Below are 60,948 nucleotides of genomic sequence, written 5' to 3' on the forward strand. Positions count from 1 at the left end.
CTCTTTTGTTAGAGTTAAATCACACCTTTAAAAGTGTTAATACGCTCTTTTGTTAGAGTTAAATCACACCTTTAAAAGTGTTAATACGCCCTTTTGTTAGAGTTAAGTCACACCTTTAAAAGTGTTAATACGCTCTTTTGTTAGAGTTAAATCACACCTTTTAAAGTGTTAATACGCTCTTTTGTTAGAGTTAAATCACACCTTTAAAAGTGTTAGTACGCTCTTTTGTCAGAGTTAAATCACACCTTTAAGAGTGTTAATACGCTCTTTTGGAGCTAACTCATACCTTTAAAAGTGTTAATACGCCCTTTTGTTAGAGTTAAATCATACCTTTAGAAGTGTTAACAAGCCCTTTTGTTAGAGTTAAATCACACCTTTAAAAGTGTTAATACGCCCTTTTGTTAGAGTTAAATCACACCTTTAAAAGTGTTAATACGCTCTTTTTTGGAGCGAAATCACACCTTAAAATTGTTAATATGCCCTTTTGTTAGAGTTAAATCATACCTTTAAAAGTGTTAATACGCTCTTTTTTGGAGCGAAATCACACCTTAAAAGTGTTAATACGCTCTTTTGTTAGAGTTAAATCACACCTTTAAAAGTGTTAATACGCTCTTTTGTTAGAGTTAAATCACACCTTTAAAAGTGTTAATACGCTCTTTTGTTAGAGTTAAATCACACCTTTAAAAGTGTTAATACGCTCTTTTGTTAGAGTTAAATCACACCTTTAAAAGTGTTAATACGCCCTTTTGTTAGAGTTAAGTCACACCTTTAAAAGTGTTAATACGCTCTTTTGTTAGAGTTAAATCACACCTTTAAAAGTGTTAATACGCTCTTTTGTTAGAGTTAAATCACACCTTTAAAAGTGTTAGTACGCTCTTTTGTCAGAGTTAAATCACACCTTTAAGAGTGTTAATACGCTCTTTTGGAGCTAACTCATACCTTTAAAAGTGTTAATACGCCCTTTTGTTAGAGTTAAATCATACCTTTAGAAGTGTTAACAAGCCCTTTTGTTAGAGTTAAATCACACCTTTAAAAGTGTTAATACGCCCTTTTGTTAGAGTTAAATCACACCTTTAAAAGTGTTAATACGCTCTTTTTTGGAGCGAAATCACACCTTAAAAGTGTTAATACGCCCTTTTGTTAGAGTTAAATCACACCTTTAAAAGTGTTAATACGCTCTTTTTTGGAGCGAAATCACACCTTAAAAGTGTTAATATGCCCTTTTGTTAGAGTTAAATCATACCTTTAAAAGTGTTAATACGCTCTTTTTTGGAGCGAAATCACACCTTAAAAGTGTTAATACGCCCTTTTGTTAGAGTTAAATCATACCTTTAGAAGTGTTAACAAGCCGTTTATTAAGAGTGAAATCACACCTTTAAAAAATTAAGTGTTAATACGCCCTTTTGTTAGAGTGAAATCACACCTTTAAAAGTGTTAGTACGCCCTTTTGTTAGAGTTAAATCACACCTTTAAAAGTGTTAATACGCCCTTTTGTTAGAGTTAAGTCACACCTTTAAAAGTGTTAATACGCTCTTTTGTTAGAGTTAAATCACACCTTTAAAAGTGTTAATACGCTCTTTTGTTAGAGTTAAATCACACCTTTAAAAATGTTAGTACGCTCTTTTGTCAGAGTTAAATCACACTTTTAAGAGTGTTAATACGCTCTTTTGGAGCTAACTCATACCTTTAAAAGTGTTAATACGCCCTTTTGTTAGAGTTAAATCATACCTTTAGAAGTGTTAACAAGCCCTTTTGTTAGAGTTAAATCACACCTTTAAAAGTGTTAATACGCTCTTTTGTTAGAGTTAAATCACACCTTTAAAAGTGTTAATACGCTCTTTTGTTAGAGTTAAATCACACCTTTAAAAGTGTTAATACGCCCTTTTGTTAGAGTTAAGTCACACCTTTAAAAGTGTTAATACGCTCTTTTGTTAGAGTTAAATCACACCTTTTAAAGTGTTAATACGCTCTTTTGTTAGAGTTAAATCACACCTTTAAAAGTGTTAGTACGCTCTTTTGTCAGAGTTAAATCACACCTTTAAGAGTGTTAATACGCTCTTTTGGAGCTAACTCATACCTTTAAAAGTGTTAATACGCCCTTTTGTTAGAGTTAAATCATACCTTTAGAAGTGTTAACCAGCCCTTTTGTTAGAGTTAAATCACACCTTTAAAAGTGTTAATACGCCCTTTTGTTAGAGTTAAATCACACCTTTAAAAGTGTTAATACGCTCTTTTTTGGAGCGAAATCACACCTTAAAAGTGTTAATATGCCCTTTTGTTAGAGTTAAATCATACCTTTAAAAGTGTTAATACGCTCTTTTTTGGAGCGAAATCACACCTTAAAAGTGTTAATACGCCCTTTTGTTAGAGTTAAATCATACCTTTAGAAGTGTTAACAAGCCCTTTTGTTAGAGTTAAATCACACCTTTAAAAGTGTTAATACGCCCTTTTGTTAGAGTTAAATCACACCTTTAAAAGTGTTAATACGCTCTTTTTTGGAGCGAAATCACACCTTAAAAGTGTTAATACGCCCTTTTGTTAGAGTTAAATCACACCTTTAAAAGTGTTAATACGCTCTTTTTTGGAGCGAAATCACACCTTAAAAGTGTTAATACGCCCTTTTGTTAGAGTTAAAGCATACCTTTAAAAGTGTTAATACGCTCTTTTTTGGAGCGAAATCACACCTTAAAAGTGTTAATACGCCCTTTTGTTAGAGTTAAATCATACCTTTAGAAGTGTTAACAAGCCCTTTATTAAGAGTGAAATCACACCTTTAAAAAATTAAAAGTGTTAATACGCCCTTTTGTTAGAGTGAAATCACACCTTTAAAAGTGTTAATACGCCCTTTTGTTAGAGTGAAATCACACCTTTTAAAGTGTTAATACGCTCTTTTGTTAGAGTTAAATCACACCTTTAAAAGTGTTAGTACGCTCTTTTGTCAGAGTTAAATCACACCTTTAAGAGTGTTAATACGCTCTTTTGTCAGAGTTAAATCACACCTTTAAGAGTGTTAATACGCCCTTTTGTTAGAGTTAAATCATACCTTTAGAAGTGTTAACAAGCCCTTTTGTTAGAGTTAAATCACACCTTTAAAAGTGTTAATACGCCCTTTTGTTAGAGTTAAATCACACCTTTAAAAGTGTTAATACGCTCTTTTTTGGAGCGAAATCACACCTTAAAAGTGTTAATATGCCCTTTTGTTAGAGTTAAATCATACCTTTAAAAGTGTTAATACGCTCTTTTTTGGAGCGAAATCACACCTTAAAAGTGTTAGTACGCCCTTTTGTTAGAGTTAAATCACACCTTTAAAAGTGTTAATACGCCCTTTCGTTAGAGTTAAATCACAAAATTAAAAGTGTTAGTACGCCCTTTTGTTAGAGTGAACTGACACCTTTAAAAGTGTTAATACGCCCTTTTGTTAGAGTTAAATCACACCTTTAAAAGTGTTATTACGCCCTTTTGTTAGAGTTAAATCACACCTTTAAAAGTGTTAATACGCCCTTTTGTTAGAGTTAAATCACACCTTTAGAAATTTTAATAAGCCATTTTTAAGAGTTAAATCACACCTTTAAAAGTGTTAATACGCCATTTTTAATAGTTAAATAACAATATTAAATCTACAACGCCTGGGCCACTGAAATGATCCATAACCCCGAATTTCACCATCGCGCAAAGCGTATCAACATCCGTGAATTCTATACAACAGACCTGGTCCGAGACGATCAGCCATTATGCCTTAAGTAATTTTTTCATCGAGGGTGATCACATAAGAAAACAAGTTGGCAAGCCAAAATATACCTCTCCTCGGAAGAATCGTCCCTAGTGGTATTAATCTCTCGAGAAAACCCTTATTTACTAAAAACATAATCCCGGTTCAATCCCGCACGGTATACATTTTAATTATAATTAAAATAATTGAGACGAAACAACCGAGTATAATTTATTCAGAATATTAAAAATTAAGTAGTTACAACAGTGAGTTAGACGTACTAATACGATGCACAAATGAATTTAACCCTATTTACGGTACAAGTTTATCAGTTAAATATAATACGAAGCCAATTTTAATGAAATAAATATCTACAGAGGGTATTTGTATTTTTCTCGCTTACGAAATACTTGCCGCATCTTTAACGCTCATTTTATTTCAAATTAAACATCTTTAATCAGTCGAGAAAACGTTTAAAATAAATTACGAAGTAATGACGACCCAGTTAAAAACCAGACCAACATAAGTGTAAGCGCACGATGTATACAACTCGATAAAAATATACGACTGAAAAAACGAAATAAAATACAAATAAGACGAAAGATTTCAAATTTAAAAAAAACTGATCCTAATAAAACGTGAAAATACCCTCCACGTCACGCACATTCGAAATACGCATAAGTAACGTTATACTATATCCAGTTTAAAATATTAGAGTAACAAAAAATAAAAATAACGAATAGAAAAATACACAATAAAAACCCAATCCATCAGACTTCAGAAACAAAACTCATGGAAAAATATTATAACGCAGTCAAGCAATCAGACTTCAGAATCAAAATAATTCATAGAAATATATTATAACGCAGTCAAGCAATAATTAGTTCAAATACTTAGAAATCAAGCAATAGAAAATATAATATCAAGAAGCGCAACACCTTACCATTCACAAATACGATTTTTCACGTTATTATAATGAAACCGGATAACCTTTGGGCATGACTTACGCTCTTAAAGGTTCCTCCAAGACTAGACGATTTTGCGGGAAAAAGGAAATAAACTTAAAAAATAGTAGATACAAATATAAGACAGAAAAAAACCAACAATACCAAAGATTAGACAAAAAAGAACGTAATCTCGATCAGTTAAAAAACACAACAAAAAGCGTATCCGAAAAAATAAACCTACTGACAATTAAAGAGTTTCACAATGTCATTGAATAACATATTACAGATTTATAACACAACGTAAAAGCAAACAATAGGTGAAAACTATGCGCAAGATTTGGAGTAATTTTTTAGGAAATAGCGAGCAACGAATCAAAGTCCTAAAACCACGCTCCCGGTTCAATTCCCGACGAAATAAAAACAAGTTTACAAAAATAAAAAAACAAAGTTCAATAAAAAATATCCACATATATTGTATTCACCCGTTTAGTAAAAAAACCCGCCTTATCATAATGGTTCCTTTACTTTAACATTTTCCTAAGGAAGTCAATGGCTCGGTGGTGGACTATCCGCGTGGTAACAATGCGACCCGAGTTCAACTCTTGATCACGATCAACTTTTACATTAAAATACTTAATTATTTAATAAAATATAAGATTAATATAATTTATAAATATTTAATTAAATATAAGATTAATATAATTTAATAATATTTAATAAAATATAAGATTAATAAAATTTAAGAATATTTAATAAAATATAAGATTAATATAATTTATAAATATTTTATTAAATATAAAATTAATATAATTTATTAATATTTAATTAAATATCAGGTTAATATAATTTATAAATATTTAATTAAATATAAGATTAATATATTTATAAATATTTCATTAAATATCAGATTAATATAATTTATAAATATTTAAAATGATGTAGAATAAATTATAGTACCTAACGTTCTAACTTCGTAAAGGACATTCGCCAAAGCGGTTTTTTAGAAAAACAACGTAAAGTAACAAGCGTTGGTGGCTGAGTGGTTAGAGTAAATCTCTTGCACGAGGCAGACTCGGGTTCGATTCCCGGCCGGCGCCAATAATTCGCAAATTGATATTAAGACGAATACCGTGTACAATTGGTGGAAACCCTGCCATTGGACGTTGAGAGGTTGCATAACACTCAGCAGTCGGTCCGTCCCAAAGTTATTAAGAAGAAGTTGGAGAGAAAACGCCCGTAGAAACACCACAGACTCAACATCCACAACCATCATAACACGAACACCACAACCTCAACACCCACAACCGTCATAACACGAACTCAACATTCACAACTTACGCATACACATTACAATAACTAAATACCAAATCAAACTGCGCGTTAACGAAAATACACCATCCAAACCAAACCCATCCGCAAAATAATCCGTTAACGCTCACTGTCACACGGTGGTTTTGCCAACACTACGAAAAACTGCGAACGCAGAGATTTCGAGACATTGCGTACATTGATTAACCTTTGCACGGAAAATGCTAACGCGTTCACAGTTCACACAGACAGACATGCAGACACGGTGATTGTATAACCCCTCCTAGGGGACTTTGTCCCCTCGGGGAGGTAAAAAAAAGTGTGAATTTACTCTTTATACGAATCTATTTACACCTCTTGAGGTGTGATTCAACTCTCATCAGGTACAATTTTTACCTCTCCGAGGGTCTGTCTGTCAGGCCTGCGAACGCGTTCGCATTTTCGGTGCAAAGTGTAATCCCTGCGTACGCAGTTTCTCGAGATCTGGGCATTCGCAGTTTCTCGAAGGGTTGGCAAAACCACCGTGTGACGGTGAGCGTTAACGGATTCATTTGCGGTTTGGTTTGGATGGTGTTTTTCGCTCACCGTCGTGACGGTTTGGTGTTTTACGTTTTTGTAATGTTTATGCGTAGGTTGTGAGTGTTGAATTTGTTGTGTTTGTGTTCTGATGGTTGTGCATGTTGAGTCTGTTGTGTTTATATGGGCGTTTTCTCTCCAACTTCTCCTTAATGACTTTGGGACGGACCGAGTGCTGAGTGTAATGCTACCTCTCTACGTCCAATGGCAGGGTTTCCACCAGTTGTACACGGTATTCGTCTTAGTATCAAATTGCGATCGCATCGGGCGGGATTTGAACCCGAGACCTCCTGATTGACAGGCGGACGTTCTACCACAGAACCACCGACACTTGCTACGCCTTATTGAAAATTAGACCTTCAGCTTTATCGGAAGCGTATTTAATAGAGTACGAAATTTTGGATTAATTGAAATAGAATTGAAATTGAAATTATTGCATCGAAGAAATTCTAATTTAGCGTTTCTCTATTGATTAAAAACGAATGCGCCACCCAGGTTTCGAACCCAGGCCATTCGGATTGACAGTCGAGCGCTCTACCACAGAACCACCGATAGCTCCTTAGTTTCACTGAAATTAAGACACGCATCGTAAGCATAATAGGTAATAAAGTCTTTTTTTATTAATGAATTTATGAAGGCCTAATCTGGTTTTTTTTAAGGTTAAATCTTGTTTTAGCGCAGTCAGCCGAGATAAGAGGGTTAAAGGGTAGACCCTGTGGGTGGTCCACTTTGTTATTTTTTTTTGTTTTTTATTTACGGGTATTTTTAACGACCTATATATAGTTGTGTTAATTCAAAGGAGATAATTTAACGTTAATTGCTTTAAGAGCTGGCGGTTAGTCAAGTGGCTCTCTGTGCTTTGTTGATGGTAAGGTTTTTCCTTCTTGTAAATATATTTGGTGTGGATATTTGGATATCTACGATTTCTAACGCAGTCAATGATTTCCTGGGTGTGCGAGTCATTATATGATATTGGAAATTGGACGGCATTGGTCTTTTTCATGCGGTATGTGTCACAACGTCAACTGGAAGTCTACGAGCGTTGAAATAAAATGAGCGTTAAAGATGCGGAAAGTATTTCGTAAGCGAGAAAAATACAAATACCATCTGTAGATATTTCTTTCATTAAAATTTGCTTAGTATTATATTCAACTGATAAACATGTACTGTAAAAAGGGTTAAATTCAATTGTGCATTGTTTTAGTAAGTCTAACTCGCTGTTGTAACTACTTAATTTATAATATTCTGAATAAATTAAACTCGATTGATTTGTCTCAATTATTTAAATTAAAATTAAAATTTTATACCGGGCAGGGTTTGAACCGAGAATACGTTTTTCGTAAATAACTCTGAATTGCGGAGATATCTTTGGGGGTCGTGTCGAGAAATTAATACCACTAGGGACCATTCTTCCGAGGAGAGGTATATTTTGGCTTGCCAACTTGTTTATGCACATTTTATCTCTCTGTCCTTCTGTTTTTTACTTTTTGGTTTTCGGTATAAAACACCCTGGCATTATTGCTCTTGGTCGCAGTTAAAATTACGTCTTAGGCAAAGCACGTTCGTTGTGGCGTTGCTTTAGTTATATTTAACGTTTTTGTAAATTACCTGCATAATTTTACCGCTGCGCCCGGTTTGTCGTGCTGTAAACTGCAACACTTTTTTCAATGGTATTTTTAACTAAAAAAGGTTTTAGAATACTACAAAAATGACATATTAACACTATTTAAATTATTATTGAGCTCTTGTAGTTGGAATGTACCTTTCCAAAAGGCATTTTAACACCTTTATAGGTGTTATTTATCTCTTACCAAGTGAATTTACACCTTTGAAAGTCTGATTTTACACCTATGAAAGCGTTATTTTACACCTATGAAAGCGTTATTTTACACCTTTAAAAGTCTGAATTTGCACCTTTAAAAGTCTGATTTTACACCTATAAAATCTGAATTTACACCTTTGAAAACGTGATTGTACACCTTTAAAAGTCTGATTTCACACCTTTCAAGGTCTGATTTTACACCTTTCAAAGTCTGATTTTACACCTTTAAAAGTGTGAATTTACTCTTTATACGAATCTATTTACACCTCTTGAGGTGTGATTCATCTCTCATCAGATACAATTTTTACCTCTCCGAGGGGACTTTGTACCCTAGGAGGGGTTATACAACCACCGTGTCTGTCTGTCTGTCTGTGGGTCTGTCTGTTAGGCCTGCGAACGCGTTCGCATTTTCGGGGCAAAGGATAATCGCTGCGTACGCAGTTTCTTAGAATTAGGTAAAAGGTTTTTCCAAAATGGCCCGTTTTTTTGTTGTCATTGGGTGTAGTATAAATATTTTTCAATTTGCGTTAGTACCGGGCGGGATTCGAACCCGAGCCCGTCTGCACGTCAGGTGAGCATTCTACCACAGAGCCACGGATACATTGTACACTTCACTGAAAATTAGAAACTCTTCCGAGGAGAGGTATATTTTGGCTTGCCAACTTGTTATCTTTTAAAGTGCGAATTTACACCTTTAAGAGTGTTATTTTATTCTTTAAAATGGCTTATTTACACCTCTAAAGGTTACTCTTAACTTCTTCATGGGTGTGATTTTTCTCTTGATATGGGTGTAATAACACCTTTTAAGGTGTGATTTAAAGCTTACAAGTTGAATGGAAATGGAGTTTTAAATCTCATTTTTTACACCTTTTTTTAAGACAAAAATCTTGAAGGTGTTAATACGGGGTTTGATTTGTGTAATAAAACGCCCCTAGCAGTGTACAAATAGTGTTTAAAAGGTTTGAATCAACACCCCAATTTCTTAGAGTGTAGGGTCATGGAAGCCCCTCCACACTGGATTCGACTTTCTTGAAAGACTTGGTATGCTTTTTCACCTTTAAGCGCTTAGAAGGTCTTCACTAACTTCAGCGGGTGCGAGGGTTCCTGTTGATATATTAACGATATCGGAAGGGTCTTCGTCGAAGGGATTAGTCCAATTGTTAGCTAATAATTCGTAATTAGCACAAACGTCGTCTTCGTCCTTTTTAATTCTTGTGTTTTGCAAAACATGATGATAAAATGTTTCTCGTTGACTTTGCTCTTTCAGTTGTATCAAGGACCAAGCTCTGTGTTCAGAAGTATGATAATATTTAGACACCGAACCTTGTTTAACTCTGAAACCTCGTGTCCCACCCGCTGTTTGAGTATCTTTGTTTACAGTTACCTCGGTCGTTTGGTCTACCGCTATTCTACCGAATAGATTCTGACTTCGAAGCTGTACACTAAATCCTCCACGAAAATGTTCGTATAAATCTGGTGCAGTGTTCTCTAGTTGAGTCATTTGTGTATAGTAGATCGGTAAATACCTCGAATTGTTTACTTTGTCCATAGCAAAAGCCCATGGTATAATGTCGCGAATAGTGGCTAAATGAAGATACCAATTGCCTTCTCTGGTGGCGCGAAGTAGACTAAACAACTTTTCAACTATATCTACGTACATCATCCAATATATTGATAGAGCACCTCGCTCATGTCGCAACAACGTCATATACTCCGTGAATGTATTCATTATGACCATGCAAGATGGGTTTCGAGAGTCGATAAGTACGTAGTTTTGTTTGTGTTTTTGCAAATTTCCGAATCAAACGCATCATTGCTTCGTAAGTAAGTTTATGTAAACGTATAGCTCTGTTGTAATGTTTACCTTCCAAAACTTTGTTTATTGACCTTTCAGCTATCGTTCCCGACTCAACAGCTAAATCTCGAAGACCTGAATCTCCAAATACAAATTAGTAAAAGGACACCAAAAATACGCTTCTATAAATATTTCCGACACTGCGTATTAGCACCCCCTCTCTTTGTACTGTGTATAATTCGGTGAGTATATACAATAGATGCACATGCGTTACGTCGTTTGAAAGGTAGAAAACCCATCTAACGTATAGTAGACCAAAAAAATAATCTAATTATTACGGTATTGGTAATGTAAAAACTTCGTTTAAAGTTCACTGAGAGAAAAATATTCGGTCGATTTTACAGGAAAATCACGGACCCAAGAGTGTCCATGTCTTTACGTAGATTGTACCTGGCCTTTTGTGAAATCTATGTACGTCGAAAAATATGTAAATATTACAGTAAAAAGTTTACGGTAGATGATATTATTTTCACATTAAAATATAAAAAAATTACTTACGTAACTCTGTACATTTTACATAAACTCTACAAAAGTTTCGAGTTAAAAATGTGCAAACTACAGGTCAGCCCCAGTATATTTGAGCGTAAGTTATGTTTATTGTATTGAAGAGTATGTGAAATATACAGTCTGCAGTATTGTGGATTTTACGGGTAGTTATATTTATTATATTGAAGAATATGATAAATATACAGTTAAGAGTAGTGTTGATTGTACAGTAAGTTAGGTTTATTGTCGTGAAGAATGTGTAAAATATACAGCTCAATTTACTGTATATTTTATAGTAAATTATGTGTATTATATTGAAGATTGTGTAATACATACAATTGGTAATATTGTAGATTGTACAGTAAGTTAAGTTTATTCTCATTAAGTATATCTAAAATATACAGTTATAAGAACTGTAGATTGTACAGTAGGTTATCTTTATTTTAGTGATGATTATGTTAAATATACAGCTCAAATGACTGTAAATTTTACAGTAAGTTATGTTTATTGTATCGAAGAATGTGTGCAATATACAGTTTGGAGAACTGTAGATTTTACGGGTAGTTTTGTTTATTTTATGAATGTAAAATATACATTGGGAGTACTGTACTGTAGTTGTGTTTATTATCGTAAATAATATGAAAATAAACAGCTCGAAGTACAGTACATTTTATAGTAAATAATGTTTATTGTATAGAAGAATAAGTAAAATATACAGTTCGGAGTTTTATGTTTTACATGAACTTCACTAATTAAAAAATATAGATTTCCTTTCATTTATGGTAATGTTTTCATATTTTATTTCAGAAACTACCGTTGCAATTACTTAACAACTTTAATGAATTTCACAAAAAAATAAGTTTAATGCCAGTAATTTTAGGCTGGGTCCACTCAAAAGTGGACACTTTATTAATCAATCCAATAACTTTGGTATTAACTAAATCCTTGGGGTTTTCCGGAGTCATAACGGCTACGAACCTTAAAAAAACAATATATTAAAAAAATCGATGTAAAAATTGTAAGATATCCGTGGAATACTGTCATCCAATCAGCGACGAGGAGAGAAAGAGGGTTGCGGGCTCGGTTGCGGGCATATTGTTCCAAATTATCCAAATTTATCTACAACCCTAAAAACGACAAACACAATCAAGGTGATTTTATACAATTTTAAACAGAATGAAATACAACTTAAATCAAAATTATATTTCGCTTAAAAATCTAATTAAAATAAATTAAATTTTTCAAGGTAGTAAATAGCTTATGGTCATACAACTTACCCTAATTACTTTTTGACTTGGAACGTCCTTCAGTCCAGTTACAGATTATAGACGTTACAGAGACTCTAGTGGACTAGTAGCTATCCGCAAAATAAAGGTTTTTCATTTTAAATATTGATTATCGTCTAAAATATACTAATACGGAAAAGTAAAATATTTACCATTAAGTTATGTTCGCTCGACTCTGTAAAATGGAAAAAGGAGCTGTTCGGTTGTAAGTGTATATGCAAAGGGAAGCCTTATTTAGGGCAAGTGAACTTCCAGAATGCATGCGGAAGAAATCAAAGCCCGCGATTGAAATTCAGAGGCGCTAATGATGTGAATTTAAAATGGCAATAATGTCGTGTTCAGGATTGGCTTAGGAGTATCCCCTCACACCCCCCAATTTTTCCCCGAACATTAAAAACGCGAAAAGGTTAAAAAATTCAAAATAAAATGGATAAAAAAGCTAAAACCCTACAAAGGCCTACAAGTGTCATACTAGTGTTATCAAAGTAACATAATAAACATAAGTATGACGCAGATCGATTTCGGTTAATGATAGTCGGTCATAAAAAGATTACTAAAGTGTAATTTTCAGAACATCAGGAAATCTCAGAAATCTGTTCCTTAATTCCTTCCCTTTTCGTTGACAAAATAAATTCCAGTCTATATATTTTGATGACGATAAGTAAGAGTGAAAACGCGTTTAGATCTCAAGTTAAAAAATACAACCTTTAGTGATCGTTTATAATAAACGTTCCGCTCTGATTCAATAATTTATTATTATTTTGTAAGCGTTACGATCCCAAGCAAAATCTAGTAAAAATTCGCTGAGACTTACGCAATGAATTATATTTTAATTCGAAAAACATACTGTCATAAAAAATAACGTCTGCGAAAATATAAATGATCATACAATGTATCCCTTCAAACACGAATATTTTACGCTTAGCATATATGTAAAACATACAGTATTAAATAATGTAAGACCTTTTTACGGCATCGAACTGTACTTTTAACATAAGCTAACTTACTTAGCGAATGCACTATATTTATGTAAATTTTCCATTGTAAACTGAAGAGTTTACAGACATTTTACCTGTAATATTTACAGATTGAAAGTATGATAATGGTTTTAAAAACCTCTCCGGTACTTGTTACGGTAAATACCTGTTTTTATTGAATAAACGTTATTCCTGTACATTTTCCCTTTGAAAACTACAAAAACGTGGTAATATTAACTGAACTATTCTGTAAACGTGTTGTGCTGTATCTCCATGTAAAAATGTCCTGCAGCAACTACAGTTTTTTCTCTCAGTGTTCCGCCAAAAATGTTATTTTCACAATTTATATCTTTCCTGTTAACAAAATATTTTGTTAATACAATTATCTAGCGAATAAAAGTTGTTTCATCAAACTCGGACAAGTAGATCAAACGTTAGACGCATTTGAACAAAAGTGCCCGACACCATCTTGTATCGGCCACCATCTTGAATAACTGGGTAATCGAGATGTCTATCAAGCGGTTTTGGCATGCCCATGTGACCCCCTAACGAGAAATCGTAAAATTTCTTGGTGCGCAAAATGATATTAAAATTTTGTCTGGCTAACGGACTAATATAAACAAACAAACATTCATCTTTCTATACTAGATTAAGAATTAACCAAGTATTTCCAGGGACCACTTATCCTTTATTTCCGAATGAATTTGTGAGATGAAATAATAGTGCTATCAATATTACGCGTTACAAACGAAAATATTCTAACACAAATGAGCTACCACAGAAAGTTGCGAATGAACCAGTACAAGAAACCCTGGCACTAAAGTTGAAAGCGGGGCTGCTCGTGAAAACCATTTATTGAGGAATGTTGGAAAGAACAGGTGTACGCCAGGCTGAACCTAGGACTGCAGCTTATGGCTCCGGTTTTACACTGTTACACCGACGCATCATCCTATTTCTTGATTTTATGTCTCTGGAACAGAATACAAAACATTTTTCACATTTGAAATATATTAGCATATGTAACATAATTACTCATAAGTATGCCACTGTACCTTTATTCCATACAAAAATCTTCACTAACGATTTGTTTCACCACGAACCAGTAAAAAGGTGGACTACGTTAGATTTTAACCTTTTTATTCATCCTAGTAAATTTGGAAGTCACACTATTGGCTACTAACATATTTATTTCAGCCAAGGAAAACCTCTAAATTAAGAAGGAATTTTTTGCGTCGGAATTTTAGTCAGCCCAATTTAGCTTTATTGAAATTTATAAACTCGCTCGGTTTGTGCGGATGAAGTTTAATTATGAGTAATTTAGAAAAATAAAAGGTTGGGGAAAATGATCAATAAGTGATCGCTTTCCGAAAATGTCGTCCAAGTGGGATATTCCACCAGCGTGATTAAAACCCATATCAAGCCTATAAGAGTTAGGCATAGGCTGAGTAGGCTCAAAAGAATCTGTAAAGACTCCAACGTTGTAGATGCGCCAGAAAAGCTCAACCTGAATTTCAACTATTTTTTTTATATAAACCTGCTTCTGTTATTTGACAATGCAAATATATTTTAGAACGTGAAAACTTCATTAATTTGAAAATTCATTGCATTAACAGCACCGGACACTATATTGTATCTCATTTTAACTCCTAAGCCTTGGTTGTTCAAACAGGTTTGTTTACTAAAATAATGGCCGTCGATTTATCAGACGTAGAGGTAATTGTGCGATGGCATAATCGGCATTTGAGATTCGATGACGTCAAATATTACATCAAATATGACGCAATATCTGTGAAACAAACCGTTAGTGAAGAAATAGAGCTAGTGGCATACTTATGAGTAATTATGTTACATATGATATTAGTATTTATAAAAACGTTTTATTTAATATCTCGCGTAACATAATCGTTACAGCATTTTTCAAAAAACAATTAGAAGAAGTTATTAATTTTAAACATTTGGTATTTGTGAAAGTTGCCATTGTTAATACTTTCGATTTCGCTAAATATTTGGGGTTATCTGAATAAATAATACAATAGAATATGTTTTTATAAAATAAATGGAGCAAAAAATAGAAACATAAAATGTTTATCTTACGTCACATGACGTACGTAATCTTAGCGCGTGTGCACGCGCCATTTACACGCGCTAAATATATGGCGTCAATCGAATTTCTCTGACGTCACGAGACATAGCTTTAATATTTTAAAAGTCCTCGCGACTCTTTCACGCGCTCCGAAACTTAAAAATAAGAAAATAAAGAAACGTTAAAACCAGAAGTGACTTTATTGGAAGACATTGTTTTATCTCCTGGATATTTTCATTGTTCTTGGACCACGCTTTAGCGATTAATTACGAAAATGAACACCCACTGGACAGTGTCGGATAAAGAGTCGTCACCATTCGTGAACACGTAAGTTATACCAAACTTTCTTAGAATTTTAACTCCATCCTACTAGGCCTACCATAGAACAGACCAAAGGTTCGAAGAGCCACGAAGGAAATATCGCTACTACGGACATTTTGGTTTACGTTATATAGCTCTTTCATTTAACTACGGTAAAACTTATTAATCCAAGCTACTACTATGTTTTCTTCGTGGTGGAAGATTGGATTAATAATAGTTTGGCTATAGCCAATCCAAAGTAGATGTATTCGAACCTTTCCATTTTGGAGTGCTGGCTTTATATTTGACTTACAAACACGCGTTTGGTCGAATTTGACTAACTAACGTTAATATTGGGCCACTAATTTAGATTATAATTACTTACATTATCACAATGCTGGCAGCGGTAATTAGGTCTTTGCCCAAAAGCGAAAGAAGGGGCTCTGTTTCTAAACTTTGGTTCCTAGTCCCTTTTAGACAAAAAACCACCTCAACTATTTCAAGGATTCCTAGTTTTAGCACTCCTCCCGAATTGAACAGAACTACTTTCTGTCTTTTTGTGACGTCAAAACTATATCATTGTTCGTATGTGGCTATATACAAGCCAATAATTTCAGCTAGGGTGCTAAATACAGTTGAAGAAGAGTTACTAAAAATTAACTTTTCCGCAACTCTATAAATGAGAAATCAGTTTGGGGCAGCTACTAGACAGGCCAAAAACCTGTGAGAGGAACTTGTAGGCTTGGGTGTAGTCTTTACACAATAAAGCTAAGTTTAGAGTCCAACTAGTTTTCGCTGCACGTTATGTAGTTGCAGCTAAAATTATTTATTATATTGGAACAACCGCTATAATCTTAAAATCCACCAAAACTATAATTAATGATTAAAAGTTCAATGCGTTTCTTTTATTATACAGGACAACAAAACACCAATCGAAATATGAAGACCCTCAAGATGGAAACCAAAGGAAATCAAGAAAAGGTAAGTGTCAATTTAGTTTAACCAGACTCACAAGATTGATTCAGAAAGGAGACAAAAGTCAAGAGAAAAGCGAAATTAACCAGCGCCACAACATTCCGTTGATCCTGGCCACATGGGCCAGAAGGGACTTTGGAACCATCTCGTCGCGTGCACCCGAGGACGATCAGCCCCAACGGACGTAATAAGCGACTATCTCAAATGCCACGCGAGATCTTGATCAATAGTTTTGACCTTTTCATTTATTATATAGGACACAAAAACACCAGTCAAAGGATGAGGACACTCGACATGAAAAACCAAAGAAATCAAGTAAAGGTAAGTGTAAATCTATATTAACCAGCTTCGCAAGAATTTTTCAGAAGGGAGACCAAAGTCTAGAGGAAAGCGATAGGATCAAATTATTGGACTCGGAAGAAACAATCTCTTTGGACAGGCCTGAGGACGACCAACCCTAGAGGACGTAATAACCACCGTTACAGCTTTAAAGGCCTCGAAACATTAGTTTAACTAGATTTATTTTTCGTAAAGGACATTAATGGACTTTCCTAAAGATCAGCAGAAATGGTTCACGCGAAGTAGTAAAGCCAACAGATGCAAAACGAAGGTGGCTGAGCTAATTCAGAAACAAATCAGACTTCGAAATGAAAAGTTAAAAAAATTGTAGAAAGGCCCTGAATTACGAAATTTAATCTCTTTTGGACCCAATGGAACAAATATCAAAATTGTTTTTCTTAAAGATCATCAAACTAACTGTTATTGTTTTACATGTATATTTTATTGACGGCATAGTTACCATGGCATAACCCTAACTTACAAGGAGACATCCCGAAGTGTAACCCACCGATTTTGTTCAAACTCGGGGGATTGGTAGACATTCATGTAACTTGAAAAATCCTAAAGGGAATTTATTCAATGGGCAACCGTTTTGCCATGGCAACGAAAAATGTTTTTGACAACAACAAACGGAAATTTTCCCATTGAAAATAACATGGGATTCTGACCGATTCCTAGGACCCCCCTGTGAAAATGTTTAACAAATTTCAAAATTTCGAAATTGACAAAAAAAGAAAAAATTGATAAAAAATAACTAAAAAAACATCAAAATTGATCAACTTTTGATCAATTTGAGGTCAAAATCCCATGTTATTTTGAATGGGAAAATGTAATATTTTGTGTTGTCAAAAACATTTTTCGTTGCCATGGCAAAACGGTTGCCCTTTGAATAAATTCCCTGTAGGATTTTTCATGATACATGAAGGTCTACCAATCCCCCGAGTTTGGAACAAAATCGGTGGGTTAGTCTCCTTGTTAGTATTAAGTAAGTATAAATATTTGTTTTGATCCAAATGTATTATTATATTAAATATTAAAATTGTTTTTCTTAAAGATAACCTAACTAACTGTAATGAATCTTAAACGTAAATATATATTCTTATTATGTTTTTTTCTCAAGCCTTACTTGGTGTTTCGTATTAATATAGGTTTTTATTCAAATGTGTTAATTTCTAGTGCATTCAATAAACATACTTTCTTAAATAGCAACTTCAGGAACAAATATCAAAATTGCTTTTCTTAAAGATAATATAATTAACTGTACTTAATGTTTTACGTGTATATTTCGTTGAAGCCATAGTTACCATAACTTAGTACTAAGTAGTTAAGTATTAATATTTAATTTAATTCTTGTGTATTATTATATTGAGTGCATTTTGATAAACATTATTGTCTTAGATAACAACTTCAGTAACAAATATCAAAATTGCTGTTCTTAAAGATAAAATTAACTGTTATTAAAGTTGACGCTATAGTTACTTAGTATTTAGTAGCTTAGTATTAATATTTGTTTTGATACCAGTGTTTTATTATATAGAGTGCATTTTGATCAACATTATTATCTTTGATAAAAACTTTAGGAAGGATTATCAAAATTGTTTTTTCTAAACAAAAACAGTTCAAAATATTATATTATGTTAAATTTCCCTGACCTCTGACTTTTTTAAAACAATCCTTTTAATAACTTTACGCGCTTTTTTAAATGTTTCTCAAATTATTATCTATTTGCCTTTGTACCGTGTTTGTTTTTTAAATAAAGTTTAGTATTCCCTAAACAGTTTGTTTTTATTTCGCCGACTTTTTAAACTCACTCTCTAGTTATTGAGGAAATGACACTGTTATTTTCACAATTGACGTTGTCGTTGGTGGGGGTGAATACCCCGCTGCGCTAGCTCCCAAAGGGACTCCGCGAAAACGATTATAGTAACGCCAAAAGTTTTAACCGCAATTTATTAATTAGAAAGATATGATCAATGTAAAATTGTTACTCGCCAGCAATTCTTACAACGGAAAATACGACATATTTCGAGATTTAGGTACGTGTTGGATGAGGTAGAACTGATAACGAAATATTTTTAACTGCAAGATATTACTAAATTTAATATAAGAAAAATTGAGTAAAATAGAGCCAGAAGAACGCACATCAACACAACCCCAGTGAAATTTTGACTAGGTAAAGTAACCGAAAGCAACAATAACATAATTTATTTGTCTAAAGCAAAACTACAACCGATAAGCAAGTTCCAAACTAATAGTTAAACTGGACTCGTAAAAGAAGTATTGGCGCATCACGGCGCCGCGCACTCACTTCGCCCGAGCGCTGGGGGCGCGCGGCACCACCCCATCCCCATTCTTGCTAATCAAGCTGTGCCATCTATTACGCGACCTAGAGGACAGTACCTAGTATAGTCTCTTGTGGTGCGAATTAAACAAGGGTGAGCGACTGCGAGATGAATAGATCCCACACGAAGGAGTTTTCTCTCCTCCTGGGTGCACATTAACCCCACCGACGGACATCGTATCCTGTGAAATCGTACCTAGTATCTAGCGAATTGAATTCGCTGTAATAAAACACATTTTCGGTTTGCACACGTTTCAAAAATTTAGTAATATCTTGTCGTTAAATCTAATACGTCATCAGTCTTACCTCATCCAACACTTACAAAAATCTCGAAATATGTCGTATTTCTCGAGGTAAAAATTGCTGGCAAGTAACAATTTTAAATTTATCATATCTTTCTAAATAATAAATTGCGGTTAAAACATTTGGCATTATTGTAATCTTTGACAAATAATACAACTGTTTAATTAGTGCTTGTTGAAATAATGGAACGTTTTCACCTCTACGGTATGCAACAAGGGTTACCTTTTAACCACGAAAAATATATATTTAAACCAAACCACTTGGACGAATTATATTGATTTTAAATTAAATGTCAATTAAACAATATTGGGTTAAAGGGAAATTAAAATATACTGGAAATAATATTTTGGTATACTTAGGTTTGTGGTAGCAGATTCAAAATCTATAAACCTTTGTCTACGCGCGTACCAAGGATTTATATATCCCCGTACCGTAAAAGAATACACACCTGCTGACAGTGTGTCAGAATTTATAGCGCGGTGTGCCCAGTAACCAAGACCATACCACCGGAGGTCTATCATCATAGTGCCCTACGCCAGCGTCCATAAGCCCGGACAGGTGACAAATCCAGCATGGATAGTAGCACCCTACTACAGATGGTCGCACCTTCGACGCGAGATAGTCAACCCAGCAGAAGGTGCAGCAATGGGACGACCAATCCCCACTCCGCACACAACAGTGGGAGTAAGAGTGGGGGTTTTAGCAACTCCAGCCGACACCCTACTTACGTACGTAAAGAGTCAAACCCTTTGGAGAGTGCTCCTAAAGGGAAACAGCTGGCACCGGAGATCCCGGTGTTCCCCCAAAGACCGGGAAACAGGACCACTGCGCCTTATACGGAGACCCTCCACCCCACTTCAGGCTACCCTATCCTCCGAGGTGGTCAGTTAACACGGACCCTCTCCGTTAACCCGAGCCGATACTCAGTTTCCACCTCCAACCGGAGGTGGAGATAGGACCATTTGATCAGAGCTTACATCTCCCAGTGCGCCACCGCCCTTAAGGGTTAGAAGAGACACACCGAGGGACCAAGGAGGTGTGACATGTTGAAGCGTAGGTGAGTTGCACTTACCCCGCGATGTTGTCTTATTCGATAGCGAAAACTGCAGCGACGCCACCTATCTACACTGCGCGTAACTGTTGATCAGATAATAATGGCGGGCCAGGTTATGCGTTATGTTAGATCATTTAGATATAATATTTACTTTTTAACGGCGAATTAATTAGTGTTTTCTTGATAAGAAGGATTGAATGTCTAGTTTACAGACAAAATGTAAATGTTCTACTTATTTACCGTCATTAAGGTTTGAAGTCGTCTTGGAATTACTTTAAACATTATTATTGTGAGCCTTCGTTGTGACGTATTTAATTCTAAAATGCAGTAGGCCTTAATGGAAAATATATATTAGTAGGCTAATAGTAAATAACGTCACTATTTGATCTAGTCCCGGATAACTCGCTTAACTTCACTATTGGTGTTAGCGATGGCATGACTAATTTTAAAGGTGTCTAGTGGAAGTCTAAGTCTAAGTTTAAATTTAAATACTAAATCAGAAGAGTACGGTTGAGAGTTGCCAAATTATTTATTGAGATGAAATATATTTCATTATTTTAAATTTAAGTTTCCTTAAAGAATTATTACGTACACAGAAGTGATGGTTATTTTAAGTGTTATGAAGTCAAAAGTCCAGTAGTTCAACAACCAAATTGTTGGACGGTGAAGACGAAGTTTAAGTGCGACACATAATTGTTGAAAGAAGAGCGATTACGAGTGGATCATGCGGATCTCTTTTGATTTACATCTTTTTATTAGCTTTTTCAATCCGCACACAGTTTAAGACTAAGTCGCACATCTCTGTGTATGCAGAGCACTTTTTTGTGAGTTGCTAACCCAAGTAGGGCATGTGGGTTCTCTCGGTGTCTTTTAGACGGACTCTTGGTTTTTAACCAAAGAGTTAGAGGAGGTTTTCTTAATCCGGGTCGCTGGTGATGTCCAGAGGACCCAATCACTTCTTGGCGTCCCTTTTATTTAAGCCAATCGCCTACGTTGGGTTGGACCTAGGGTTTATGACCCAGGGGTACCAATTATTGGTGACCCCCTTTCGGTCAAAGGTTAACTTCACAATATTTTAATAACACAGTCATAAATTAAATTTAACCCTTGGGTTAAAGATAGCGAAACTCCGAAGAGTAAAATACAATTAAAATAAGAAATATCAGAAAATATTATTTCTTAGAAGTTATACAAAATAAGCCATTACTGCCATTTTTGGCAATTCTCAATTCTTATCTTTAAAACGAAAGTATGGTAAAGAAAAGGGGTTGTAAATTAAAGCTATTTTGGGATGTATGCTAAAGAAAAGGGGTTGTAAATTAAAAATATTTTGGGATGTATGCTATAGAAAAGGGGTTGTAAATTAAAGCTATTTTGGGATGTATGCTAACGAAAAGGGGTTGTAAATTAAAACTATTTTGGTATGTATGCTAAAGAAAAGGGGTTGTAAATTAAAACTATTTTGGGATGTATGCTAAAGAAAAGGGGTTGTAAATTAAAGCTATTTTGGGATTTGAGAGTAGTTCCTAACAAAGACCAAAAGTGAAGCTTCGCAAGCACATACGGAACAAGGTCAAAAGTGACAATACGGGGAATAGTGGGCTATGGCCATTAGACCCTCTAAACCAATTTAAGAACGACCCTGCGAATGTAGCTGGGGGAAATACTCGCAGAGCGTTTGAAGTAAAACCGTCAACCGACAAAAAGGGAAAGGACGGCCAGCGTCCATACCTGACGATTGATCGGTTTTAAACGAGCATGGGAAGAAAATAAATGTATAAGTTACTGTATTCTATTTTGGAGAAAATTCTGTAGGCATTAAAGTTAGGAGTAGAAATATATAAACTATGAATAAATAGGGATTATATGTAAAGGATAATCAAATCGGAATATTTATTAATGGGAATATTTATTGTTACATGGTGAATCATTGTTCATATAAAAGATAGCATCTCAAATAGGTATTTAATTATTATCAGAAATACATGAACCGAAATTATCAGCGTCCCATAATCTCATTCCTGCGATATGAAATTATGTTCATCAAAGTGAATAGTAACTTGCCATAATTAAGCCAAGGTCACACGACTGCTGAAACCGATTCGATGGTACATTTTAAACTAGCTGCTAACAAGTTGGCAAGCCAAAATATACCTCTCCTCGGAAGAGTTTTTAATTTTCAGTAAAGCGTAACTGTATCCGTGGTTCTGCGTTAGAACGCTCACCTGTCGTGCAAGAGGGCTCGGGTTCGAATCCCGGCCGATTAAAAAGTTATACTACACCCAATGACAAAAAGAGGGCGCTTTTGGAAAAACCTTTTCCCTGATTCTAAGAAACTGGGTACGCAGTGATTACCCTTTGCCCCGAAAATGCGAACGCGTTCGCAGGCCTGACAGACAGACCCACAGACAGACCCACAGACAGACACGGTGATTGTAATACCCCTCCAGGGTACAAAGTACCCTCGGAGTGGTAAAAACGTTATTTATGCTAGGTCACTAAAAAGAGTTCACACGAGCCTTATATAACAACTAGTATTCGTTAGGATAAATAAGCGAGTCTAGGTGAATTTATTTTAAAAATGGTTCTTCCTATAAATTAACGGCTATTTCTACCTAGTATCGCTTATTTATTCATAATTGTTTGGCCGTTGGTGGTTTTTAATCTTCTAATTCATTGTGATAGCCTTGAACAATGTTTGCTACAGCGGGATACATGACGACGGAATATTAAGCATGGACTGTAGTCCAATGGAGTTTTTACCATTGCTGTAGTATCGTTCAATCACTTTTTCTTCTTCGTGTGTCCTGCTTTATCGTAAAAAGTTGCAAGCGAGTTCTTTACTCGCCGTAACTAGTCACCGAACCTTCTTTGCGAAGCAGCACGCAAAAATCGGTTTGGAACTGACAACGTAGTAACCTGTTTTGATCTCACGATGACTGAAACCGGTTCGAATCTAGTTATTTAGTGGGTTTATGCTCTCATGTGACCGTGGTTTTAGAGAGGTGAAGCAAAACCCTATAGAAATTTCAATGTCAACGAAAAATAATTTTTTAACAGCGGTAAAGTTTGCTTTCATTTCGAGGGACACCGAAAAAGAGTACGTTTCTGATAGAATTTCAACACATTTTACTAAACCAGAGGACACGACGAAAGGACAATGTGTTTTGAACGGAACTAAAACATAGGTGCGAGGTGACAAGAGTAAATGTAGACCGAGTAGCTACCGAAAATTGGGATTTTTTTTAAGATAATATTACACGATTTATGCGCTCTTTTTTTCTCATTTTCGGTATAGTTTTCTCCAACTTTGTGTCTTCTAAGTGTTTTTAGATGAAGGGGGCGCTGCACAACATTAGGGAACTAGGAAGCCTTTGATATAATACTCCGCACGAGGCAGCTCGCTGTTTTTATTGTTTTCTCGCAATGTCTTGGGTGGCGTATTGAACCAAGGTTGTCAAGTTCCCTAATTTTGTGCAGCGGCCCCTTATATTTGCAGCGCCCCTTTTTCAGTGGCGGCGCTAGGGGGTAGGCCAGGTAGGCCACTGCGTACCTTAAAAATTTGAGGGGCCCCAAAATCACCCTATAAGGTGCCCCAAATTGATCTAGAAAGGGTCTCAAAATTGTCCCAAGAGATAAAATTATTTATAAATAATAATGAAACAATTGTCGATAAAGTATTTAGAAATGTTTGAGGTAACATATCTCCTTCTCTTTTGTGATCACGTGCTGTCATTTCGTTCTACGTTGTAAAGTTAGAAGCGCCTGCATTTTTTTAAATTTTTACTCAGAGCTCGTTCCAAAACGCACGAGCTAATTTTATTCTAAAATATTATATAAAGCGGCTGCGCGTGATCACTGAATTTTGAAACGATAGACATTTTTTAGCAAAAATTGTTTAATGATTTTGCATTTTTATATATTTTAAAATATGCAATGATAATTGTAATGTGTTTTACTTTTCCACAAATAAGTAACGGATGAACAATATGTAAAAGTATTTTGTTTATTAATAATTATCTACCTAATTTTAAGGTGCTGTACGAGCCCACATCGGATTTCAAAAGGCGCAAGAGTCCGAAATCGAAGGTGTAATAAAGGGAAGGCTGCAACAGGCACCCGCCAGACTTGCCAAAAAGGGGGCCAAAAAAGATAAAATAAATGAATAGTCTTTCTCTTTAACTTGTTCCAAAAAAATGAAAATGAAAATGGTTAACTAGTATGAAAGTTGTCTCATCATTTATCACATGTGTTTGGAAACGTGTAAAGGTTAAGTTTGGCAACGTACAACAGGCATATCCACACACGTTATAAGGGCGGGGTCTCCAAAGTATAAAGTACGTTAAAGGAAACGTGTACAGGGCTAGTTTGACAACGTAACACAAGCGTTCTGACACACGTGTAAGGAGCGGGATTTCTAACGTGTACATGGTAAGTTTGAGAACGTACAGTAGGCATATCGACACACGTTATAAGGGCGGGGATTCCAACGTGGAAAGGACGTTAAAGGAAACGTGTACAGGGCTAGCCTGACAACGTACAATAAGCCATTTAACACCCATGTACGGAGCGGTATGGGCAACGTGTAAAGAGTCAGTTTGATAACGTGCACCAGGTATATCGACACACGTTTATGGGGCGATATATCCAACGTATGAAGCACGTATGTAACGTGTGCAACGAGGGCCATTAGACAGTTATATAAATCCAAAATAAAGATGATAATCGAAAAGTCCCTCATGGAGACTTAATAATCGGAAACCCTGTGACGACGAGCTTATTTAAAACTGGGGAACTCTTCATTTTGGAGGTATTTACTGTCTTATGACACTTGAAGTCGCGATGCATTCTATTATCGTTGAACATGTGCGGGGTATGTTGCATTCTTGTGGAACGAGTTAAAAAATTGTTTTCGCGGGGCCAAAACAATACAACTTATTATTTTTTTATTTGAATTATGAAATTATGTGAAATGTATTTATTTAATTGATATAAACTGATACTTTAGCCGCCGGTGGGCTTCTATTAGTGCATCGGTGGGCTCCCCTAGAGGAATATTTGCATTGTTAAAAGTATTTTTCTCGTACATATTTATATTTACATAATAAAAGAATCCAATCAAAAATATGGAAAGTAAGCATTTAAAGGAACTTAAAAAAAAAAACAAGTTGCCAGCCAAAATTTACCTCTCCTCGGAAGAATGGTCCCTAGGGTTATTAATTTATCGAGATGACCCTTAAAGATATATCTTCGCAATTCAGAGTTATTTACTAAAAACGTAATCCTGGTTCTATCCCTCCCGGTATAAAATTTAGATTATAATTAAAATAATTGAGACGAAACAACAGATTTTAATTTATTCAGAATATTATAAATCAAGTAGTTACAACAGCGAGTTAGACGTACTAAAGAAATGCAGAATTGAATTTAACCCTATTTACAGTACAAGTTTATCAGTTGAATATAATACAAAGCAAATTTTAATAAAATAAATATCTACAGAGGGTATTTGTATTTTTCTCGCTTACGAAATAGTTGCCGCATCTTTAACGCTCATTTTATTTCCACACTCGCCCTTGATGAAGATACCGCAGAATATTCGACATCTGGTATTGGACGACTCGTACACTTCCTGTTGACGTTGTGACACATACCGCATGAAAAAGACCAGTACCGTCCAATTTCCATTATCATATAATGACTCGCATACCCAGGAAATCAATGACTGCATTAAGAATCGTATATATCCAAATATCAACACCAATAAAAATGTATTAACAAGAAGCGAAAAACTTACCATTCACAAAGCACAGAAAGCCACTTGACTAGACGACAGCTCGTATATCAATAAATGACCGTAGACGGAATAGTTAGGGCTCTTGTAGGGGTTTTATACTCAAAACCTTGCGTCGCCCTCCCGCGTAACCTTCGAAATTAGCGAGTTTGAAAAGGGATGTCTAGGGGATATTTGCTTAAACATTAAATTGAGAGTTGCCATTACACGAAATTCAAAATTAATTATTAACATTTAATTAAAGAAGGTAAACCAAATAAAAACAATTACAAACACTAAACACATACTAAATACAACACTTAACAATATGACATTTCTGAAAGATTTCAATTTAATTAACAAATGATGGCCATCGCCATCCTCCTTATTTTACAATACTTATTTTACGGTTCGGATTGGTGGTCCATGTTGTTCGGAGTCTTTAACCGCACCTCTTGCCGCTCATGATCCCGCACACATACGCGGTAGCTTCCCCGTAATTGGGTACGACTAATCGAAGCCTTATTTTGGTCATTTCTGACCGAGAACTTCTCTAGTTCCGCGAGACCGTAACGGTACCCGCACTTTGCGGTCGAGAATCTCGCGGCTTCACTGATTTCCACCACCTCGCATTTTTAAAGGCCGTTCCCGGGACAACTTAGAGAGTCTTCGACCTTATCGAATAAAGGTGAGACCCAAGCCAGTTCTGACCAAAAGGGCGCGAACACCCTGGTTTTGTTCGTGGCCAAAGTCACGTGGCTCACGAGGCGCGCACATTCACTCCAATCAGAGGAGCCGGACCTTAAGTCCTGGTCGGACCCAACCAATCACCAGAAAAGCGTTATCACGCTCATTTTAAATTTTCGGTTCCCACGAGGGGGACACCTCAAAGGGTCAGCCGTAGCGTCCCCAATAAATCAAGGTAAAACTATTTTTAAAAATATAACACAAAAAGGAGAAATATTCCGAATAAGATAATTGGCAACCCTCAATTCGAACTTGTTGGAAAAGAAACTGTGGGAAAAGAGAAAGGGTTTTAGGGGGTTTGCGGTGAATTGTTCGTATAGTAGGGGGACTCGCTAATCCCGAAGATGGAGAGAGATAAAATAACGAAGGGGGATTTTAGGCTTCCTCTGGCCACAATGTCACCTTTTTCAACCCCCCTCACATAGTGACCGCCCGAAGCGCGGCGCGGTCACTTCAATGAGAACAGTCAGGGCTAAGAATAACTTATCACGGGTCCCCCTGATGGTGACGACCAGCATCCCCATCCGGTGGCCCAAAATTACCCCAACCCGTAAACTTTCTTGGAAACGACAAGGTCAAATTCTGACTAACGTGGGAAAGAAAACATTATTACAGAATAAAAATTAAATTGGGCTTCTGAATTAACTAACATTAATATATTACTAAAATTGGTCGCTACACTCTTTATAAATAAAAACAAATGAACCCAATTGATGAACTGCATTAAACATCTTAATCAGTCGAGAAAGCGTTTAAAATAAATTACGAAGTAATGACGACCCAGTTAAAAACCAGACCAACGTAAGAGCACGATATATCCAACTCGATATTTTCTTCATAAATGAACTATTACCCTTGAAAATTAATACGAAAACAGCCTTCAGTCTTTTTTTATCTATTGTGTAATAGATAAAAAAAGACTGAAAAAACGAATTAAATTACAAAAAACTAACGGGTTCTACCCTTTCACCATCTTATCTGCTGACTGCGCTAAAACAAGATTTGACCTTTAAATTTTCATACGTAAGCAATTTAGACTTAAACAAGTTCACAAAAATTAAAAAACAAAGTTCAATAGAAAATATCCACAGATATTGTACTCATTAAAAAAACCCGCGTTATCATAATGGTTCCTTTACTTAAATAATTGCCCTACGGAAGTCAATGGCTCGGCGGTGAACTATCCACATGGAAACAATTATGTGACCCGAGTTCAATTCCTGATCACGATCAAATTTTATTTTAAAATACTTGAATATTTAATTAAATATAAGATTAATATAATTCATAAATATTTAATTAAATATAAGATTAATATAATTTATAAATATTTAATTAAATATAAGATTAGCAAGCGTCGGTGGCTGAGTGGTTAGAGTAAATCTCTTACACGCAGCAGACCCGGGTTCGATTACCGGGCGGCGCCAATAAGTCGCAAATTGATGCTATGACGAATACCGTGAGCAATTGGTGGAAACCCTGCCATTGGACGTTGAGAGGTTGCCACAACACTCAGCACTCGGTCCGTCCCAAAAGTCTATAAGAAGAAGTTGAAGAGAAAACGCCCGTACAAACACAGCAAAACAAACACAAACAAAACAGACTCAACACCCACAATTCCACTTCGTTCCCTAATTCCTAGCAACTGCGAACGCAGAGATTTCGAGAAACTGCGTACGCAATGGTTAACCTTTGCACTATGTCCCCTAGGAGAGGTAAAAATATGGAAGGAATCATTTAAAGCAACTGACAATAGTAAACATGGAAAACGCACAATTTGTGTTTGTAATGTATTTGGGGGAGAGAGATATTATGGATATATATTCATTCGTATGCTTTTTGTGAAGTTGTTATGAAAATGTTTGTATAAACTCATTTAAATTACACCCTAGTGAACTATGAATGGGTTAAATGATTTCAATTTAAAAATCATTAAGAAAAACACCAATGGAAATCAACTAAAAACGTCGGGCCAAAACTCTCATAAGGATTATATAATTAGCAAATAAGTAGATAAGTCCATTATGAAAAGGGATAATAAAGCTAAACCCTAAATAAATTTGAAGAAATTTAAAAACTTACTAATAGCTCGTACCGATAGGTCTTCGAGCGAATAAAAAGACGCGAAACACTCATGTTAGGCTGTCGGAATGTATCGTGAAGGCAAGCTAACGATACTTAAACCTCAACTTTTAAATAATGCATATCTCCCTCTTAACAAAGTAAATTGTAGAAAGCGTTATGGGGATCATATAAAACAATTTCTCAGACGATTTACGCGCCGGAAAAGATTCACGGAACTCTTCGCGACGGAAATAAGTATAAGTGGCGTAACGGCGCTAGCTTTTCCGAAGTGACGCCTATGATTTAGCGTCTGCTACGGACATATTTAAAAAGGCCATAAGAACATTTTTTTCTAAAATAAACTTATCAAAATAAAAGCATCGATGCAACAATTATATTTAAATTCAAGTATAGAGTGCCAGCAGCTTGAAACCCTGCGACGTCACCAATGTTAAACGTCTATTGAGAAAAAACGCGAGTTTTCATGACAACCATTACGGAAGCTACGGCTGTGACGTCACTAACTTTTAAAAACGAATCAACTGCTAGCACTCTATTATTTATAAAGCGAAATTTACGAATCACAATGAGGGAAAACTAATAGCTTCTGCTTTAGCTGCTTGTTATTTAGGTTTCAATGGCAGATCATAGGGGGCGAAGCGATAGATTTCGGTCGTGAGTTAAAACATATTATAAAAATATTAAAATCCTAAATGAAAAGTGAAATCCTTCTTGTTTTGTTTATTTTAAAACAAAACCCCAACCGTCTAACTCGTACCAGTCTTTACAAAAATGTCCGTAAAACCAAGAATTCTTTTGTTTCTAAATTAATTGAAGAATTAGTATAAAATTAGCTCCATCCTTTCCATTTTCCGTGTATCACCTTCATTGAAAAATCTAAAGAGTCACAAGTATGGGGATTTAAAATCAAACATCTCCTCATTCAAAAGCGGACACCGAAAGAACACAATTGTTCATTTGAATTCATTATTTTTAAAATATGATGTTATCTTATTATTTTCGGGAAAGTGTGCCAACTTACTTTAAAACCCATTGATGGCGGTGCGATTATTGAAACTCACAAATTTTAAGAAGATTAAATGTTTGACTAATCTGACTAATGCCACCAGCGTTTACGCAGTATTCTTTCACCATATATAATTCCGCCACTGGAGGTCGCCTAAATCATATTATTACAATAAAGCTAAAGCTAGCAACAATAGCCAAGCTCCGATTAAAATCGCCTTTTTCATATTTGACACTTCGAAGAAAATAATATTATTTCTTAAAAGCAAATCGAAACGTTTGGGTTCACGTTCAAACTGACATCTATCAGCCAGACAGGGTATGAATTCCCGAAATTGCGAACTGCTTCGAAAGTTCCGCTGACAATATGTGCCGATTGAAAGTTTTTTCTTAAAATGAAACTACTTTCTAGGTAACCGATAATTATATCGGCCTATTTTTCTAATATCGGTATCGACTAATATCGATATTGGCCGATACCGGTATTAGAAAAACGTTTAACATTCAGAAATTATTAATTAACTAACTATTGATAATATTTAATTTGATTAGCCGCGCCAAAGCTAGATCATACCATTTTTTAGACTGGGGGTTACGAGTTTAAACAAATAAAAAACAACGATATTCGATTTGTGACAGAAAATATGTATCGCGTAAAATGAAAAGAAACATATTCGGATATGCTTTTGCAAATTTTTATTACGAAAAATTAGAACAAAATGGTATGGCAGTGTACTGAAACGTCTTTTACAATGGCTTTATCATATACACTACTGCTATGATAGATAACTTTGTTAATGTCAGCCGATGTATCGGCTGTAGCCATATCTGTGTATCCTTACTACTATCCGGGTGTAAAAGAATAAGAGAGGTAAATCAGTAATTGCGAACACGATTGTTTTCAATTAGTCGGTTAAGTTAACGAAATTCCAAAAGAGGAAAACATTTGTAGAAAGTCGAAGTCAAGGATTTCTGGAAATTTGTAAAACGTAGATTGTCTGGATGGTGAAGGGAGTTGCTCTGATTCACGGTTGTCCCGACTCCAGAATACACGCAACCTCCCTGATATGCTATGGACATATTACATGTCAATATAAAATTGTCACAATTATCTCAATCGCCCTGTCTATTAAAATAATAAACTCTCCCAAAATTCCTTACCACCATAAAGAGATAATTCCATTTGGAAAATTTCTACGCAAAACCATGCATCACAATATATAAAGCCAGAAAAATAGACACTCTTAAATACCTTGAGCTGCGGTGGTTCATGTGATGTCTCAAAATATCAATTATAAATAAAATTTAAGGTTCTAACTAGACTTAGGTTAAAAAGCAAGAAACTAACAAAAAAAGATTTTAATCAAATCGAATTTTGTTTCACAACGTTTATATAGAAGCCAACATAGAAAAATCGTGGAAACACTGAAATGGGCATTTTCAAGACCAACTCTGTTAGTGGGATACCGAGGGCATAACATTTCCAATCGTTTGACCCCTCATTGGTCCTTCTAGACTGTTGGAGCCTTACGAAGAAATTGACGGTGGTATCGGTGGCATCGGCTTCATTCTACGGCAAACTTATATCTACAAATTCGTAGGGATTGTATGTAAAATATATTTATATATATATATATATATATATATATATATATATATATATATATCTGTGAACAACTTAAGTACCACATCATTTTTAAGGAAATTTTGAGCAACCACATTGTGTTTTTACTTATTTTATGAGCCACTGACAATAAACTTCCTTATAGAGTTTTAATGGGTTGCATTTTAAAGACGGTCATTCGCATTTCGTGTAAACAGCAAAAGTCAACCATGGCAATTAGCATTTGCTTGAAACGCGATTAACTTTCTGTTGATACCATTTCAAGTTCTGGTGCATGTTACGCTGCAGCTGCCATTCTCCATTTCCTCAGGTCAAAAATGGGAGCTTGAACTTCCCACGGAGTTGGAAGTAATAAAAATTCATTTTTGTAACCTAGATGGATTATTCCTATATTAATTTAATGCAGACTTTTCGCTGAAAATTGAGTGGCTGAACGCTTATTTTAAATGGTTTATAGATTCACGATAAAACAACCAATTTTGAAGGGTGAAGCTTAGAAAAATGAACAGAATATTTCATTCAAATTTCAAATATACATCAGATAAAAATGAATGATTTATATAAGCGTGATAAAACGTGAAATTTTGAAGGTTATAGCATTCAAATTTGAATAAAGAGCCGTTCATTCAATATTGAATGGTAAAGCATAGATTATTGATTGATTTAAGAGGCTTCGTAAATCATTCACATTTGAATGTTAGAGCATAGAAATTTCAAAAGAGATTCTTTCCTTCAAATTTGAATGATATGGCATAAATTAATGAATGGAATGAATAAGCATGGAAAAACGTTTATATTTAAAGGTTAAAACATTCAAATTTGAAATTATAAAATTTCGTTCAAGTTCGAATAGAGATAATTCCGTTCAATTTCGAATGGAGATAATTTCGTTTAAACTCGAATAGAGGTAATTTCGTTCAAGTTCGAATAGAGGTAATTTCGTTCAAGTTCGAATAGAGATAATTCCGTTCAATTTCAAATGGAGATAATTTCGTTCAAGTTCGAATGGAGATAATTTCGTTCAAGTTCGAATGGAGATAATAACGTTCAAGTTCGAATGGAGATAATTTTGTTTAAATTCGAATAGAGGTAATTTCGTTCAAGTTCGAATGGAGATAATTTCGTTCAAGTTCGAATGGAGATAGTTTCGTTCAATTTCGAATGGAGATAATTTCGTTCAAGTTCGAATGGAGATAATTTCGTTCAAGTTCGAATGGAGATAATTTCGTTCAAGTTCGAATGGAGATAATTTTGTTTAAATTCGAATAGAGGTAATTTCGTTCAAGTTCGAATGGAGATAATTTCGTTCAAGTTCGAATGGAGATAGTTTCGTTCAATTTCGAATGGAGATAATTTCGTTCAAGTTCGAATGGAGATAATTTCGTTCAAGTTCGAATGGAGATAATTTCGTTCAAGTTCGAATGGAGATAATTTTGTTTAAATTCGAATAGAGGTAATTTCGTTCAAGTTCGAATGGAGATAATTTCGTTTAAATTCGAATGGAGATAATTTCGTTCAAGTTCGAATGGAGATAATTTCGTTCAAGTTCGAATGGAGATAATTTCGTTCAAGTTCGAATGGAGATAATTTCGTTCAAGTTCGAATGGAGATAATTTTGTTTAAATTCGAATAGAGGTAATTTCGTTCAAGTTCAAATGGAGATAATTTCGTTTAAATTCGAATGGAGATAATTTCGTTCAAGTTCGAATGGAGATAATTTCGTTTAAATTCGAATATAGGTTTTTGCTTTCCTCATTTTTCCCGGGTATAATTTTTAAAGCCTGACTTTACGATTAATGAAACTTTAATTTTAAAACTGATGATTTCGAGCACCCTAATAAAGGGATCGGAATTTTTCAATGATAAACATCCACGAAACTTAATAATCAGCTAGGCTAATAATAATAATAATAATCAGCTAGGCTAATACCCAAGGCACCATCTTAGGCCTAAGTCATCATGCGACTTTTTTGAAGCCCTTAATTTATTTGGCCGGGTTACAATGCGTAGGAGGGTGGTGGCAAGCCCTGCATGCCACGAGATCGAGCCAACAGCTCCCTACACTAACTATTACCGTTAACCTTGACAAGTTTTTATGCAAGGGGAAACCGAAGAACTCGGGGGAAAACCCCTTAAACCAGTGTGGAGAGAACTTGCAAACTCAACGCAGAAGGAGTTGTTCCAAGTTTTAACCCAGTGCCACAAGCTGGGATTGAACACGGCTCCTCTTGCTGCGAGGCGAAAGTGCTAACCACTCCGCCACCCCACTTCTTTTATTACACAGTAGATGGGGTAGTTTTTCTATCTAAAAGGAACTTAAATAAACCCGTCTCTGACTGCCTTGCCCCCCGGTTCAATATTGAAAATTCTCAGCTTTGGCAGTATAAAGAGAAACCAAAAACCACCTGTTTATATGTCTAATTGCAGCAGCACAAACTCTATAATCGGCTATGAATGATCTTTTGTTTCAAGGACCATTTAGTAGTCTTTCATGCAGTCTTATTTTAGCAACAATGTGTTTATTTATCCTTAGCGATAATCCGTGGGCACCATGCTCGACACCAAAAGACACTGGGTTGATTTTATTTATTTTAGGGGGAAGGAGCTTTTAGATCATGAGGGGGAAGGTTAGCAACGTTAAAAATCTACTAATATAAGTATTCCCCGAGTGTTAATAAATACATATTGTGTTTCACATAATAAAAATAATTATATTCGAACTCAAAAATAACCAAAATAAATGTTACGCTTTTAGAATGAATGAGTGTCAGAAACCAATTTATTATAAGCTGATATATTTAATCTAATAATTCTTATAGCGAACGAAAATTCTATGCCTTTGTCAGGGCTAACAAGTAATATTGAATTCTAGGTGCAAATTAAATTACTTCTTTCAATATAAGCTGACCAGTTAATTTCCAACATAGCTGAATTTCCTTAGAAAATATTTAACGACTATAGACATTTATACAAGACAGATTTTGTTCGTTCTACGGAGATTCGTAAAGGGCAGCAGTGTACGCGCAATAAAGCTACATTCCTAAACGTTCCGCCTACGCGTTTTATAACGCGAGTTTACCCTGTCTAACGTCGGGGAGAGCAGCCAATGATAGGTAAGAATAGAAACGTCATTGTTGTTTTGAAGAGTATTTATTTTAAATTTCCGATATCTTCTCCGAAGAGAAAGAAAGAGACAAAGTGTACCTCGGGACTCTTCCGAAGAAGCGACGCGGGTAAATTTAGTGTTCTATCATGAGGTGGTTTCACGCAGTTGCGGGGTGCTTTCTCCCAATTTTCTTCTTGTGCCTGTGTCCAACTATCGCGGACAAATTGAGTGTTTTTAAGAATCCGAAAACGGAAGTTTCGGAACAGGTGGCTTTCGACAAACTATCGAAAATGGAGCGCGATTTGAAATCAGGAATTGAATCTCTGATCAAGTGGACGCTACCAATGGCGCTGCGCTTCAGTTCCGAGGTGGACCTGAGCGATGAATGCGTGGCATCTCTCATGAAAACGTTATTCGCCATCAGAGAACTGAAGCTTTGGGCGATGCAACGTAAGAAATTCAATTTGATCTTTTCACTTGAGTGTTAAATTTTATTTCTTTAGAAAATAGAGTGGTAATTGTAGTTATAACATAATTAACGACCATTACCGCGTAGTGAAAAGACAGTATCTATTTATAAATACGCGTATTCAGAAATAAATAATGTATTTTCACTACACAATAGTGGTCGATTATTATGTTTTAAAGATTAGTAATAACGCGTTGGGTTAGTCTACCTTTTATTAATTCGTTATTGTAATAGACAGCTTATGGTCTGTAATAATAAACACTTCAATATTAAGAATCTACATCAATTGCTGTTTTATCGCGATGAAAATGGTTTGAATTTGGTACACGTTTTTAGTTGCTACTCTTTCAGAATTTAAACGTGTTTGAATGAAAGAAGATATAAATTAGCTTTGAAATGTTATGATTGCTTAAGTATTTTAAAATTAAATCTAAATTGCTTGAATTAAATAACAATAAATTAAATTTTTTTTAAACTCTTTTTTTTATTTGTAAATACTTGTTTATTTTTTTTTAAGAAAAAATTTAAATTAAATAGATTAAATTTAAATTAAATTAAATTAAAAGACATTGCACACCTTCGTAATTGCGCAGGCTTTCAAATGCCATGTCCGTTAGCGTCTCATTGAAATTTCTCCCTGGTTTCAAACACCATCAACGACCAAATTCAGTGTTTCCACATTACATTGGAGATTTTCTCTGACTGTTTTACTTAAATTTTATCGGAATTACAACATGTTAATTTGAAATATAAAAACCGTTTTAATTGTCAATCCATGTCAAATCACCCAAGGTCCCCACGCCACCCACTCCGATTTTAGTGAAACTCTTACCAAATTTAATTCCCGCCTGTTTAGTAAGAAATCCAAAATTTCAGCTCCTTATCAAAAGGGACGGTAGTCCTATGCAAGGTCCGGGTATAGAGTAGAGCACCTACCCGAGCACTTACTATATTATCTCCAGTCAGAATGAAGCCGATTTTACCCCTCGTATCTCAAAAACTTTAGTTCGTATCAAAATAAGTGATGTATATTTTGAAAGGTTACAGGAACGCGACAAACATATACGAATTCCACCGAACAGGGTTGAGGCGACGTTTCGTAGTAATGGGCCAAAGTAAGGTTTAATTTTTCTTCTTCTTCTTCTTCTTCCATCTTCTCCTCGCAGACCGCTCTAAAGCAAAAACTACTGAACCAATTTAAATGAAATTTGGTACACAGTTTCAAATTAAGCTCCCATTGTGTCCTTCCAAAGGACTAACAACCATCTATTGGAACTGAATACACAAATTTAAAAATAGACCAGAAATGTGTTGAATAGAATAGAATGGCACTATTCTAAATCAACTTTAACCGAAATTATACTTAATATATACAAATACCATAAGTAACATCATATACACAAGAACGAAACTACCTATTCTCCCAACTCTTAATTATTTAATGATTAATCTGTTTCGTCAATTACCATATACATCATTAGAGGCTAAGGACTGAACTTTTCAATAGATAAATCGGAACGTATTATAAGCATTCATTTTGAAAAGGCAGTGTCGAATTTCGTTTTGCAAATCTTCAGATTACGCTGCTTACACAACCACTTTGTGAGAGACTGTCATTAACCGATGTCATTCAGTGTCATACTTATGTTTATTATGTAACTTATGCACATACGGATTAAAAGTAGCTGAAATTTACGTTAACGCCACCTTCACCAAAAGCTAATCAGTAACTTGATTTTAGTTGCGAATTGAGTAGCTGGTTTCCAAAGCGGTTCTAGGGCTGACACTTATCACATAAATATAGAGATTTTTACCGCTATTTGAGAAGTCATTTAAAGTATCAAGGAGTTGTAAACGCAGTGAACTTTTGATATGTTGTTTATGGAACTCTTATCTTTCCAGTGGTATGACAGTTTTAAGCAATTTTAGTTTCTCACTAACCCGAAATCGCAACCAAAGACGGCTTCGATTTTGCAATTTTTTTTAAAAAGCCAATAATTAAAGTGTCGTATCTCAACACCGTGACGCCATTTATCAATTTTAAATCTATGTTCGAGTTTATTAACCCTTTTTACCTACTACAAGTCATCACTAACAATATAATATCTACAGTTCGGAATTGGGAAATTGTTTAAATAAATCTGTCCAACAAAAACCACGATTTATTAAGCATCTTTGAAAAATTTTATTAAAAATAATACTCATTTGTTTTTCAATTGTGGCACCTTAATTGTGGACTCTTTATAAAAATATAAAATCATCCTGGAGAGCGAATCCGTTCCTTAAATATAATTCGTTAAAAACGGGATTTTTAAAGGTTTGAAAGGTAAATTTCAAAGCCGGTATCTCTAGAGCTATATTGAATACAGAGCTGAAATTTTGGATTTCTTACTTTACAAGCGGGAAATAAATTTGGTAAGAGTTTCACTGAAATCGGCGGGGGTGGCGTGGGGACCTTGGGTGTTTTGACATGGATTGACCCTATACTCCTTCATAAACATTTCATGATCATTATAATTTCGCCAATTACTCCCTGACTATTAAAAACTACTTAAAAATTGGAGTTTTATTCTTATTTTCGGACTTGTTCCCTGATTACCATAACTTCCCTGACTTGTGGAAACCTGGAACGAGATCAACGCGTAACCCAGACCATCGACAAATAACATAGAGACACATAAGGCAATCTTAGAAATGTTTGCCCATATCTGTCTAGCCTAACTAACGAGGCGCCCTCTAGCGCGGCTCTCTGGAGTAAGAAATTTAGGACAAAATGGCAGCGTCCAAACGAGTCAACGCCGTTCATTCCAAATTATAAACTTGAAAAACCAAGTTTAATAAATTTAAATAAGCATATAAGCAGACTGATTAATTACCTTTCCAATTAATGGAACTGGATGTGGATTTAAAATAGTTGGTCCAGATTGCCCTATGAAATGTAGTTAACATACATATTTCGCACTCTCCTTGTAGTCGAATTTATCAATATAGGCCAAGTCCCAACCGCTGTTCAATAACCACGTTTCAAATTTTGTAAATTGTTTTTTAGGGTTTGGAAACCTATAGTAATTAATTCCCTCAACTTCGCGCCTTGAATCATTCTTACAGTCGCCATAAAAACACTTTTTTACCGTCTTACGTGCAAAATTTAAATTTTTCGTAAATAAACAGAGAGCTAGGAGGCAGCCATATGGTCCTATATTTTTGTTTCCTTAACAATTCGCGAGGTGGCGATGCAGTCGTTTAGCGTGACCGTTCTTGGGAAATTTCCCTGTCGGGAGTTCGGCTTACCTTATGAGTCCCTATGTTATTTGTCGATGCCCGGACCAAAGTCTCAAGATTTCCTCCTCAAAATAAATGGAGGATCAGCTCCCTTTCTAGAACTTTAAAATACGGGTGGTCACGTGTAAATGTTTTTTTCTACGTCACTAGCTATTGTTCTTGAAGCTAGAGAGTGGGCGCTCGAGTTTATCAAAATTTTAGAATTTTAAATTCGCCGGCGAAATGCGCGTGCCGATAAAGTACTTATAAAGCCTGGTTTTCACTTGGCGGAAAATCACCGACAGAAAGTTCGACGTCGGCGATATGGTTTTCGACGTTTCGCTCACTGTCGGCGTTTAAGCATTTTCACTTGGCGTTTTTTTAGGGCGGAAATAAAGCGATTTTGTTCCAGCGAGTTCGTCGGTTTTCGTCTGATTGTGGAGATTTAAGCCTAGGCCTAAAAATGGATGATTTATCTGATCATAATAGTGAACTATTGATTAAAGCTCATGTAAGCATTTTAAATTTAATGTTATTTTACATGATCTATCGTGTTCAAAGAAATATGAGTTATGAAAGATCGGTTTGTGTGAAAGAAACATACTGGAAAAGAAGGCAACAAGGGTATCATGAAAAAAAAACACGTGAAAAAAATTCACAGAAAAGCATTAACCATCTCCCCTGACGTCACAGTCACCTTTCGAAAATGGTTTTTGATTGGTTGAAAAAGAGCGAAAAAAATAGAAATGAAAATCGCCACACAAAACCGAAAACCGACGGAATTTCCGCCCGGCGTCGACGGAAATTTTCGCCCATTTTCCGTCAACGCCGGGCTTTTTCGCCCAAAAACCGCCAAGTGAAAACCAGGCTTAAGGAAGTTTATACTTATTTCATATTTTTACTGTTTTATTTTATGGAAACTCCAATTCCTTTTTCAGACGTTCCCAGTAAACATACCGCCCCGAGGGTCGAAACAAAAAAACACAGAAAAATCCCCAAGTCCTTGAATTATAAAAAAGTTCCCTTTGAAAAGTGATTGTAACGTGAAATTTGATCAATTAATAATTATTCAAATCTTACGTATTAAATTTAAAACTTCATTATAAATATTCGTAGGCTTATTAATTCTTTCTGGATGCTGGTCATTTGAAAGGGTTTTTGGGTTGGGCCCTTTTGGGGAAATTTACGCTTGACTTTGCCTTGAAAACACTCCCAAACACGAATAATATTGAGAGCCTCCTAAAATTATACAATACACGTAAATATATACTTAATTGTAGCAAGGATTCTTTATTTTAAGAGGATAAGAGGCGAAGAGAAACAAGGAAACAAAAATAATTTTTTTGTAATATGAATCGTGTACCCGTGTGTAGGTGCTGGTTTCCTCAGATTGTTTATTGTTAGTAGTTATTTTAGTTTAAAGAGAGTAATTTAATATTTTTGGAAATACTACAGAAATTAAATACTATTATAAATAATTATAAGTGAAAATTTCAGCAATTCCAAAATTCTTAGTAATTTTTTTTGTAAAGAGATGGCGTTGGGAGCCCAAAATGAATTAAAATGACAAGATATTAAATTCGAGGAATATAAGTAATATTATTCGAGGAATTTCAGTAATATAAATTATTTGATATTAGAAGCAGATAAAATGTTCAAACTGATAATAAAATGAAAATGAAAAAATCTAACAAAAATATTTACGGAAGCGAGATTCGAACTTTCGCTCGGTAGCTTCAAAGTGTACAAAAAGGAAAATGAATTGACAACGAAATAGCCAGAAATAACCAAATTACAATTGCATACAGGTCCAATCACTAATTATTTTATGAATTATCTTTAATTTTGACTAGAAAATAAACCCGTTTTGCCTGAATGCTCGTATTTTCTCGACGACGTTCGGCCATCTTTTTATGTTTCATTTCTAGCCGGTAAGCCGAAAAAAGCATGCGCGCAGTGGTGAAACGAATATAGTTCAACCTGTGTTTCCAAGTCAATTTGCCGTTGTATAGCACTCTTGATGATCTACACAACGCTTGGATACGTTTTTTCGCGTTCCCAATCATACCCGATCACACACACACATGGACGATACCAGCCTATAATAACTCGTATACTAAAGTACACGATTCATAACAAGGAAACAAAAATATATTTTTGTAATATGAATCGTGTACCCGTGTGTTTTCTCAGATTGTTTATTGTTAGTAGTTATTTTAGTTTAAAGAGTGTAATTTAATATTTTTAATATTTTTGGAAATACTACTGAAATTAAATACTATTATAAATAATTATAATTGAAAAATACAGCAATTCCAAAATTCTTGGTTATTTTTTTTGTAACGAGATGGCGTTGGGAGCCCAAAATGAATTAAAATGACAAGATAATTAATTCGAGGAATTTCAGTAATATAAATTATTTGATATAAAAAGCAGATAAAATGTTCAAACTGAAAATAAAATTAACAGAAATTTTTTGTATCTAAAATATAAGCGGAAGCGAAATTTGAACTCATGCCCGGTAAATTGACAGAGTGCGTCTTTAACCATTACACCGGCCTCTTCGCTGAGTGCTTTGGCCAAAAATAAAAATATGTATAAATGTAAAAGCATCCAAGTCTTAGCGATAAATTGACAACGAAATAGCCAGAAATAACCGAATTACAATTACATACAGGTCAAATCGCTAATTATTTTATTGCACAAACTCAATTTGCAACTAGATTTTGTATTATTTATGAATTATCTTTAATTTTGACTAGAAACTAAACCCGTTTTGCCTGAATGCTCGTATTTTCTCGACGACGTTCGGCCATCTTTTTATATTTCATTTCTAGCCGGGAAGCCGAAAAACGCATGCGCGCAGTCGTGAAACGAATATACTTCAACCTGTTTTGTCACGTCAATTTGCCGTTGTATAGGGCTCTTGATGATCTACACAACGCAAACTAAGAGGAATTTCCTCCGCTTGGCTACGTTTTTTCGCGTTCCCAATCATACCCGATCACACACACACACGCATGGACGACACCAGCCTATAATGACTCGTATACTATATATAGTACACGATTCTAAAAATGGCAAAACTTGATTCCGGACATGCGCGCTAGATTCTAGCTCTCCTTCAATTTTCTTTTCCGTGAAGGTCAATTCCTTGGGTAAATATTTCAATTTTTATTAAGATGACTCGCGTTTTAAACAATTCTAATAAAAAATGTTCGAGACTCAAGAAAAACTCTGTTCATTGTGATCATAAATATTTTAGGTATGTTGAAATCCATTTGGCTTAATTTTGTATATGTATTTATCCGTATATTGGCCCAGACTTACGTTTTAACATATTTATAATATCAATCATAAAGATAATAAAACTTTATTTAACAATATATTCTTCAAGTACGTAATGTACGTTACTAACTTATTACGTTATAGAGTACGGAGTACCCAAGGTTGCGGAGTACCGACAGCCACTCACCGAGTTCCAAAAAAAATGTATCCTAGCTAGTAGCTCCAAGCGACTAATTCCTATTCCCCATACACCTAGGGATTGTGTGTAGAAAGTAGATGAAGATGAAGTTAAAGCTACTTAAGTTAATTGTATGCTAGAAAAGAGCGGAGAGGAGCGCAAATATTATCGCTAAAAAGAGCGAAGCCTGAAGCCCAGTTTCCAGCCCATACTTGACCGAATTCGGAGGTGGAGATAGGGGATTCAAATAAAAAAATTCGCCATTTGGAGCGAGCCGCTAGCCTTTTCTGTTTATCCATGTCGACAATGGCTTAAAGTAGTGCTCCGCATGGCTCCGGCTCCAACACGGCTCCGGCTCCGACTTAAACCCTATCGGCTCCAGTCGGCTCCGGCTCCAGTTCCGGTGAAGGCCGGAGCCGGATCTGGAGCCGCGGCTCCGGCTCCAAGTGTTTTAAACCGGCTCCAATACTTTTATGGTAATTTTTATGTCTAAGCTTTGGGAGCGTCCATAAATTACGTGAGGCGTTTAGGGGAGGGAGTGGATCGAGCTGAATCTCACCCAATCTCACATGGAGGAGAGGGGGTTTTCGGCAAATATCACGTAATTTTTTTCCGCAAGAAACAGTGTAAAATTGAGATAAAACTAGGTTAAATTAAGTAATTCTACCCTTGCACACCTTAATCAGCATGCCCTATGACCACTATTGCCGTAGTGTACGTGGTGATCTGATAAAAAGAGATGCTGCAGTACATGCGGTATCCACTTTTCATCCATCACCAGGGCTGCAGAGCACTGACGTGGGGTCCACAGAGCACCACCTGCTCCAGCGCGCAAAGTGTGACCTTCACGTATTGTCACACGCCGAGTTATTGAGCTTCTGTGTGCAAGCGACAACGGTTTAAAGTGGCTAAGTCAGAGCGGGGTTGAAGGAGCAGATGATTTTACTGAAAATCACATGAACATGTTGGTTTCAGTAGTCATTCTTGAGACCACACATGAGTCCCCGTGGACTGAATTAGAATGAATGTTCTTTTACGAATTTTAGTAGTTCCTTAATACTTAAAATTTAAGTATTTTATTGTTCGATTTTCTCACTGTGATTCTAGACTACGTTCTGTCTAAAATACTAACCTTAAATATAAATAATTAAGCATATTATGTTTTTTTTTTTAAATAAATCCAACGCAATCCAACAGATTAACGTATTTACACTAAAAATACGCATTTTGAAAAATCTCACGTGATATTTGGGGGAGGGAGGGGGTAAATACTAATTATTTAAGTCCTAGCAGTAGCAGTGGTACACTCCACTGGTAACTTTGTTATCTATCTTGTGTAAAAATAAAATATTTTTGTTAGTATTGATGAATGATGATGTTGTGAAGTTTATTTAACGCTTTGATTAGCTTTTGAAACAAAATAATGTATTATTTCACAGAAACATTAGTGTTATCTTAATATATACATGCGCTTAAAAAAATTAGCGCAATCGGAGCCGGCTCCTGGCTCCGGCTCTAGGATTTTGCATACGGCTCCGGCTCCGACACATCCTCGGAGCCGATATCGGCTCCGTCTCCGACCTCGGTATTTTAGAAGCGCTTGTCTACGCCCTTAACGCGATTTCCATTACTCGCTACGAAAGACATTCTATTTGCTGGGCGATTTGGGGCTCAAGACCTTCGAGGAAGCCGTGGCGTCGCTACGGGGTGCGGGGGTGTGGACCGCCCTGGGTGTTAACCTCAAAGAGCGCCAAGAGGGGTGACACTCTTGGCCCTTGAAGCATCTGGCGACAGAATAAAATCATACCTCGCTCAATGTGCAAGAGTGACAATCTAAATTTCCGCATTGGGTAACACTTACCTTAGCTAAGCCACTGCGAAGTAGATCCGCATGTTTGGATCCATCAAAATAGAACGTAGCAATCTTCCTCGTCCATAAATTGGGCATTGGCTACTATCGCACCGAAAAAGATAAATATGAAAGTGGTACATCAAACGATAGGAGATATTCTCAGCTTGAACACTTCGTAGTCGCTGTATGCATTTAATTCGTGGGTCTTTTTGGGTACTTGAGGCCTTAAAACGTTCGACCAAAAAACTAATACAGTTGCCAAGATTCTGAAGGCACCCTTCATCCGAGCAACGTATCCGTAAAAGGGGCGTCTTTGAATTCTTGTTCAGGGTTCGTACACGACCTGGAAAAGTCAGGGAAGTTGAAAATAGGCCCAAAAAGTCAGGGAAATGTCAGGGAATTTTTAATTGAATCCAAAAAGTAAGAGAATTTACTCTCTGAAATTTGTTAACTCATCGATTCCATGAATCCTCAATGTACTTGGAACTAAACTAATTCCGTAGGTTTATAAACAAATCCTTGTTTTTTTGTATATAAAATATTCGAGATCCTATAGAGGTCTCCGTGGTGCTCTAGATGTACTAGAAAACGTTTAGGGAATTTTATTTAAAATGGTAAGAGAAAACTATATTATACTACTAAACGACCGCGACCTCAAATTATACCGAAGTGGAGCTCGGGTCTCTTAAAAAAGTGTTCTCGATTTGGATAAAAGTAAACAAAAGCGATACCGTTTTTTCTTTTGTAGATGTAGATAATACATTACCAATAAAAAAATTTCAAATTGTTTTAAATTTATCCAGTCGTTAATTTTTTTCGTAAATGAATTCGCCTATTGTTTATTTAAGATTTGGATATATTTATACTTAATATACGTTTTTGAAGGTTTGAGTTCGTTAAAAGAAAAAAAAGCTGCTTTAGACCTTTATTCCGTGAATACCTATTTCTTAAAAAACATAAACCCTTCAACATATATACAACATTTTCTTTATGAACAGCGAAATATTATTCAGATAAATGATTGTTTAAAAATATATATTTTAAAGAAATGCATTTATTCACTAGTAAACGAAATCTATTTTCTTCAAATAAACAATTGTCATTTGGATATAGTAGGCCTTATCCATTGGATAAAAGTTGTAGGAATTCCGAGCACCAAGAAAGGGTACGAAATCGATATTAGATTCCAAGCTAACATTTTTTACAAGCGAGAAATTCAATGAGATTGATGTGGAACTGGTTGATGGTAACGAAGCTCTTTACCACCTCTTTGACTTTCATGGCCAAAACTTGGTACTGTGTCTGACCTCCCTTCTAAGATATGTCAATATATGAACGGTAATCACAAAGTTTTTGTAATTTTCAATAAATATAAGAAAGGGTCAATAAAATCTCACGAAAGAGCTCGACGCAATGGAAACTCATCTCCAAAGCAACTTATTTGGACAAAGGACACGGTACTTCCCCTAAAGAAATGATCATGAAAAGTGATGATTAAAAACGTCAGTTAATTAGAGCCATCTTTAATTCTTACAACGAAACTAAAGTTTGCCTTATTGGAGAGGAACAATGTTTATTCCAACACGAAGAGGCCGAAGTCACAATTATAAGCTATCTTCTTAAACTCAACAACGAACGAGGAACTCATTTTCAAGTAAATCGGAGGATACCGGTATTTTCCTTCTGTTCATTTATTTGGTTTGGAAACAAAAAATAAGCTTCGCAGTGTTGACGATGATGTTTGACGGACGAATAATTGATATAAAGAAAACCGTTTAAAAATTGGGAGATATAAGAGGCTCTATTTTGCTCTTCCAGGCTTTTACCGGGTGCGATTCCGTTTCTTACCCGTTTTTGGAAAGAAAAGGTTGGTGCCTTAAAATCTTTTGTCTGATCGGAACTAGATCTTTCCCCCGAGGGGTAAGACACTCTGCGAACTCGGTGTACACTGCCGTAGCTTTGACAGTGCTAAATGGAACTCTCGAACTCTTGAAAATATGTACCTTTAACAGTGCTAAATGCACGAACTCGGTGTACAGATTATCTGAGACTGTCTTACCCCTCGCTTTCCCCAATGCACGACGAGATGGCCTCGGAAGAAAATTACACAAAAGCGGGTAAAGCTTTCATGGTTAATTTGTACGGGGGAAGACAATGGACTGAGATGACCACGTTACGATACCAAATTTTTAGTAGGAGGAAAGACCCACCGAAGATTAAATCTCTTCGAACAACGAATGAAGCTACAGCTTACCACATAAAACGGGCTCGCCTTCAAGTGTTGAATTGGTGTGCAGCGGATATGCTTGAGCCCACAAATTTAAAAATTAGCAAATTTGGGGGGCACTTGGATAAGGGGGTCCCGGTACCAAATTTTGGTACATCAGCTGTAGCCCCTGAAGGGTTTCTGAAAGTTGTTGCTTGCTCTGGCCATTCTAAAAACATGTGCGAAGGAAAACGTTGTAACTTCAATTCTTCTGGCCTATCGTGTACGTCTTATTGCAAATGTGAAGGGGGGGGGGGGCGATAACTGTAAAAATAAATACTCAGTTAATCCAGTTGTTGTATAATTTGACGATGATAAGACGAAAACTGGTAAATACATGTATGTCATTTGAATAAATATTTTTATTCATATGTAATGTGTTGAATTTCATCCTTTAACAGCTCACCCTGGTGGAATATATTAATAAATGAGGGGTTCTTTAGTTCTGTGCCGACCAAGGGATCGCGAAATTCTTTCAAATAAGATATTGCAAGCCTACATATTATTTGTACCATATGTGGATGTGGATCTCTAAGTAGCCGAATTCCGGGTCTCGGTCGGGTACCTTAGTCTGGGTTTCTGGACGTCAGAGCTTGTATAGAGAACAAATTAGATTCGCAGAGGCATGGTATAGCTTCTTTAGGGGAAGGACTCGAGGAGCCAACCCCCAAAATTTATCTCTCTTGGACGCCCGAGACACGTTTCAGACATGAAACGTACCGTAAGAAATGTAAGAAACCTTAGGTTCGGCATTAGAAATTCAGACGGAGGTTGAGGTGATACACAGTATAGGACGGTTGTAAAGTGCTGCCAGACCGACACCGACAAAAGACTCTGGACATAGGTAGCATAGAGTTTTGAATACTTAGAGAGAATGATCCACTTATGGTTGTACGAATCACAGTAACGGGCTTAAAATTATCACAGCGCCCCCTAGTGGCAGGAATGAATAATTTATTAATTTAACAGCATCGAAATGACTTAGCGGTCGTGAAATGCTTTTAAATGAGATATTACAAGCCTATATTATTTGCAAAAATCAACATTAAGGGATTAAAAAATATCACACTGCCCCCTGGTGATAGATATTGGTAATTAATCACGACTATGATATTAAAAAGTCCAATATCTATCAAATGACACCTTAAACGTAATATTCGGACAAGGCGTTCTGGGGGTAAATCCCGTTTAGTGTTATGGTACCGGCGGCCATCTTGATGACGTCATAACTTATAATGCCCAACTTTATCGCTCTGGCATCCGGCAGATTCATGATCAGCACCCTCGAAAATACCAGAATCATTGAAAATACCTTTGCCGGACTTAATCCGACGATTCACCCCTCTGTCTCCTGGACTATAAGTAACAGATGCGTTTAACGTGATACATCAGATACTCAGTTACGCTAGGTGAAAATCAAAAATTTTACCTTCTAGGAATAATTTCTGAGCAGTTTTGTTTAATACCAATGTCAATATGTCATGGTCAAATATAAATATAAAGGCTAGAGTGTGAGAAATATAAATTTGGTGGAACTATTTGTAGTACTCATTTCTACTATTAGCGCTACAAACTAAACATTAGTTGAATTAACATTATAATTAGTTGAATTAACATTATAATTAGTTGAATTAACGTTATAATTAGTTGAATTAACATTATAATTAGTTGAATTAACATTATAATTAGTTGAATTAACATTATAATTAGTTGAATTAACATTGTAATTAGTTGAATTAACATTATAATTAGTTGAATTAACATTATAATTAGTTGAATTAACATTATAATTAGTTGAATTAACATTATAATTAGTTGAATTAACATTATAATTTGTTGAATTAACATTATAATTTGTTGAATTAACATTATAATTAGTTGAATTAACATTATAATTAGTTGAATTAACATTATAATTGATAGAATAAAAGTTATAATTAGTTGAATTAACATTATAATTGAAAGAATAAATGTTATAATTAGTTGAATTAACATTGTTATTTATTGAATTCACATTATTTATTTAAATTAACATTGTAATTTATTGAATTCACCTTATAATTATTTGAATTAACATTATAATTATTTGAATTAACATAATAATTATTTAAATGAACATAATCTATACCATATTCCTAAGGGTCTTCTGTCTGTCTGTCTGTCTGTCTTGCGGCTGTTTCTCTATAGACGTCCGAACCGTTCCTCCAAATTTATCACAGCTATTCTTATGGCGCAAAGGCAGCGAGTCGCGCTATTGTCATCGATTTCCAATTTGGGTTAAGTTAATTAATTAAATAATGTTAAAAAGTGAGTCGACATCTATGTATTTTTGCCCCTGGAAAGGTGCCGTGAATCTTGCAACCTACATACACCTATACAACCAATATTGTTCTGCCTCAGTCAATTTCACTTGGGGGGGGGGGCGGGATAGGATTTTGCTAATGACCCGGTCTTCACGGGATTTTAGTTCTAGATAATATAATTATCATTATATTCGGAATTATTAATATAGTCTATATTAATATAATTATAATAATATTATTAAAACAAAACAGTGCTGGATGCGAGTGGAAAACCAGGAGCCGGGCTGTTATCAGGTACTACGTCTCAACTTGGATCTTACCATCAGTGCTTGAGAGTGGTGATTCCCGATGGAAGTCGCTCCACGAATCAGCAGCGTCCAGTTCAAACTGGTCAGTTCTGCATCGTCACAGTTCGACCGCCACTACCCCCCAGGCCCGACCGAATTGTATTATTCAAATCGGTATTTCTCCACATTAACGCCACGTTTAAAACCGAGGTAAGTCAAGCACATTTAAACGAACCAGCCCTTTCCTTATTATTCTAAGACCAAAAGTAACATAATACGATTAAGTTTGACACATCCTATTTAATGTCAATTTGTTTAATTAGCTTTACGTGGCTATGGATTATGAACTCTAAACTATATGAATCTTCACCAACAACATATTTGAAAGATCAGACCAGGCTAACTAAAATTCTAAAAACTTTCAAAAATAAAAATAACGTTAGCTTTGTTAAAAAAAATTAATTTATAAAATTGAATATTACTAACATATCTTCCTTTCTGAAGTAGTTATATTCGCATTTAGACCTAAACGCGTATTTCTCAACTAGCAGAAATTTGGCCAAAATTACCATTAGCCAACCGACTATCACTAACCCAAATTGAGGGGTCCGACACTGGCCAATTTTACGATTAGGATTTGGAATCTCAAGTTGTTTTGGAAATCAAAAACTTATTTTTGAGATTTCGGAGAACATTTTTCGGTTCTTATCGGGTTTTAAGGCTGATTTGGAGATTTTTGATCTGATTTTCGAACAGATATCGAGATTTTAAAGTTCATTTAAAATTTTCTACAATTATTTTTTCTTGAGTGTACGGGATTTGTAGGAATGTTGACCCTCGACCAAAATGTTTCTTTGTCCTACTTAATAGTGCTAAGTAACTTTTGGCAACACTAATAAGACACCCGTTTAGCTGATGAACTATCTCGGTGAGATGTTATTCGCTGCGTACGAATGCGCCATCAAGTTTGGCTTGTGCATTCCATCCGCTTGTCAGAAAGAGGATCTGGAGCAGATTGTGGAATATGGTACGTTGAAGACTCTTCCAATGAGCTTAACTCCAAATTAACGATCCTTTCCCTGACGCAGCGGGAAGCCAAATCGGGGCAAACGTTGAAGTCGAAAGTTGCGAAGTACCGCAACCATTCCACATGAGCACGTTGCAGATTGTCATTTTGTAAGCTGTTGTTATCAGAAGTTAATTATCTAAGTTCTTTGAACGATATAGTTCTAATAATGGAGACTGATCTTCAGACCAGAGCCGAGGGGGATTAACCACACCAATCACGATTTAGTCATTTAAATGCGATTGTAACCGTTTTATCATGAATTTATCCAATTTATGATTATTTCATGCCATTAACGATTATTTCATCCAATCATGATTTATTCCAAATATTAATGATTCATTCCTATTAATCAGTATTTATTCCAGTTAATCATGATTTATACCAGTTAATCATGATTTATAACAAATAATCATGATTAAAATCCTATTAATCATGATTTATTCCAGTTTATCATGATTTATTCCTATTAACCACAATTTATTCCAATTAACCACGATTTATTCCAGTTTATTTATTCCAAGAAATCATAAATTCAGCTAATTTATCATTATTTCATGCATTTTAACGTTATTTCCTCCGATTTATCATGATTTCCACCTATTGATCATGAAATTCACCCATGAATCATGATTTCTTCCAATTAATCTTGAAATCTTCCTATTATTCATGATTTCATCCAATTAATGTTGCTTTCCTACAATTAATCATGAAATCATCGAAATAATCATGATTTCTTCCAATTAATCTTGAAATCTTCCTATTATTCATGATTTCATCCAATTAATGGTGCTTTCCTACAATTAATCATGAAATCATCGAAATAATCATGATTTATTCCAATTAATCTTGAAATCTTCCTATTATTCATGATTTATTCCAATTAATCTTGAAATCTTCCTATTATTCATGATTTCATCCAATTAATGTTGCTTTCCTACAATTAATCATGAAATCATCGAAATAATCATGATTTCTTCCAATTAATCTTGAAATCTTCCTATTATTCATGATTTCATCCAATTAATGGTGCTTTCCTACAATTAATCATGAAATCATCGAAATAATCATGATTTCTTCCAATTAATCTTGAAATCTTCCTATTATTCATGATTTATTCCAATTAATCTTGAAATCTTCCTATTATTCATGATTTCATCCAATTAATGTTGCTTTCCTACAATTAATCATGAAATCATCGAAATAATCATGATTTATTCCAATTAATCTTGAAATCTTCCTATTATTCATGATTTATTCCAATTAATCTTGAAATCTTCCTATTATTCATGATTTCATCCAATTAATGGTGCTTTCCTACAATTGATCATAAAATCATCGAAATAATCATGATTTCCTCCAATTAATCAACAAATCTTTCTTTTTATCATGATTTTGCTACAATTGATCATAAGATTACCCTATTAATCATGATTTCCTCCACATAACGATGTTTTAATCCAATTAATCATGATTTAATCCAATAAATAATGATTTAATCCAATTAATGATGATTTATTTCAATTAAGCACGATATCTTGCAATAAACTATGATTTCATCCAATTAATCGTGTTTAATCTTTGAAATCAAGATTAAATTAAGTTAATCATAATTTAATGTTTTCAATCATGATTTCATTCTTATATTCGTGATGTCATCCTTATAATCATGAATTCCACTTTATAATCATGTATTCATTCGTATAATAATGATTTCATCCTTATAATCACGATTTCTTTTTTTAAATCGTTATTTCATCTATTTAGTAATTATTAAATATTTTTGATCATTGTATTATCTCTTTAATCACGATTTAATCTTATTGATTATGATTTATCTTTTGAATCATTATTTTATTTTTTAATTATCATTTAATCTTTTTAATCCTGATATATTCTTTTAAACCGTGGTACATTCATTTTAATAATGATTTAATCCTTTTAATTGTTTAATATTTTCAATCATGATTTTATCTTTGGAATAATGATTAAATTTTCCAATAATAATTTCATTTTTAATCTTGTTTTAATTTTTTTGATCATGATTTCACATTTTTGATCATAATTACCTTTTGTAATTTGATTTCACCTGTTCAATCATAATTTCCTCTTTTTAATTATGATATCATCTTTTTTATCATGATTTTTTAATCAGACTTAATTTTTTTAGTCATTAGTCTTTTAAGTGTGCCTTAATAATCATGTTAACGATTCGCCATCGCTTCTTAAGGAATATATTTGGAAATTTGAGACTACAACTTTATTTTCGCCCTTACTTATCAGCACTATAATACATGTAACCTGTTAGTCGTTCTGTCAAAAACTAAAATATACAATTATACAGTAGTTGAGCCATCGTTTCACACCCAATCCCTGGGGATTTGTGTGTACTGGTTCCACGCACAGTGTAGCCGATGCCACCGTGTCGTTCATATATCTTTTACAGTGAGGTTTAGAAGGGTTAATGATATGCCAATTTATTGGGCAGAACACCTTCTTAAAAGCCCAATATTGATTTCTGAGACAAGTCGCCCAGAAATTAAATAGCGTCCATTTCTGTGATTTTGGCATTCTTCTACTGAAGTATCAATCGAAATAAAATGACCCAACCTTTTTGGAAGCAAGTGGGTATTTTCCCGTTGGCAAACAAAGTCTGAAATCGGATGGGTTTAATCAGTGGCGGACTGGGTCTAATATTTTGGGCTGCCAGAAGACAAAGGGCCCAGCTTTAACAACTATAAGGCTATCATGTTTGAACGGCCCACTTCATGAAGGGTCCGTGGGGCCCACCTGCCATCGGGCAGATTCACTCTATGGCCAGTCCACCACTGTGTGTCAACTCTAACTTTGTGCCTTTCAAAATATATACTAAGAGCTAGTCTCGCAATAGACTACATAGCCTACTAGTTGGAAAAGTACTAACTTATTCATATTTAGCCTAAGGTCTGGCGCGATTTTCTCTCTTCAATTTTCTCGCCCGAAGACCTAAGTTCTAAAACGCCTCACTCTGCGGTGCTGAAGTGGGGAAATTAAGTTTTTTAATGATTTATTTTTAATCCCCTCTCCCACTACCTCTTTTACTTCGCGATATGCTCTCATTAAACATTATACCGTACTGACCCCCTTTTGGGTCTTATGTCGCTTTTGGTGATATAGAAATAGTTCTTCTCTTGAGTTTTTATTGCTTAGGGAGCTTTTTATTGGGAAAGGGTACTTAAAATGAAGAGGGTGGTTGGGAAAGCGCTCCTTTTCGTAAATAATCCCCTTATTTAGTAAGTGAACCGAGATATTGGAAAATTGTTTTAAATATCACATTCATATGCAATTATCACCAAAGTAAAATGCCCAGCCTAAGGCTTTACAATATAACTCTCAGGGGCCCTTTTTAGGCCCTCAAAAGTCGATTAGTTGGCCCACAAGAAAAAATGAGACGTAGATTATAGCCTGCAATTTTCCCGGACCATTTCAGTAACTTCATTTAATTTACTTCTGGTATTATAACACAATAGAAATATTTAAACCACAATTTTAAAATTTTTCATTTAGGGCATTGCTTTTAAGTTTTATAATGATATGTCTGGTGGCAACCATAATATCCGAAGTTCATCAACACAGGCTCGGGGTGGAGAAGGAAATGGACAGTAAGTTGACCGCTTGATTCCCAAAACTCTGGCCCGGTTCCGAAATTCTCAAAATTCCCATTTACATTCGCAGTAAGCTACGCTCAACGAATTTTGCAATCATTTTCGATAGTTGCAAATTTTAGAAAATTATTTGGAACTAAACCAACCGCCAAACGTTCCTTGGATGCTTTGAATGGGATCCGATACCTGTCGGCCACCTGGGTGGTGTTGGGACACGGTTATTTCATCGTAAACAAAAATTTATTAAGTAGGAATTTTATAAGAGAAAAACGATTGTTATCCCTTGAGCAAGGAAATTATAAATTTATGCACTGGGAATGTCTAAGGCCTTGAAGATTTCCATAGAAACGGGCATGGTTTATAGCCATGTCTAGAATACCTAGCCTTCAATACCTGCTGTAATAATGTTTAACAATCTAAATCATGGAACTAAAGTTGTTTCGTAAAAAACATTATAAACTATCCAAGAACTTCAGAGCCCCAACAGTTGGGCTGACGGCAAAAATCATGTCTGGCTAGCGTGTGATTCCCTTAGTCTGGCCATTGGACTCGATATCCGAGCCTCTGAGAATCCAATGGAGAATCGCAGAGCATACGGACCGACTGTTAGCCGACTGCGGCCCAAAATGGGTAAGAGTGTGCAATAACTGGTGGCTTTACCGGGGAATCGTTGGCGCACTGGGAGATGTTAGCTCTGATCAAATGGTCCTATCTCCACCTCCGACTTCAGTCAGGTTTGGCCTGGATACTGTGCTTCGGCGCGGGCTAACGGAGAGGGTCCGTGCAAGCTGGTCGCCTCGGCGGATTGGGTAGCCTCAACTCAGTATTTAAAATGTTGTATAGTATTGGACCAAGATATTGTGCGTTTCTTGGGGTATTTCATTAGAATTGTTTACTAGTGATTTAGTTTTAAAATAGTTTAACAATACAATTCTATAAAATAAGTGTTTTAAAGGCCATACATTTTGTTCTTTATGCAAAAGAGTAGTACTTTTAAAATTTCTAGATGTGAATCATATGCACCACTTCAGCATATTAACCCGTGATTAATAATAGATTAAACTGCACTGAAGTAAACAGTTGGCATAATGGAAGTATCTAGAAAGTCACGTAGTAAACTTAGCCCAAATACGGCAGATCGCAATCGTTTTGACACTTATTTTATATGATCATTCCATTTAAATGTTGATCTACAATTATTCCAAGATAATTTACTGATTCTGCTTTAATAATTATGGGGCACGTACATAGGTGATAATTATTATTTATATTATCATGTAGTTTTATATTATCGATTGATGTTCCATCAGCTTAAGATTGGGAAAAGGTAATATAATTAGATTTATCAGCGATTAAACTCAGAAGGTTTACATCAAACCAGTTTTGCGTATTCATTTATCCTAAGTAAGCTTTTTTAAATACGTATATATGTAAGTCGGAAAAGCGTCGAACCGAATGTCGGTCAATTACTTTCTGACAAGTTATTTTAGGGTCGGCTAACGGTCGAATTTGACCGCTTGCTTTTCTACAGAATTTCGCCGACTCATCGCCAACTATGACTCCTAACCGACTGACTCGTTTCCTAGCCGACTAAAAAATGTAAACTCAATGCTACTGGGGAGACATCTGGTAAGCCCATTCTCCTCGTGAATGTCTTCCATTAGCGACGACGGAGAGCCAATTATTTTGAAAATAAGACGTAGTTTTAACCACACCCGTTTCTCCACGTGGCCATATACCCATAGACATTCCAAGTGAATTAATATATAATTTCGTGTTTGGGCGTAAATGAAAATGATTTTTAACGTACAGGAGAATCAGGCAATGTGAAAGCGATGAAGGAAGACTTTTTCATAACGGCCATCACAAATGCTTTCACGGCCGTCGAATCGTTCATCTTAATCACGTAAGTGTCAAGTCAACACCCGCAAAGATGCTCGAGACACTGGACTAACTAATTTCTAATACGCACAGTGGAGTCTTACTTTCGTACAACGTCGTCACGCAGTTCGACAACAATCGATCTTACACTCCTATCATCAACTTCTTGCGCAGGATTTGGAGGTTCAAAATATTTTTTATCCTTAATTCCAAAATAACGGCAGTTGAAATCAATAAAACGTAGCTATGGAGTCTAGTGCCGTGATCACCTTCTAATTTCTCAGACAACGACAATTCAACATTTCGTAGCGCCCTCTGCTAACTGAAATAAAAATAAAAATGTTAAATTGTGTAATATAAATAATATTTGTTTCCAATTATATAATCTTATAATATTTACTCATTTTATAAAAATTAGATAGGTTATTTAATATTTGCCTTATTATCATTTTACATTTCAACAATTTAAAATTTTTAATTATTATGAAAATATATTATAAACATTGTTAAATATGATGGGTTATTGACCTACATATGGCGACAATGGCATATTCCTCAATTAAACTCCATCAAAACCATTCGAAAAGAATGGAGATAGCTGTTTGTTTGTTTGTTCTCGTTTGTCTACATTCGTTCTAGCTCATGCTAACAATATCGATATTCCCATTTAAGGTTTTGGCCAACTGTGCTGGTGATAACGAGTGTAATGATTCTTTTGCCGTTAATATCTTCGGGACCAGACTTCAAAGAAACCATGGTAGACTACGCAGACAATTGCGAAAGGAAGTGGTGGACCAATCTAATTTTCATCACAAATTTCATGCCTTTAAACATTGGGGTAAATAACTTGTTTTCAAGCCATCGTTAGTAAAGGGAATAAAACCTCGAGTAACTCTGGAACACACCCAGAAGGGTTCCAATATGGCCCACTTTCTCTTGTGGCTTCAATCAATAAAATTTTTGAAGTCTTAAATGCAAACAAAAGTATAATAATAAGAATATGTATAACAATTAGCAAAAATAATTACCGAGCTGATTTCCAAAGTTATTGCGGTTTAGTTCAGCACAGAGCCCTTTCGTGTCTATATATACCGAAAGCAGAACAACCAAAGACGATAATATAGTACTTAGTTCATTTGCAAGCCCAGGTTGGAGCTGAGTGAGAGGGTCAGTGTTGAAAGAAAATAAAATTAGCTCTAAACAATAGGAAGTTTCATAATTATAGTTATTTTGTTACTTATGATACAAACTACAATAGACTTTGTTTTGTTGTTGCATTTGCAGTGCCTGCAACACTTGTGGTACGTTTCCGTTGACATGCAACTACTTCCACTTAGTATCGTCTATTACTACCTTCTTTTCAGGTACAGTACGATCGTTGCCTTCGTTATTATAAAAGCCCGTGCACGCCTCCCGACGCGACGTCTTGTTTCTTTCCGTCTGATTCAATGAAGATAGCTCTAATCTGAACCTAATAAGGTTTCTTCAAAACCTTTATCTTAATTTTTACCACAAGACACAACAACAGTTTATATTAAAATCATTTAAACTAATTAAATATGTGTCCTCACCTTTCTTTTCCTCAAATTCTGAGAAATAAAGAAAATTACACATCAATTTTGTTAAACAGGATGCGAAAATGAGAGAGCCAAGTGGCCAGAATTGTCGACTTAAATGCAAGAAATTACGGCAACTAAAGAAACTTAATTTTTTACAGAAAGCCACTCTATGGGAAGGTGTTTCTTGGTATTTGCACGTCCATTTCAGCTGTTTCCAGTGGACTGGTCACTTATTTAATGGACTATCCTCCAGCTTTCCTAAGCAACACTGCGGATGTAAGGTAGAGTCGTTACGGTTTAAATTGATTGATAGGGTGTTATATTATTTTATGTCCAACACAGAGTGATAGTAGAAATTTTCCACAACGCGTACGCTCTACCTCACGTTCACCTGGGAGTTTACAGCGTCGGTTTATTCCTGGGAACGTACCTGGCAAGACACAAGAATACCTCTGTTACACGAGTACGTAAAGTAGCTATAATGTTCGATGGTAGCGACTATGAAGAAACTTTAGAAAATAGTTTTGTCTTCCCAATTTATAAAAATGTGGGATCTAAAAAAGTCAGGGGAAAACATCAGACTATTATCCGGGTTGAAAAAGTTCTAAACTTAACAGATTAACAAATTTATCTAAAGTATTAAACTCTAGTTTAAATTGTCTAGCTGAATTATCCTGGCAACATTTATAAAAACCAAATATCGTATTTTTGGGTTATTATTTTTAATTTCATTATATTGAGTCGATTCTGAATTGTTTTCAATTTGGCAACAAAATTGTTTTCTACAAAATAATTGGACTTTCTATTGCTTATTTGGTACCGTCTTGAGGCTACACAGAGAGGGGTGACCAAAGAAAAAAATCAAATAATTCTTACGACCTGTAAAACTTTCGGGATAGCTGGGACCGTTACGCTACTAATTTTTACCTCTCCTGGAGGGATTATACAATCCCCGTGTCTGTGTGGGTGTGTGTGTGTGTGTCTGGCCTGCGAACGCGTACGCATTTGTGTAGCAAAGTGTAATCACTGCGTACGCAGCTTCTCGGAATTTAAAGGTTGGCAAAAACCCCGTGTGACGGTGAGCGTTAACGGATAAATTTGCGGTTGCGTCGGGTTTGGTTTTGTGTTTTTCGCTAACGCTCACCGGCATGACGGTTTCAACTCAGTTATATTGTAAATTTCGTTATTGTAAGGTTTATGTGTAGTGTGGGAATGTTGAGTTTGTGCTATTGCGGTTATGGGTGTTGAGTTTGTGTGCCTTTTCTATGTATGTCTTCTAAATGACTTCTGGGACAAACCGAATGCTGAGTGTTATGCAACCTCTCAACTTCCAATGGCAGGGTTTCCACCAATTGTTTACGGTAATCGTCTTAGTTTCAATTTGCGATAGCATCGGGTGGGATTAGAACCCGAATCCTAATGAATGATAGACGAATGTTCTACCACGGAACCACTGAGACTTACTACGCTTCATCGAAAATGAGACCTTAAGCTTTATCGGAAGCGTATATTACTAATTAATAGAGTAATAAATATTGATTTATATTTAAATAGAACGAGATTTCATGTGAAACTTAAAATTATTTATTTTATTTTATTTAAGTATTAAATTAATATTCTGCCGTGCCCGGGAATCGAACCCGGGTTTTACGGTTAGTTAACGGACATCTTACTGTTGAGCCTTTGATTGATCCGTTACTTTAGTAAAGATACAAAAGTTGATAGACCAATGCCTAGGTTATTAATAGAGGCCGGTGCACGCGGGTTTTTTAAAATTATTTTTGGGTTTTTTTCAATATCAGGCGAGGTAAATACACGAGTCTACGTAAGGAGGTAAGGCCTGTGGAAGGCAGGACGTAGACGTTACGGAGAGCAATGGGCGCCTCGCAATTTGTCACACGCAACTTTCGAAATTCCATGTATTCTCCATTCTCAGACGCGTTTCGAAGTTACGAATCCGAACGGCGAACGGCGAGCGGAAAAAGCGAAGAGGATGACGTCATACGGGTTTCTCGATAAGGCCGGGGTACCGAGAGAACTATTTTTTCGTTCGTTTCAAAGGCAAATGGGCAGTTTAACCGGACGACCAAATTTATTTTATCTAATTCTGTAAGAATCGAGCGATAGCGTCAGAGGATAACCTATTTCTTGTTATGAAATTTATAAGGTCAAATCTTGTTTTAGCGCAGTCAGCAGAGATAAGAGCGTTAAAGGGTAAAACCTGTGGGTGATCCACTTTGTTATTTTTTGTTATTTATTTACGGGTTTTATAATCGTCTTAATAATAATTGCAATACAGCGAAGGCGTTCATTTAACGTTTATTGATATTCGAGCTTGCGTTTAGTCAAGTGGCTCTCTGTGCTTTGTTGATGGTAAGGTTTTTACTTCTTGTTAATACATTTGGTGTGGATATTTGGATATCTACGATTCCTAATACAGTCATTGGTTTCCTGGGGATATTGGAAATTGGACGGCATTGGTCTTTTTCATTCGGTATGTGTCACAACGTCAACTGGAAGACTACGAGTCATCCACTACCAGATGTCGAAAATAGCTATTCTACGGTATCTTCATCAAGGGCAAGTGTTGAAATAAAATGAGCGTTAAAGGTGTGGCTATAGTATTTCGTAAGCTAGAAAAATACAAATACCCTCTGTAGAAATATTTCATTCATTAAAATTTGCTTCGTATTATATTTAACTGATAAACTTGTACTGTAAAAAGGGTTTAATTTAATTGTGCATTGTTATAGTACGTCTAACTCACTGTTGTAACTACTTAATTTATAATATTCTGAATAAATTAAAATTGGTCGTTACGTCTCAATTATTTTAATTATAATTAAAATTTTATACCGGGCGGGATATAACTGGGATAACATTTTTAGCAAATAACTCTGAATTGCGGAGATATATCTTTGAGGGTCATCTTCCGAGGAGAGGTATATTTTGGCTTGCCAACTTGTTATTATTTCTTTAATTTACAGGGTAAAGCCGCACTAGCTTGGATAATGTCCGTTTGCATTGGAATAACGGTAGTTTACGCCGTCTATCCGTGGAACGTGGATGTCCAATATACGACGTTGGAAGCCGTGCTTTTCTCGGCGACTCAACGGATAGTTTGGGCTCTTTGTTTAGCTTGGGTCGTGTACGCCTGTTACGTCGGCAAAGGAGGTTAGCCATTAAAAATAGTTCAGTTAGAAACACGCCAATGAAACTAATCATATTGACAGGCTATGTCAACAGCATATTATCGTGGCCCGGCTTCCAGCCTCTTGTCAAAATATCCTACGCTCTGTACTTGGTCCACGTACCCGTTTACCTGGTCTTCTACACCTCCAGACTGGGAAACCAAGATTACTCGAACGGCGCATTGGTAAGAGGAATTTAGGTATTAGTACCCTTTACCCTTATCCGAACCCTTTATATTTTAAAGATATTCAATTATTTCGGAACGTTGGTCACGAGCCACATCTTGGCTGTGTTCTTGAGACTGTTCTACGAGGCACCTTGCATCGAGCTGGAACGCGTATTTTTCTCTTGGTTGTCAAGCGGCGCCAAGAACAAGTCCAAGAAGGTCAAGGAAGACCAAAGCGAAGAAATTTACATTACAAAAAACTCCATCAGTGAGGGCGTTGAAATTGGCGCCTTCAAACTACACTTGTAAACTATACTTTCTAAATTATAACACACGATGCTTACTAATGTGACTCGCTATCAAAACTAGCACTAGACTAGTAAACACAACCAGCAAGCTTAATATTACCAATAGACCGAATTTACGTATCACGTCATAAAAGGTGAATTATTAAATAAAGTATTTGTAAATGGAGCGACCGGGCTGCGACCGAAATTTGAAATTATTGCAAAACTGGGTCTCTTTCTATGTTAAATAAATAAAATTTAAACCAGATAATGTCTTTTTGAAGGTCTTACATTTTGGATTCGGTTGAATTCTATAACCAGCTAAAATGATCATATGAATATTAATCGGTAAAAGTCAAGGAGATGTTATAAAATGAGAGTTGAAATGAGATAAAATAACGAATTAACCAAATTTGGCTAGGGAAATGCTGGTAATTTTTTGAATAATTATATAAATCATAAATCTTTTACACGTAAAATGTATTACATTACCTGATTTTTGTCGCACAAATTTGGGTATTTCTCTATTATCACCGATACGTTGTTAT

The 60,948-nt window shown here is 35.4% G+C and overlaps 2 protein-coding genes across 6 annotated transcripts; both read left to right on the plus strand.

The window, feature by feature from the left end:
* Nucleotides 1–15,297: 15,297 nt before the first annotated feature.
* Nucleotides 15,298–24,530, plus strand: LOC149945461 (uncharacterized). The gene is made up of 4 exons (XM_090176567.1): nucleotides 15,298–15,376; nucleotides 16,266–16,508; nucleotides 16,581–16,645; nucleotides 24,397–24,530. Exons 1-4 carry the CDS (start codon nucleotides 15,324–15,326, stop codon nucleotides 24,528–24,530), a joined length of 495 nt encoding a protein of 164 aa, XP_090032693.1. The 5' UTR covers nucleotides 15,298–15,323.
* A 10,144-nt stretch (nucleotides 24,531–34,674) lies between these two features.
* On the plus strand, nucleotides 34,675–60,671 carry LOC149945462 (nose resistant to fluoxetine protein 6-like). 5 transcript variants are annotated; one of them, XR_016480966.1, is made up of 17 exons: nucleotides 34,675–34,708; nucleotides 34,777–35,151; nucleotides 48,571–48,815; nucleotides 49,518–49,632; nucleotides 49,694–49,781; nucleotides 53,218–53,312; nucleotides 53,386–53,562; nucleotides 55,128–55,221; nucleotides 55,290–55,379; nucleotides 55,869–56,034; nucleotides 56,481–56,560; nucleotides 56,914–57,036; nucleotides 57,098–57,218; nucleotides 58,558–58,864; nucleotides 58,940–58,978; nucleotides 59,055–59,128; nucleotides 59,276–59,746. XR_016480966.1 is itself a non-coding variant. In XM_090175531.1 (16 exons), the coding sequence occupies exons 2-16, from the start codon at nucleotides 34,848–34,850 to the stop codon at nucleotides 60,420–60,422; spliced, it is 2,259 nt and encodes a 752-aa protein (XP_090031657.1). In that variant the 5' UTR covers nucleotides 34,675–34,708; nucleotides 34,777–34,847; the 3' UTR covers nucleotides 60,423–60,671. The 5 variants fall into 5 exon arrangements, 1 of the variants encoding a protein (XP_090031657.1); XR_016480964.1 differs by having other exon boundaries at nucleotides 58,558–58,978; XR_016480965.1 differs by having other exon boundaries at nucleotides 58,940–59,128.
* The last annotated feature ends 277 nt before the right edge of the window (nucleotides 60,672–60,948 follow it).

This window comes from Leiobunum rupestre, chromosome 5 (assembly GCF_980474605.1).
Source record: "Leiobunum rupestre chromosome 5, qqLeiRupe1.1.hap1, whole genome shotgun sequence".
Classification (NCBI taxonomy): domain Eukaryota; kingdom Metazoa; phylum Arthropoda; class Arachnida; order Opiliones; family Sclerosomatidae; genus Leiobunum; species Leiobunum rupestre.

Bases quoted from the DNA above. Each gene is read 5' to 3' on its own strand.
- LOC149945462 (XM_090175531.1), top strand. From the start codon at position 34,848: ATGAGGTGGTTTCACGCAGTTGCGGGGTGCTTTCTCCCAATTTTCTTC. The intron at 55,380-55,868 runs GTTCAAAATATT...TTCCCATTTAAG, and splicing joins TTCTTGCGCAGGATTTGGAG to GTTTTGGCCAACTGTGCTGG. The intron at 56,561-56,913 runs GTACAGTACGAT...AATTTTTTACAG, and splicing joins TATTACTACCTTCTTTTCAG to AAAGCCACTCTATGGGAAGG.
- LOC149945461 (XM_090176567.1), top strand. From the start codon at position 15,324: ATGAACACCCACTGGACAGTGTCGGATAAAGAGTCGTCACCATTCGTG. The intron at 15,377-16,265 runs GTAAGTTATACC...TTTATTATACAG, and splicing joins TCGTCACCATTCGTGAACAC to GACAACAAAACACCAATCGA. The intron at 16,509-16,580 runs GTAATAAGCGAC...TTTATTATATAG, and splicing joins GACGATCAGCCCCAACGGAC to GACACAAAAACACCAGTCAA.